General features: G+C 41.1%; 1 protein-coding gene across 2 annotated transcripts; it reads left to right on the top strand.

Moving 5' to 3' along the window:
• Positions 1 to 7886: 7886 nt before the first annotated feature.
• LOC133134124 (uncharacterized) lies at positions 7887 to 12626 on the top strand. 2 transcript variants are annotated; one of them, XM_061250558.1, is made up of 6 exons: positions 7887 to 8006; positions 9858 to 10002; positions 10083 to 10147; positions 10485 to 10598; positions 10922 to 11023; positions 12462 to 12626. In XM_061250558.1, exons 1-6 carry the CDS (start codon positions 7901 to 7903, stop codon positions 12533 to 12535), a joined length of 606 nt encoding a protein of 201 aa, XP_061106542.1. In that variant the 5' UTR covers positions 7887 to 7900; the 3' UTR covers positions 12536 to 12626. The 2 variants fall into 2 exon arrangements, with proteins under 2 accessions (XP_061106542.1, XP_061106543.1); XM_061250559.1 differs by lacking the exon at positions 12462 to 12626 and adding an exon at positions 11654 to 11722.
• The last annotated feature ends 41033 nt before the right edge of the window (positions 12627 to 53659 follow it).

Below are 53659 nucleotides of genomic sequence, written 5' to 3'. Positions count from 1 at the left end.
TTCTGGTTAGATTTTTTTGCTATTTTGAATTTTCAGAAAAACCATTAAACAATATCTACTCCGAAGCTGACTGACTAATTTGCATGAAACTCGCACTATTCATGTTGAGATTTTTTGTACTCCATTTCTCTGAAAAGATCTCATAAAACATGGCCGTCATCATCCAATCAGAAATTAGCTGCCATTTGACGGGCTTAGCAATGGAGCATCATCATGCCTATTGTTTTGCAACCTCATTCATTCAACCTCTTTTACAAGAGAACACAGCTGCAAAATGAGTGTTCACACAAACATTCCTTGACACTTTACTTTTCTCATATGACATATCCTGACACATACTAGGCATAGGGTGGCCTGTAGTGTAGTGGTTAAGGTGCATCACTGCATCCTACATAGAGACACTTAATTTGTCACAAGCAGCGAAATACAGAAGAAATCCTCAAAAACATGCATATACCATTTACTACACAATATCAACACATTACATTTTCACTACTTGCAAGTTTTACACTAAACAACATCTTCTGAACAATGTGCTAACATACTCTATTTACACACAAAAGATTTTGTGGAATAAAAGGAAGTAACATAAGTAACATAAAAACTTGTTCGAGGCTGTCTGGGAAATCTGCAGAAGAACTGTGGGAAATTATCTAATATGTGCAAACTACCAGATTATTTTCTTATAAAACTGCAGGACAGTGTACCTAAGAATTGAAGCAGTTTTAAAGACATGACACTCTTACATGACAACATAATAACTTCAGCTTACAAATATTATGAAATTGTGCTGGCATGAGTTTCCACTCATGTATGTAGGCTACTCATGAGTAGCCTGTTCATGTGTGTGAAGGTGTTCATGTGCATCTCAAATATGCAATCCTGCAATTAAAAAGATTAGTTATAATTAAACTGAGTGAGGATGGTTGCCTTCTCCAAAGTTGTGTGAATAAAGCATACATCATGTTTATCTGTTTCATGACAGTGTCCTTATGTGATAACGGCGCAATAGCCATCAAGTTCACAATATGTCAGAATATTTCCACTGATCTGTTGTTGCTTCAATGAGGATCTATTTCCCTGATATCTGAAAACAAACATCAGGAGTGGGAAGGTATGAAAGAATAATTTTCTAAATAACTTTACCAAGCTTTATCGTCATTATGAATTATTTATTTCAATATTTTCTCCAAGAGTTGTGCTATTTTGCAGGCCTATTTCTTCCCGAGTCAACTCAACAGCAAGTCTAACTTGCATCTCTTCCAGAACTGGTTTCCTGGAAGGGAGCAGAGCAGCAACTACGGGTTCTTCTAGACTTCATGTGCCCTACCTTGGTCAGCTGGTTGAAGATTCCCACTTCTCGATGACGATGGCTCTCCAGACCAACACGGTCAGGGGCATTCCCCTGGCTGAAGTTGACTACGTCACTGCCCCCGTGGAGATCCTGGTTTTCTGGAAACCATTGTGAAGCGGTGTCCTTCTACGTTATCAAAAGCCAATAGCCAAGACTACCGAAAGAAGAGAAGCAAACTGTCCAATTACTTTTGGTCTCCTAAAATTGGGGAATTATGTAAAAACAGGGATATTATTCCGAGACAGATCACCTCATTTTCTGCATTTCATTTCAAATCCAAAGTTCTCGTCACGTTTCATGTTTGTCACGTCATGTTTTATGTTTAGTTATTGTCTTGGTTATGTTATTGTCATGTCACGTATTATGTTAGTCCACGTTTTTACATTTTTTGTCATGTTATGTTTCATGTTTAGTTCTTGTTACCATTTATTTCTTAGTCTTGCCATGTCATGTTATATAGTTTATTGTCATAATTTCGCGAACTTGTTATGTCATGATTTATGTTTGTTTCATGTTATGTGGTTCTGTTCATTGTTTAGCATACACTTTTTTGTGGCTTTCTGCAAACCTTGCATTCCTGCTTTCTCTCTCTCCCTTTCTCTTGTCTTCTTACTAATCTACTAACTTTAGATCAGGATTGGGTAATACTAACATTCTAACCATGTGTTCATGTTACCTTACGTTTCTTGTGCATGTCATTTGCCAATTTACCAACGCTAGGGCAGGATAGGTTTATTACTAATGATTACTAATTACCTCGTTCACTTGTCAATCCTCCACACCTGATTTCCTTTCTCATGCTGCTCTCAAGCTAATTGTCTACACCTGTCTACACCTGCATATAAAGCTCAGTTTTATGTCATGTCTTTGCGAAATTGTTGCCTCCTGTTCGTCAGTGCACCGCTTTAGCGGTTTTGTCAAGCCATTGGCTACCCATTACGATCCAAGCCTGTTTATTGACCAAAGATTATTGACTTCTGTTTTGTTGACCATTGCCTGCCTGTACCACGACTTTGCCTGCTGTCTTTATGCCTTTGCCCCGCAGAGCAGACTTCGGTCTTGACTCTTGCGCCATCATCGACCCTGAGCCTGCCTACCGTCCGCCTGTACTTCTGCCCCGCTGACAGCTTTCCTGTCTACCAGACTTTTTGCCTGGTGTACCGATTACGAGACTGCCTTCTCCCTCGGTGCTGTACTTTGGTTTTGGCTGGATTTTACGTGTATGAACATTGCTTGTTTTTTGACTACGCTCACTGGACACTCCCTGAATAAAGCCCTGACGGGACTTTATTACACCCCTGTTTCTGAGGTGTGCATTTTGGGTCCAACCCCCCACGCACCCGTCTCAGTTCTGGAGTACAGAACCAGATATTGTACAACTGTCCAAATACTTATGGAGTGCACTGCATTGTGCTTGTGCCTTAGTTTGTATTACATGCTACTGTTTGGATTATAAATAACATGGAAAATGTTTCAATGTTTTTTTTTAACTTAGTAATCTAATTTGTTCTGAAAACAACAGATGCAAAAATTATTGATAAAATTACAGATGGTAATTGACCATCACAAGTCATGTAATGGGTACAATTAAATACATAAACAGTTAGCTTAGCACTGCAAGGGCATTAATAAAAAGGTGTAAAACATGGAATGGTTGCAAACCTGTCAGCTTTGACCAGTCTGGCCCTTCTCCTCTGACCTCTCTCATTAAAGGTACGATAGGTAAGGTAAACAAGAAGGGAATTTCAGAAACAAACACTGCAACACTTTATTCCTCCCCCTTGTCTGCGAATGCGCTGACATTGATCGTCATTGGCTGGGGCATTTAGAACCAATTTTCAACCAATGAGCTTGGCAGAGGGTGAGTCAATGTGTCAGTGAGTCTTTTTCAATGATAGGAATTTACAATGGTCTTGCTCCAATGTTTTAACACAAAAATCGTACCTATTGTACCTTGAACAACACGTTTTTGCCCGCATAACAGCAGTTCACTGAATTTCTTTTTTTTTTTTGCACCATTATGCAGTAGAGATTGTTATGTGTGAAAATCCAAGGAGATCAGCAGTTTGTGAGATACTCAAACCACCCTGTCTGGCACCAATAATCATTCCATGGCCAACATCACTTAGATCACATTTCTTCCCCATTCTGACTGTTGGTCTGAAAAACAGCTGAACCACTTGACCTGTCTGCATGCTTTTATGCATTTAGTTGCTGCCACATGATTGGCTGATTAAATATTTATATTAACAAACTGGTATACAGGTCTACCTAATAAAGTGCTCACTGAGTGAACATATGAAAAAGGTTATTGTCAGATAAATGTAATGCTTCTTGAATATCACTGTCATAAGCTTTGCCTCAAGCAGAGAATAATAGAGAAACATTTTACATGGTAAACATGTAAGTAGTAAGTATAGTTGTTCTCAGCATATTATTATCAAATTGTTATTCTGGGATTCATGTGGATCATCTTTATTTAAACATTCATCCAAATTGTATTTCATTATGAAATAACTGGTTTTAAAAGTAAAAGTAAAATGCAATAAGATGTTCTCCCAAAAATACTGTTCATTTTAACTAAGAGGTTTTTAAAAGGTAATTAAAAGATTGATAATTAGAAATTGTAACTGTACTTTGTTTATGTTTGTACAGCAGAATCATGGACTGAAGGGAGGACCATACTTTAGCCCGTTTAATGTGGTGATGCTCCATCTACATGTACTTGGTCTCCTGTCCCAAGAGCGGTGCCTGGAGACAGTAATGCTTCTTTTTATATGGCATTGCATCCTGTTGCTGAGAAAATGTCCTGTTCATATTTCACTTTCTGTGAATGTTATATGACCTGGATTGGGCAGCTGTGCCAAAGTTTTTTTAAGAATAGTCAATATGCGTGCATGTCATTTATTGTACCACGTGAAGTCTAGTAGTTTCCAAAAAGGTGAAATTGAATGTTTTTCCTGTCCCTTTGTCATCAATCCTTATTTCATTGCTGCTTTATTGTGTGTGATGAAAATAACATAAATGACAATGAGCCATGAGAAAATGTGATGTTTATTTCCAAATATGTCACCGCACTAATCACTTTAACTAAGAGCTTTCTCTCCATCTGGACAAATGTCTGTAAATGAGAATAAAGATTGTCATAAAAACAGTTTCCCTGTACATAGAGCTGTGTAAACTGAAATACTCATTATCTTAAATGATGATCTTGCCTCCACTGGTTTAGACACAGATATGTCTATGGACCTGTAAGAGTAACGTTGTTTTGATTTACAAATATGTAATTTTAATCAAGGATCATGCATCAGCATGTGTCAAATATGGCAGTGTGTGTCCATAATGTATTATGTTACCATTCATATCACATTATGGCAGAAAGGGCAAGTTAATTGGCTGCCTCCAGAGTAGACATACCAAAGATATAGAGTGACTTGATGATATCCTCAGCAAGCACTGTCGTGTCTATGAAACGACAGAGTCCAAATCTTCAATTTGTCGAAAAACATCTTCGCGAGGGAAAAGACGACACCAGGCAGCAAGATCTTCAGGAAAATCAGACTTTATTAGCACACGTGCATAAAGCCGGATCAGCTCTCCAGAACTGAACCCCGACTGGCATTTGTACACCCATTTTATACACAGTTACTCCACCTACAACTCCTCCTCAAACCTCATTCTGGCAAATCACCCACACTTTTCTTATCGTAACTCCTCCCAACGCTCCTCCCACAACGTCATTGTGGCAAATTGCCAACGGTCCTTATGCTCTGCCAACTCTGTACAAAGTTCAGGGCATTCTGCCAACTACGTGTCCTCACTTCACCCCGCACCTGCTCTTGGCAAACTACCAGACCTCAGAAAGTTCTGGATGCCCTCCCTCTAACACGTCATCCATACACGTCACTCTGTATCTTTCGCTTTTATAAGACGAACTAAGCAGCAGGAATCATTGAAAATATACAGACAAACTAAACATTTCATTAATATTCACTTCTAATATACTTTTCTAATCTACAGACATACTAAACATTTGATTAATTATTCTCTTCTAAGGGAATAAATGTAAGTAGCATTCTTTGCTCTCATTTCAACAGTTTTCACTGTGGTTTCTTGCGTTTTCATAAGCTCAGCTATAATTAATGTTCTAGGTCAAATAGATACACTCCTGGCATAAAACATCGAGAGTCCCGGAGAAATCAGCTGTATAGTCATATCTTGCTCTGCCCGTGTCCTTGACAGTTTGGTCTACACAGTTCAAGACGGGCCCCCCCCCTGCCAGCTGGCTGGGCTCACTGTGTAATCCCGGCACAATTTAGCAGTTAATCAGTTTGAAACTATACAGGGTACATATCATACTTTAATACAGATATATTGATAAACTTTTAGCACACATCGTCGAGAGTTTTAGAGGAACCAGCCTGCTCACTAAGGCGGAGTCTGATTTTGACTTGTGATTGGTTATCATGCTTTTAGGAGAGAGATCTTTCGTTCTGTGAATTTTCCCCTACAGCACACTGGTTAAGCTCGCGACGAGACAGTCAGGACCGGTGTGCAGGACCACAGTGGAAGTCCAAAGACCACTTTCATCTGAGAAACAGAATGTGCTTACAGACCCAATGCCAATGTGTCTGCTTTGATCACACAAGGGCCGAAGCACCACTCTGTCAAAAACTTTTTGGGAAATATTTTAGTCATTTCCTTCCATCTAAGACAGCAAATTAGATAGGCCTATGTATTAGGAATAACTTCTTTTGACTAAAATAATGTTCATCTTTCAAATTTAGAACTTGACTTCACAGCCACAGCTACCTTCATCTTCTCTGGAGAAACTAGAAAATCCTCCTCAATTTGGAATTCAATGTGTAAGGTGTTTTATAGGTGTTTGGATACAAATCTGCAACACAATAACAGCTCTGCACAAGTGAGAGTTCAACAGCTTTATACAATATGCATATCGGGTCCAGCGCTTCCAAAGCGGAGAACAATGCTTGATACTTCGTTCCAGCTTATATACACATTCTGTTGCTGGGGAGAGTTGGGCAGTCCCTGTCTCCCTCCAGTCAGCAGCCAACACATGCACCAAGAGAAACAATTCTAAGCTCTGGGTGCCAGTGTGGAACCCTCCTTCGTGGTTAGGTGGGCTCCTGTTTTTCTGCAAGCTCGTGATGATATTTGAAACAAATGTTTCTGATTCTCTTATCTTCCTGGTATTCATGCCCTATGACACATATTTGCTTGCGTTGCTACAGTTCAGTGGTAATTCCCACTGGTAGACAGCTTCTCTCTGCACATAAGTAGAAGTGGGCACATATTAATGCTTTGCACAAATTACACAGTTAATGCCATATGAGCTATATTTCGTGAGCCAATTAAAAATTTCCCACATTCCCTCCTTTTTATCATGACAACTCTCCTAATGATTACTCTACACTATTTTAATTGAAAAGGGTTAATTTTTATAGTGGACTCTACTCTTCAGCAAACATATTAGGCAATCCTGCTAAGTTCACATCATCATATTGATCATCATAGTCCGGTTCTCTTTTGGACTGTTCGAGTCTTAAACAGTCCGACAATCGTCAGTCTGGTGATCAGGATGCCGGTCCAGCCAGAGAACCACCTTCCCAGGCCTCCTAGCCAATCAGTGGTCCCTGCTCCTTGCTGCATCTTTTCATCCCCCGTAGTGCTGGGAATGTAAATACAACACTGCTCCCCCAAAATTACACAGACTCCACCGCTGCACACGTTGAGCACGTGTAGTTTAACCTCTGTTAAACCTCCTGTTGTTTATCCCACGCCTTCATTTCTGCAGTGCTACCCACTGCACCATCCGTGCCATTTACAAGGAAGCAGGTTTATAAGTTTGTTTGTACAAAAAAACAGCATGAATAAATAGGCTACTTAAATAATGGTAGCTTATGTAAACATGCATGGATGCATTTACTCAACAGTTTCCGCAGGACATAATTATTACCAATACATTTCTTACAGTTGTTACAGTGGGAAATATTTGTTTTTCAATGTGAACATTGGAAAACGATATAAGTCACATATGCAGCACCACATAGGCTAGGCTATGTTTCACTAATCTACTGAAATGTTTCTGAATTAGCTTATGTGAGATGCAATTGACAATAGCCCAGAACATGAGATGTTACAGTACAAGGTGTTCAGATCGGACACATCAGGATTCTGGGATTACAGTAAATAGTTATGTTTGTAGGCATAGATTTTTTTGCATAGATTTTTACTTTTATCCAATGTTGTTGGTTACAGGATAATAATTAGTGTCTTGAGGCGAATCGCAATGTCATGTTTGTGTTTTTACAGACAACCATATTTAGATACACAGTACGCAGGTTAATAATTAATCACATTAGCTATCAAAGTCTGTTTGCTGGAAGGGTTTCCAACCCATTCCCGTTTTCTAAAATGTTGCAAATCTAGGAAAACTCTATTTGCAATACGTCAGCACAACTGCATATATAAGGCAGGAGGGTGCTGATACCATTGGAAGATTCTCTAGCAACCTCTCCACTCATCATGGATGTGCTTACTGTGGCCGCTCTCCTCAGCCTCCTCTCTGTGAGCGCAGCTAAACCCCTGGGGTGTGAAGATCTCATTCAACCCTTGCCCGTGAACAAAACTCCATTGGAAATGCATTTCCACGAATAATGTGGGATTTATCAAAGTTTTTGGATGCCAGTTTTTTCGTAGGACCTGAACAAACTCAGTTTTTGGCTTGTTGTACTTCCATTAACCTAAATCTCTGCTTCAGAGAAGCTTTTTTCTTTTTTCGACTATCTCTTTGAAAAAACAAAATTCCATATATGATGTTTTAGGGGGGTGGCACGGATGGTAGCACTGCCGCCTCACAGCAAGGAGGTCCTGGGTTCGAATCCTCGTCAGCTGGGGCCTCTCTGTGTGGAGTTTGCATGTTCTCCCCGTGTCTGCGTGGGTTTCCTCCGGGTATTCCGGTTTCCTCCCACAGTCCAAAGACATGCAGGTTAGGCTGATTGGAGAGTCTAAATTGCCCATAGGTATGAGTGTGTGAGTGTGCCCTGTGATGGACTGGTGACCCGTCCAGGGTGTATTCCTGCCTTTCGCCCAATGTATGCTGGGATAGGCTCCAGCCCAACTTGCGACCCTGTTCAGGATAAGTGGGTTAAGATAATGAATGGATGGATGGATGTTTTAGGGGCGTTAATTTATGCTCATCACAAATTTTGTGCAAGCGCCTTTGATTTACGATTACTTGGTATTTATCAACATACACACATGGATATGAAAAAGAGCTGTGTCTATGTGTCTTTCATGAATCTGGAGAATGTTGTTAGTTCGTTTCAGATCACATACATTTGCACACATATTTCCGAAAATATTGATAATTGAGGCCCACTGAGTCTAGGAAAAATGTCATGTTTTGAAAAATCAATTGTATTAACAATTTAAGTGTAATTGGAAAGAAGGCAAGTGTGGGCATATACTCGACCCAGCTCTTGGTCCAAGCGATGGTTCTGTCCCGCCTGGACTACTGCAATTCCCTCTTGGCTGGCCTCCCAGCGTCTGCCATCAGACCCCTCCAACTTATCCAGAATGCAGCAGCTCGTCTGGTCTTCAACCTTCCCAAATACTCACACGTCACCCCCCTGCTTACTTCCCTCCACTGGCTGCCTGTCACGGCTCGCATCAAATTCAAAACATTGGTGCTAGCCTTCCAAGCAGTTAAGGGGTCTTCCCCAGCTTATCTACAAAAAATCATCAGACCCTACACCCCTGCCAGACCTCTTCGTTCAGCCTCCACAGGCCGCTTGGCACCTCCCCCTCTCCGAACCTCCACATCACGCTCACGACTACTGTCTGTTCTGGCTCCACGGTGGTGGAACGAATTCCCCGTTGAGGTCAGAACTGCAGAATCTCTCCCCACCTTCAAGCGCAAGCTGAAGACACACCTCTTCAAGCAGCACCTCTCCCCATCCCTCCCTACCTCCCTGTGAACCTTAATTGTTGTCTCTGTGACTTGCTTTGTGTATCGGTATTTTTAGTTGGCTAGGTAAGCAGTGTTTGGATAGTTAACTTTGGTCACTTTTGCTCTGTTGTTTGTTTGTTTCTTTGTTAAAAAAAAAACAACTCAGCGAACTTATCCCTGGTTATAGGTATTTGTTGTACATCACTCTGGATAAGAGCGTCTGCCAAATGCCAATAATGTAATGTAATGTAATGTAATAATACAGAAATGGGGGTATTTCATGCTAAATAAATAACAGCCAAATAGCAAATTATAAACTGAAGCACATACGGATATATAATACAAATATGGGCATGTAATACATATACATATAGAATACAAATGCATGAGGGACTGACTAGTGGAGTCAGATCAATCCGGAGATTCTGATGGACTGCAGAGTAGAGGGATGCTAGACTGTGCTTTCCTTCGTTGGCTCGGGATGGAAGAGGCCTGCAAAATAGCACCTAAACTGGCTTGATCTTTGTTTTCAGGTATCAGGGAAATGGATCGTCATTGAAGGAACAGCAGATCACCAGAAATTCATTGACATACTGAAAACAGTGGACAGCTCCTTGATAGATACTGTGCTGTCATCAGATGAAAGCACTGCTGTCATAAAAGAAAGAAACATGATGTGAGTGGCTTCAGATCATGCACAGGCAACCATCCTGACTCAGTTTTACCATTACTAACATGGCTCCTTTTCAATTGCAGGAATGGAAAGTGTCATTATGGTGTTCGGAATGTGACTTTTTCAAACAACACCGGTCATATGATACGTAAGTAATATTTTTGTGTCCCTCTTTTTTGTAGCAAATGGCAGTTGGGCCTGTGACACCTTACACATTGAATTACAAATTGAGGAGGATTTTCTAGTTTCTCCAGAGAAGATGAAGGTAGCTGTGAAGTCAAGTTCTAAATTTTAAGGTTTAACCTTATTTTAGTCAAAATAAGTTATTCCTCATGCATAGGCCAATCTAATTAGCTTTCTTAGATGGAAGGATTAAATGACTAAAATTTATTAGGGTTCTCCCAATAATTTTTCGGTGCTTCGGCCCTTGTGTGGTCAAAGCAGACACATTGGCATTGGGTCTGTAAGCACATTCTCTTTCTCAGATGAAAGTGGTCTTCGGACTTGCTCTGTGGTCCTGCACGCCAGTCCTGACTGTCTCGTCGTGAGCTTGGCCAGTGTGGTTTGCGAGGAAATCATCAAGTCACTCTATATCTTTGGTATGTCTACTCTGGAGGCAGCCAATCAACTTACCCTTTCTGCCATAATGTGATATGAATAGTAACATAATACATTATGGACACACACTGCCATATTTGACACATGCTGATGCATGATCCTTGATTAAAATGTCATATTTGTAAATCAGAACAATTCAAAGGGGGTTCTGAATCAGTGTACATGTAGATATAAGGCAAAGTTACTATCCATATTTCTTAACTAGGTCAGTTATTCTGTCACATATTCCACAGTCTCTTGCCAGCTCTGCAAGCAATCATCCTGATATTACATGACTCTGTCTACCAATGGTTTGGTTTTACAGGGAGAACAAAGCAGTTAAGTCAGGCTGATTTGGATATATATCACAAACAAGTGGAGTGCCTGGGGTTTCCACAGCCAATGTTCAAATATGATCAAAAGCAAGGTCAGTGACTGCTTCATCTCACGTATTTCTACTTGTATTACAACTTACATGTTATATATTAGACTTGTGAGTTTTAAGGACCGTCATCTTAAACTGTGTAAATTGCATTTGCAGGCATTTCATTTCATAGGAGTTCGGCCACATCATAGTCAGCATCTTCTTTTTATGTCCCTTCCTTTTTCTGTTCAGAGCCTTAACTTTTTTGTGATCGTTGTATCCAACTGTTTTCAAAGAAGACAGTTTGATTCGGATTTCTATTTATTATTTTGAGACAATATGTTGACATTAAATAGCCTTATATACTAAGCTTTATGTTATCATATACATGGTCATACATTGATACAAATTATATGTTAAGGTAGTCATAGTGTACTTCAACTGCGAGTCATTGTAAATATCCATACACAGATACATCTAAAACATAAGCAGTATGCATTGTGAAAAAGATCATCAGTATGACATAGGCAATCAAAACACAGTACTCTTTCGGGTCCATAGACATATCTGTGTCTAAACCAGTGGAGGCAAGATCATCATGTAAGATAATGAGTATTTCAGTTTACACAGCTCTATGAACAGGGAAACAAAGGATTTTACTGTTTTGATAACAATTTTTATTCTCATTTACAGATATTTGTCCAGCTGAAGAGAAAGCTCTTAGTTAAAGTGATTAGTGTGGTGAAATATTTGGAAATAAACATTACATTTTCTCATGGCTCATTGTCATTTATGCTTTTCCATCACACACAGCAATGAAATAAGGATTGATGACAAAGGGACAGGAAAAACATTCAAAAGCAGCACACGTGAAAAAAATTAATCTGAAATTATATGAATCCTAAGAAACTATTAACTACAAATATCACATTTTTTGCTGTATATCTCATGCATTAGCTTTTGGTTTCCACTGAAGAGAACATAATGACAAAGAAAACTAAAAAAGCACACATACACAAGATACCCATTTGCACACAGGTTGACTGAGGAATCTTATTACACTGACGTTAAGTTGGATGTTGCAAAGCATATTAAAGCAGAACCAGCTTAGCTTTCTATGCATCCAATTCATTCTAATAGTTGTTTGTTAAAAAAAACTCCAGCCATCAGGATCCAGTTTTCACATATGCAAAAATACATGTATGAATCACAGGCAAATTGGAGGGCTTTATCGTTAGAATATGCCATATCCTACGATTTGTTTTCAAACAGACCAAAACATTGATTTCCCATCAATGTATTAACCATTTATTTCACCTTTTTGGAAACTAGTAGACTTCATGTGGTACAATAAATTACACGCATATTGACTGAAATAAAAAGAAATTAGCGACAACTGCCCATCTCAGGTCATATAACATTCACAGAAAGTGAAATATGAACAGGACATTTTCAGGAACAGGATGCAATGCCATATAAAGAGAAGCATCACTGTCTCCAGGCACCGCTCTTGGGACAGGAGACCAAGTACATGGAGATGGTATCACGGACTCAGAACAGGGGATCCAGATGTGAGACCAAGACAGGAATTTCTTCTGAATAAAAGGTCGGTCAGTTCGGTTCAAAATCAGATAAGCACGATAAATGGAGGTCGAAACAGGTCGAAACAGGTATCAATCCGGAAATGCTGGAAGGTGTGGTACAAACACATAACAATCTGGCGACAAGACATACAAACTGAGGGGCTTAAATAAGGTAATGAGAGGGAATAGCAATCAGGTGTGGGAAACAATCAGGAAGTTAAACAGGATCAATTCTTAGGTACACTGTCCTGCAGTTTAATAAGAAAATCATCTGGTATGTTGTACCTATTGGAGAATTTGTCACAGTTCTTCTGCAGATTTGGCAGGTATTTGCATGTTTTTGAGGATTTCTTCTGTATTTCTCTGCTTGTGAAAATTTAAGTATTTCTATGTGCGATGTAGCTTTGTCATATGTTTCTGTTGGAGTTGTTGGAGTGCTAGTACAAGTTGGGGTATGTAATATCGGAAAAGTAAAGTGTCAAGAAATGTATGTGTGAACTCTCGGTTTTGTAGCAGTGTTCTCATGTAAAAGAGGTTGAATGAATGAGGTGCATGACCTTATGACTATTGTAATATTGAGTATTTGATTACATGCTATAGCGCCACCAGCTGGGCAATCAATCCTATTTTAATAATGATTGTAAGGGGCATTAGCCTGAATTAGCATGAATTGTATCCTAAACAATAGGATCCATGGCTTCTTTCGCTAGTTAATCTTGTAAAGCACTATTCTTACTAACAACTACTAATTTAGATATTGTACAGTACTAATCATATTAATACACTTAGAAACTAATAGTCACTTAATTTCGGTAGATTAGATTTAATCACGTAACTAACTCACTAACATCATCTTCATGCTGTTCTCTAGCTATGCCTTCCTATGCTCGTGTTCGCACCTGGTTCTTACTATCACTATGTCTCCGACTCTATGCAAATGTCCACTCTCTAATCCAGAACCGTATGTCTTACATGTGGGTCTATGTGCATTCAATCCGCATTTTCATCTCCCCTTTGTAAAACCCCACACTAACCCAACGACAGAATTTAGCGAGGGCTGAAGGTATCAGCGTGCTCGTGCTTCTGGTGTTGCTGAAAGAATACTAATAGGGTTAAAAATTAGTGGCCCCTATGCGGAGAGTCTAGATCAGCCAATAAATAAACCATGATACAAAGACAGGAGTACCAATCTGCCTTCCGCTCTTTACTGACCAAGAATCTCCACAATAGGGCCAATAGATTCACCTTCGTTTATCTGACTCCATTTTAGAAAAATAATTTAGATTAGTTATCCACATTAGTGGATTTCTTATTGATAATTTTGACTTGATCGCTATAGGAATCCTGTACTGAGATTTACTCTCTGAACAATCCTCTGCTGGTACCACCGCATGTCACATCGCGCGTTATGTGCACGTCTCACAAACTGACTAGCTATCTGTAGTCATTACAGAGGTCGCAGGAATAGCTACTCTCGGGTATATCTGTTTACAGCCTAGGGACCCAAGCAGACCAACATAGCTACGGCTGTGCTCGACATGAATGAACTACCATGCGGAGGCGAGGGATTTACCAACATAGGTCTACGGGTGCTATACGCCGTGATACAGTAAGTGGAAATAATCATCCTCCCTAGACCAGTTTGAAGGGGTAAACCAAGCATTCCCTGTATAACATTAAGTGTCAGTAAGGAAAACCAAACAGATCAAGTTTTAACAATTTATTTTACCAGGCAGGTTACATACATAATTACATACTAGTTCCAAATCAAAAGACATTACAACGGAAACCAAATTATGGAGTCTTAAAAGTCATACCTGGTAATTAAAGCTACATACGGGAGTCTGGCTACAGACACCCTGTACGTAGAAATTACGTGCACGGAGTGCACGGGAGGCTGATTGCATTCTCCCAGATTGCTTAGTTTACTGTCCTTAAATCCAAAATCTGGCCTTTGATGTTAACCCTAAAAATGGGTCACCCATCTGTAATTTGGAGCCACGCCTCCCCAGGAAACGCACATGGCTTTCACTGGGGCAGAGCTCCACACAGTTTTTCCCTGGCTCCTGGTTGGTTATGATGTCCAGGGTTTGCTGTTGCAGAAATAAAACCATTGCACCAGTCGCACTGAAACAATCAGAATAATACCAAACATGAATATTATCTAAACTGACTTTGTCATGAAACATCCAGTGCTGTACACATCATTTAGTGACTGAGTAAATAGGGAGAGAGTAATAAAGGGGGGTTCAGGAGAAGGCCAGGGCCTAGCAGGAAGTATTTCCTCCAAACCTCTCTGTGCCGTAAAGAATGTTGCCCCGTCGTAACGAGTTTTACGGCTGGAGGCCTGAGTCTTCCCCCACAGGCTCCTGCCCGTATGGGTGCGGAGATAGTGGGGGTTAATGGTGCATGCTCCTGGGTTAAATTACTTTACAACCACATATTCCCCAATACCAGAGGAAGCCAGCAAGCTGACCAGCCCTGAGTGATAATGCCAGATAATAATTATTTAATTATTAATAATTTCCGTCTTACACCTTGTTATTGTATTATTACCCTCTTATGTTTCCCACCTATTGTCTATTTGTTTAGCCCACCTTCTCCCGAGCCCCGCTTAGGTTGTCACCGTCCCTCATGTATTTAAACCTTAGTCTCCACAGTGTTTCATGTCAGAACGTTGATCATAATTCAGAGCCGAGATGCCTGTACGCCTGTTTTATTGAGATTCATTATGACAACCCTTTGCCTTGTTGTCAAGTTTGCTTTGCCCTCTTGTTTTGTCTGCCCTTCTGATTATTTGTTCTTTGATTATTTGCTACGACTTCAACTTTGATTTTTGCCTTAGCCCTTTTGTACCTCTGTTTTCTGATTTCCTGGATATCGTCTCCTGCTTGTTTTTCAATGTTTCTTTGCTTTTTGTTTTGGCTGTTGTCGCTTGATCTCTTGACTGTGAACTGGGACTGAATAAAAGACAACGTTTTTGGAATATCCTCTGGTCTGCTTTTGGGTCCTCAGTACTGTACATAACAGTACGTTCTGACCACCGTGGACCCAGCAGACCAGTCCAGAACACAGAGGCGGAGACTATGAGGGTGGATCATGCATGACTGACCAGGGAGGAGAGGGAGAGAAGGATGAGAGACCGGCGATGGATTGGACGCTTCGTCTCCGCATGCCTGAGAAAAGCTAGCGCCCACTAGTCAGCGAGGGAGCACTAGTGGGCGTGACTCCAATTGAAGTGTTCCCCAAACACCGCACCTGTCTTCCCGCTACCATCTCCTAGGAGGGAAAGACGAGGAAGATATCCGCCCTGGTCGATTCCAGAGCTGAAGCTGGTTTTCTGGATGCCGGTGTGGCTGCCAGGTGGGGTGTCCCACTTACCAAGATGCTACACTCCCTGGTGGCCAATTCACTCAGCGGACAGAGACTTGCTAACATCACCCACACAGGCATTCCCTTAAAACTGCTAACCTCTGGAAACCATCAAGAGCAGCTGGTGCTCCATATCATAGATTCTCCACATTCCCCTATCATCCTGGGTCACCCATAGCTGGTCAAGCACAACCTGGAAATGGACTGGGAAAGGCATGAGATTTTGGGCTGGAGCCCATTCTGTTTAGCTCATTGCTTTCGCCAAGCCCACACCCCTGTTCAGAGAAGTAATCCCAAGAAAGTGCCGGATCTGAAAGAGATCCCTTCCAAGTACATGGACCTGAAAGAGGTCTTCTGTAAGTCCTGAGCTACCTCCCTACCTCCTCACTGGCCCTACGACTGTGCCAGTAACCTCCTTCCGGGAACCACCCCCTCCTTCTCCCTGTCCCATCCCGAGACCGGGACAATGGAGAAATACCACGGTGAGTCCCTGGCTGCAGGGATCATTTGTCCCTCATCTTCTCCTGCTGGAGCAGGCTTCTTCTTTGTGGGCAAGAAAGACCCTGCGTCCATGTATTGACTACTGAGCCTTCAACGACATCACCGTCAAGAATCGTTACCCTCTCCCCCCTCATGGCCTCAGCATTTGAATTACTGCAGGAGGCTACCATCTTCACAAAACTGGATTTATGCAATGCCTACCACCTGGTGCATATCCGTGAGGGGGATGAGTGGAAAATGGCGTTTAACACCCCCTACTGGCCATTGTGAATATCTGGTGATGCCGTTCAGGCTCACTAATGCTCCAGCCATTTTTAATCAATGATGTGCTGGGAGACATGATAAACAAATTTGTTCTTGTCTGCTTAGATGACATTCTAATCCATTCTAAGACCAGGGAGGAACACATCACACGTGTTCGCAAGGTCCTTAAACATCTTTTGGAGAATCGTCTGTTTGTCAAGCCTGGGAAGTGTGTCTTTCACTGTTCCACCACATAATTCCTTGGTTACATAATATCGGCGGGCAACATCCGTAAGGTCACTGCCGTGGTCGAGTGGCCACATCCTACTAGTCGCAAGGATCTACAACGCTTCTTGGGGTTCGCAAACTTTTACCGCCAATTCATCCATAACTACAGCACTATCGCCTCTGCCCTCAGCTCCAGCAAGAGTGTCTTCCTCTGTAAACGATAAGGCCAACCAGGCATTCCTCTCACTCAAGGACCTCTTCACTACAGCCCCTATCCTCATCCACCTGGACCAGGCTGTTGTTTAGTCGAGGTGGACACATCTAACATTGGGGTAGGGGATCTCCTGTCACAATGCCCCATCAAAGACAACAAGATTCATCCCTGTGCATTCTTCTCCCGCTGCCTGTCTCCCACAGAAGAAAACTACGACATCGGCAACCGGGAACTCCTGGTGGTGAAGTTGGCCCTAGAGTAGTGGAGACACTGGCTGGAGGGAGCTCAAGTCCCATTTCTGGTGTGGACAGACCACAAAAACATAGACAAAAAACCCTCTAGCCGAGACAAAACTCCTGACACCATACTACTGTCGAGGACCCTGCCCTAGGCCCGCCTGATGAGAGATTGACAGAAGATGGGTTAGGAAGGAATGCATTGTTAACCCCTCACACACGCCATCGAGGTGGTAGCAAGAACGCCCGTAAGAGGAAAAATATGTGGTTCAGAGATAATGAGCAGCCCTACTTGTCAGAAGAGGAGTCTGAAGTCGGGGGACTTAGATATAGAGTACTAAGGAGCAAGGTTAAAGTTCTGACTGAGGCCATGCATAGAATGAGTTCCAGCATAATCTTGGAGGAGATTCAACATGCTGAGCGAGCAGTCGGGGAATGCCCCAACCCTACAGGGGAGGGGCACAATGCCTGGCTAAAGCAAAAAGATAAGGAAAACGGAAGGGATGTCAATACCGAAAGAATATTAAGAGGCTTTAAGGGCCTTCCTGATTATAACCTGATAATTTATTGGATAGATTCAAAGGACTGACTGTGGAGGAGTTGGGGGATGATTTACACTCAGCTATTGGCTGGATGTCCTTTGTAGATCCCTTAAGGCGCCGCGGAGAGGGGCACCTGGAGAGTGTGTTGAGATGGTGGAGGGCACTAACTTCTGGCTTGTATGAAGTCAAAGTTTGGAGAGAGTCCAAGGAGAGATTATGACAGGGAGACAAATACCAGTGATGAATAGGTTCATTGAAAAATTACATAAGAGCTAGTGTTTTTCCACTCGTATATTGAGATGGTGGAAACTCCCAACCGGAGGGGCACATGAGATAAAGTATTGGGGAAATTTCCTTTGAGGTATGAGAAAATGACAGTGAGACAAACAGAAGTAATGAATATGGTCATTAAAAAGTTGCATAAGAGATAAATGTCTTCCTACTCGGTATATTGGGGACATTTCTTATCAAAAAAAAAAAAAAAAGGTACACTTTTATACGAGCTAAGGATATATAAGGAGTGATCCTGCCCCAGATTCCCAAACCAATGCAGCTGTTCAAAGAGCTCATCAACAGCAAGGAGGAGGGATCAAATCCCGCAGAAAACGAGATGGCTATATTTAGGGCATGGGTGGTACTTATAATCTATATTACTTGTAAAAGTAGGAAAAGTAGTACATAGAAGCTCAACGTTATAAGTTTCCTTTCATTTTTATGTATTTTCGTTTTCAGTAAAATACTATAGAAGGTAGCATTATTAGGTGATTTAAAAGTTATAAGTTTCCTTTCATTTTTATGTCTTTTATTTTTCAGTAAGATACTATATACGATATAAATAAGTAGTAGACTTTAGGGGTGTTCGTACCCATTGTATTAATGGAAGTTCAGTAGCTTTTATCTCCGTGAAGGGGGAGCCATAAGATAAGGTAAAGGCCAAAGAGGATGATGGGTATTTGAGGGGTGTACCTTGAATTTTAACATCATGGTGGAAAGGTAAATTAGAAAGAGCTAAAGGGGTATATGTAACTTGCATGTGATCAGCAAACTGAAAGATGATATATATCCTGTAATCTGTATAACTCTATTCTTTTGATTGATTATAATAAAGCATATCTTACTATAGTCATATGTGATAAAGATTCTTTTAGAGGAATACATTGAATACAGGACATCATATACCAGAATTGCATCACACCCTTCACTTCGAGACTGGGCTGGAAGTTCAGTAGAACTTACCAGGGCTCCAGGACGTTCAGAGTACTTGAGTTCGTCCCCGAGACACCTCATGGTGAGGTACTGCTCGTGGGAACGTGAGGTCTGAGCTCGGCAAGGGGTCCGTGGCTCACGACACTACCTTCCAACTACTTTGTTAATGCTGTTCGGCTAGAGATCGAGGACATTGTTCACAATGCCCAGAATGGCAGGGCGAGTCCCAGTAACTGCCCGAACAATCATCTTTACGTGCCTCTGGGCGCCAGATCAAAGGTCATACAATGGGGACACTCTTCTCTCCTCTCCTGCCGTCCCAGGGTCTCATGCCCAACCACCTTCATCCAGAGGAAATTCTGGTGGTCGGGCTTGAAGAAAGACGTGTTGGACTTTATCGCTGCCTGCTCGGTCTGTGCTTGAGGTAAACCGTCTCACTCTCCCCCATCAAGTGTATTACAACCTGTCTCTGGTCACACATAGCACTAGATTTTGTCACTGGGTTACCTCCTTCCAACACTTTTACCACTATACTCCCCATAGTTGATAGATTTTCTAAAGCCGTGCACTTTGTTCGCCTCACCAAACCCCCGTCGGCCAAGGAAACAGCTAGTTTACTCACCCATTTGTCTACACGGTATTCCTTCCGACATTGTCACCGATAGAGGTCCCCAATTCACTGCACCCTTTTCGAAGGCTTTCTGCATGTTAATTGGTTCAGACTCCCTCCCACCATGCACCGGATTCACTCCACCTTCCAAAACCAAACCAGCTATTACCCACCTCCTCTGGCCCACCCCTGAACCCCCCCCACCCCCCCCGGCTCATCAATGGAGGAGAAGCCTGCATGGTCCGTAGGATCATGGACGTTCGCCGTCGGGGTCATAGCCTTCAATATTTGGTAAACTGGGAGGTCTACGGCCCTGAGGACGCCATCCAGATTTGTTCTGGATAAGGACTTGATTAGGACTTTCATGTTAATTATCATGTGCCTCCAGTGAAAACACCAGGACGGGTTTGTTGTGGGGGGGGGGGCAATATCATATTGATGCCTTCCCTGGCTTTATGTTCTTCTAGATATCTAGATACCTGTTGAATGAGGTATGTTTTTGAGGGTTGCAGTAAAAACCTACAGAATGGTAGATTACCAGTAACAGGGTTGGGAACCACCAAATTGGAATATATCAAAGATTAGTGTCTTAAAATCATGTTTCAAGTTTCATTCATCAACAATCCAAATTAGGGTTGAAGCTTTGCTTTAGTTACATAGCTGCTGCTTTTATCCAAAGCAACTTACAGTTGATTAGACTAAGCAGGGAATGTGGGGTTAATGGCCTTGCTCATGAGCCCAACAACTGCACAGATCTTATCATGGTTACACCCGGGCTTGAATCACCAACCCTCTGGGTCCCAGTCGTGCACCTTAGCCACTAAACTGCATGCTGCCCCCAGGGGCAAAAAAACCTACAGGAAGGTAATCTCCGGTAACACGTTTAGGAACCGCTGTAACTGCCTTTCCGTTACTCTACCTCTCAGCTGGAGCTCCTGGAGAGCCAGAGGCACAGGATGCGCTCACGGAGAGCCTTCTTCATCCAGCACAGCTGGCGGACGCACCGGCGCAGGAAACAGGAGGCTCAGAGTCGGGCCGCAATCCGGATCCAAGCGGGTAAGCTGTCCGCTCCAGTACCGCCGCCGACATTTTCCACCGAATGTCAGCTGGTGCGTATATATGCATCCAAGTAGAAAAATGAATTCTAAACCAGCAAACGTGTAAACCTACCTGCTTTGAGGTTGATTTTGAGTCGGAATACCTTGACAGCGATGGCACTTAAATTGTGTATCTCATCTTGGTGTACAACTGTCAGTTTTGAAGCCAAATTTATGCTAGGTTGTTTATGACACTATGTACAACATTGGAAAACTGAAATTTTCTTATAACATGAGGATCTTCAGTAAAGCTGTACGTCCTAAAAGATCGCAACTGAATGTGAAGCAATCGCAACACATTGCTTGAATATCGGTGGCTAACATTCGCTTAGGAAAAGTATATACCTTTGTGGTTCTTGTAGCAACTGACCGAGCAGCTGAAATAAAGAAAACAATGAGCAACCTATCGCAACTTAAGTAGCTAAAAGGTGCCACTGGTTCCACTGTGGCTTTACACGTTTTAACTGCCGAGGCAGCTTGACTGCTAAACAGAACGCCATACATTTAGTCATAAGCAATACCTTGCGCCTGGGCCCGGTCGTACATACCGGGATCGACTTCAAAAATTACATTACCAGATCTAGGCACTGTACATAAGCGCACAAAATGGATATATTAAAGCATTACTAATACTCACTATCTTATTTTGCAGACCGGACATTTGTACTTTGGTGTCTGTTCACTGCACACGCTGCAGATCTGCATTTTAATATGATTTAAACACGTTCTTTCCTCGCCGTCTCTTTTTTTTTTTTTTTTTGATATTTTTTTAGGCCTTTTTCAGCTTTATTGGACAGTATATAGTATAGACAAGAAAAATGGGAGCGAGAGAGAGGGGAAGACAGTTGGACGGTTGGATGCGAACCGCCAACGTCGCGGCTCGCAATGAGCATGCAGTCAGTGCTCTACAGGCTGCGCCACCGAGACACCCCTTTCCTCGCCGTCTCACACGTGCGTCGTGTTGCTTGAGTGACGTCAACATATCAGGAAGTAGGTTGCAATCGCTTAAAGGGAAAGCTCACCCAATATCTACAAAAATACTATGAAAACCTAACCCACTAAATCTGGCACTGTCCAGATCCAGAACGCTGAAATGGCAGGGAACTTGAATTCCCCCTATTATGCTAAATATTTAGCAAAATCTGTGAGTCATTATTATCACTCATATCATCATACCCAGATTGTGAAATGTCAGTTCGTTTTGTGTAGCTCCTACAAACAAATTTGGCAGTTTACAAGGTAGCCTAAATAAGCCCGGCAGCTACCATTATTTCAGTAGCCTATGTAAACATTCATAAATGCATTTATTCAACAGTTTCTGCAGGACATAATTATTACCAATACATTTGGTACCAATGGGAAACATTTGTTTTTCAATGTGAACACAGGAGTCACATACAGTCAGGTCCAGAATTATTGGCACCCGTGATGAAAATGAGCAAAAAAGGCTGTATAAAATAAACAACACAAATAATTAGCTGTATTTTATGTCCAAACATTTGGGAAAACTATGTACTTTTATCCTAATACAATTATTCTCATTTTTCTTTTCTTAATACTAATACTATTAGTAATACTATTTTTTCTGAAAATAAAATGTCAAAATGATTGGCACCCTTAAATATTATTTTAAATAAAGCCAAACAAAGTTAAATCTGCATTAATTTAAGGTAATCTCAGTCTTAAGGAACTGTATTGTGGCCTTCCATCACTTCCTGTTTCCCTAGGGCACAGGTGTCAAACTCCAGTCCTGGAGGGCCACAGTGGTTTTCAGGTTGTTCTCAGAACCTGTGGTGCATTTAAGTCATTGATTGGCCTCCACAGGCCGCTTGGCACCTCCCCCTCTCAGAACCTCCACCTCACGCTCACGACTACTGTCTGTTCTGGCTCCACGGTGGTGGAACAAACTCCCCGTTGAGGTCAGAACTATAGAATCCCTCCCCACCTTCAAGCGCAAGCTGAAGACACACCTCTTCAAACAGCACCTCTCCCCATCCCTCCCTACCTCCCTGTGAACCTTAATTGTTGTCTCTGTGACTTGTGTATCAGTATTTTAGTTGGCTAGGTAAGCAGTGTTTGGATAGTTAACTTTGGTGACTTTTGCTCTGTTTGTTTGTTTGTTCAAAAAAAAAAAAAAAAAAAAAAAAAAAAAAAAAAAAAAAAAAATGGCCCTTGTCCTTATCTTTGTTGTACAGGTAGCAGTTGAAATTGTACTTACCTCTAGGGTCTTTCAGCGAACTTATCCCTGGTTATGGGTATGCACTTTGTTGTACGTCGCTCTGGATAAGAGCGTCTGCCAAATGCCAATAATGTAATGTAATGTAAATGCACCAACCTTTTGGCCATGTACACCGTCGGCATGTTTGGCATCAAAAAAGGGATGCATACAAGGAAAAGCACCTCATAATTACCATTAAATATGATGGTGGATCATTGATGCTTTGGGGCTGCTTTGCTGCCAGTGGTCCAGGGGCTCTTGTTAAGATCAATGGCATTCAATGGCCATTGAATCATTAACAAAGTAAAATATTGTTAAATTACAATATATCTGAGTAATGGTATTATTTGTTTTCTCCAGTCTTTTTTGCTAATTCTCATTAAGGGTGCCTATAATTCTGGACCTGACTGTATGAAGTGCCACATAGGCTAGGCTACGTTTCACTAATCTACAGAAATGATTCTGAATTAGCGTATGTAATACGTATCTAATGTAATAGCCAAGAACATAAACTGTCACAGTACAAGGTAGTGGCACTGGGGCCCCTGGTTTGGGAGCAGCCGCAGAGGGCCCGTGTCTCTCCGTGTCTTATATCAGTACGTCCGTAGTCAGGTCCTAATATTTTAACCATGCACCGGGAAAATAACAACTACAACTACATTTGGTTTAAGAGTGGTGTGTGTTTATATATCCTTAAATAAGGAAACTCATCTCTGTCATGGTTATTTAAATATTTTTGTACAATATGTGATCATGCTAAATTTATACCCTGTGTCTATTATACTGAAAAAAGGCTAAATGTATAAACTATTCAATGAAATGACTTGTGACAGGCTAATTCATTTGGTGTTGGTGTTATTTTCTGACAAGTTGAAAGATATTACAAAAGCTAAGAAACTGATTTTCATACATGAATTCATATTTTTTTATAGTATTTTTTGCGTTTATGCGTTCAGTGAATTAGGCATAAGAACACAGTGAACAATACATTTAGTGAATGTATAGTGTTGTGCTTTTCCTCTGATACTGAAACATGAGTAGCATAGGCCTAAGCTTTAGTTATGTAAACATCCCAACTATCGTTAGTTGATTTGTTGACTTGTTGATTTGATTATATGACCATCCACATTGGTCCATGGTTCTGACTTGATTAATACAAATATTCTAAAGTATCGTAAAAAATGTGTCCCAATAACTGAAGTTACTCATGAGCCAAACAAAATTCAAAGTATTGTCTGTAAAATATCTGTATAATGGAGCTGTGTGTGTGTGTGTGTGTGTGTGTGTCTGTGTGCATAGGTTATATGTGTTTGCGTGTTCATGTACTTAAATACTTTAAAAATCTATATATGCACATTTTTATGTTTTATGTTTAAAAAAGAAGAAAAAGTCAAAGTATCCATGTGAGTTCTCGTCATTAACAGTTTGTTGCAGATTGCAGAATCATTTGTGTGTGTGCTGCTTTTGAACATTTTTCTCCCTTTGTCATGGATCTTTATGTCAATGCTTTCTTTATCATGTATGATGAAGTAACAGAAACAACAGAATGCTATGGAAAATGTAAAATTTATTTCCAAATATCAATAACACTTTCATCAAGCACTTTCACTGTTTGTGGCTTTGACCTCCTCTGCAGGTTTCTCTTCGTCAGGACAGATATCTGCAAATGAGAATAGATGGTCATCAAACCAAAATATCAGTTTGTTTTCTTGTTACCTGTAACTATGTTAACTGAAATGTATATTATGTTAAAGGTTGATCTTCTGCCTCCAGTTTCAGATACAAATGTATCTGTGGGCCTGTGAGAGTACTTTGTTTTGACTGGCTATGTCATGTGCAAACTTTGGAAATAAATAAATAAATAAATAAATAAATAAATAAATAAATAAATAAATAAATAAATAAATAAATAAATAAATAAATAAATAAATAAATAAATAAATAAATAAATAAATAAATAAATAAATAGTATATTACATTACATTACATTACGTGGCATTTAGCAGACGCTCTTATCCAGAGCGACGTACAACAAAGTGCAAATCAATCACAAGAACAAAGTGCAAAAGTAGACCTGAGAGGACAGTACAGTTCCGAGTATACATTTCTAACAGTGTATACAATTACATAAAGTATAATTTAGAAGGCCATTAATTTCATCATATTGTTTTATAATAATAAAAAATAATGAAAATCAAGTTAACTGGAAAATAGAAACATACAATGATCACAAAAGAAGAATGGCAAGTTATGGCTCTGAAAAGAAACAGGAAGAGACAGAAGAGGACGATGGTGATCATTATGTGACCTAGATCCTATGAACTACTGTAAGTACAAGACATAACCTGAGTAACACAGTGGTAGCATTCACAGGCCTACTGTATATGGTCTGTGTGCTTGTTAAGCAAATGTCTGATCTAGTCATTACGTGGCTGGATAGAATCACATGAGATGAAGCAGTCACTGACCTTGCTTTTGATCATATTTGAAGCTTGGCTCTGGAAGCCCCAGGCACTCCACTTGTTTCTGATACATCTCCAAATCAGCCTGACTTAACTTCTTTGTTCTCCCTGTAAAACCATTTTTGGACAGAGCCTTGTAATATCAGGATGAATGTCTATAGAGGTAGCAAGAGACTATGGAATATGAGTAAAAAAGTGAATGTTTGGGAAACTTCACCTTTAACTCGATACTAGATACACTGATTCAGAACTACTTCTGAATTGTTCTAAAAAATCCCATTTCTTTTATGGGTGTTCTTTTATAAGGAACACCCATCAGAATCGAATTCCTTCTCATTTCATTGTGCTAAATAAAGCAATGTGTATTCATTATGTATTATGTTAGCATTCCCATCACATTATAACATAGAGACTTCAAAGTGAACCTCAAAGTTCACAGGGTGCCTCCAGCATTGACATACCAAAGATATAGAGTGACTTAATGATGTCCTCAGCATCCACACTGATGACACTCAGGACAAGGCAGTCAGGACGGGTAGGCAGGACAGTGCAAGTCCCAGTGCCATTTTCATCTGAGGAAGAGAATGAGGTTTTACAGAGCCATCTTAAAATGCATCTCGAATGTATGTCATCATTTAATTAAAATATACTGCTACATTGCTTGCCTACTTAAAGTCATACTATGCAGGATTTTCAACTGCAAACTATTATAAAACAAATGTGCTTAGTCATTACTGTGATACCTTTGGCAACCTGTGTCTGTATTTCCAAACTGGAAATATGTCGGCCGGACGTGCAATAAAAGTGAGCGAAGAAGCAATAAAAACAATGTGTTTATTCATGCAACTTCTGAATTGTATATTTTTGTTCTTATATTGGAAAATGTAATGTAAATGTAAAGAAATGGTATCAAGGATTGTTAGAATATGCCTTTTATTGTCTGTGGCAAGGTGAGGGTTGAGCGTGGCGAGGGGGAGGCTGGAGTTTTATTGCCCTGCTTTGCAAATAAGAGGCTGATAAAAATTTACTGAACTGCTGTTCTCTCTAGTGGAGAGACTTTTTTATCAATCTGGCATGGCCGTTTTGAGGTTATATTACCACAAGGGGGGCAAAGTTAAAAGTCATTAAGTGTTTCAAGTCTTTCAAAAGCTTTTTATATGTGCTGTATAGTCAGAATGATATGTATTATAGTAAATGCCTGGATAACATTGTTGACTTGTATGCCAAGGAGTTCATATAAATCTTAAATGCAGGCCCACTTACCACCTGCTACAAGAAAGAGTAAAACAAAATAATTACTTACGTGAAAAATGCAAGGTGTTGTTTGAAAACGCTATAGTAGTAACAGAATAAAGACACTTTCCATTCCTGCAATTGAAAATGAGCCACTTTAGTAATGGTAAAAAGTAATGAGGATGGTTGCCTTCTCCAAAGTTGTGTGAATGATCTAAAGCTGCTTACATCATGTTTTTCTGTTTCATGACTGAAGTCCCATTATCCGACGACAGCACAATATCCATCAAGGAGCTGTTCACTGTTTTCAGTAAGTCATTGTATTTCTTGTGATCTGCTGTTCCTTCAATGAAGATCCATTTCCCTGATATCTAGAAGAACATAAAGCCAGGGAAGGCATCAATATGATATTGCTTGAAAAATAACTTTACCAAGTTTTACAGCCATTTTGTATCCTCTATGTCTTTTTTCCCCAAGAATTTGTGCTGTTTTTCTGGTCTATTCCATCTCGAGCCAACTCGGGAAAGCACAGTCTAGCTTGCTCCTCTTCCAGAACTGGAAATTCCAGTCTCCCTCTACTCTGCAGTCCATAGGACTGTTGGGCTACATCTCAGGATTCATCTGCTGACCGATACCTTTTCTATTGTGCTCACAGGCACATTTGATTTAGCAGCATGAGCCAGACAGCCCACATTTGTATTATATATGTCAGTGGTTCCCTGTTCCCTGTTCATGGAGATCTACTGTCCTGCAGGTTTTAATTTCAACCCTAATTTGGTACACCTGATTCTACTAATTATGAGCTGTGCCTTAGTTTGTATTACACATGTATCATATCCCTGTGGGTTTGTATAAAATATCCTCCATTTGTCTCAGTATTATATGCCCAAATACGCCTTATTTTGAATGACACATAGATGGTTAATGCAAGATTATTTTGTTCATCTAAAATTATAAACACATTTCTTGACTCTATGTGTCTTCATCAAACACGTTGTGTCTCATGTCAAAACACAATGGCTGTGTTCAAAATCAAATATTACACACTACACTCTATACTTGTGTACTATCATTGGGCGTACATAAGACAGCTTTACTATACCAGTAAGATGGATTTCCTGACATTTTAAACACAGTACGCGTTGATGACAGCATCTAGTTGATGTGACTTTGTGTAATGAAAACAAAATAATGATTTAAAACCTAAATATATCCATTGATTTCATGACCTAGTGCAATGTACCGTGGCATACCTGTAACAGAATAGTGTCCAGTATTTGTACACTTTGATATTTCACCTAATGTAGTGTCTCATCCGGGTAGCTTTAACACACGTTTCCATACAGCTATGATTTTGGACATAATAATTTTGACTAGTAAGATAGTATGCGATTTTGGATGCAGCCAATGACTTACCTGAGTTTTGTTCAGGGGCAAGGGTTGAATGAGATCTTCACACCCCAGGGGTTTAGCTGCACTCACAGAGAGGAGGCTGAGGAGAGCGGCCACAGTAAGCACATCCATGATGAGTGGAGAGGTTGCTAGAGAATCTTCCAATGGTATCAGCACCCTCCTGTCTTATATGTGTAGTTGTGCTGAGGTATTGCAAATATGGAGTTGTCCAAAATGTTGTAAGTTTGGAAACTTTGAGTAAAACAAATATTTAAAAACACACAACATGACTAGACTTTGGCCGCTAATGTGATTAGCTATTAACCTGCTTCCTGTGTTTCAAAGTAGTAGCAGTCTCTCTTTAAACATTCATATTACTAAGATATTAGTTTTAACCCATTCAACTTATTTCTTGATTTTCCTGATTAAATAATGTATGTAACCAGCCAGCATACGCTATTCCAAGTTTCTATTGTGAGAGCCCCAACTCTATCTGCCTGTACTGCTCATTAGAGTGTTTCTGGTTAGATTTTTTTGCTATTTAGAATTTTCAGAAAAACCATTAAACAATATCTACTCCGAAGCTGACTGACTAATTTGCATGAAACTCGCACTATTCATGTTGAGATTTTTTGTACTCCATTTCTCTGAAAAGATCTCATAAAACATGGCCGTCATCATCCAATCAGAAATTAGCTGCCATTTGACGGGCTTAGCAATGGAGCATCATCATGGAACTTGAAGGGTGAACATGAAACTACACTAAAATTAAAGATCAATATACCCTATATATTCAAATATACGCTAAAATTTGGAATCAGTCAACCAACAGGGGGCACTGTAGCAAATATGCAGGTTTCAAAGAGTGTATCATTGGCTCTAATTCATGGAAAATGATATACCATACATCATTTGATTGTACGTTTTACAGCCGAACAACTTTACCTCAAGAAGCATCATTGCCAGCCATTCAGCTATTTTTACTTATTTGCAAAACCTTCTTTCATGAACTAGTCTGTCCCTTCACCAAATAGGACTAGAAAGTATCAGAATTGTCTGATATTCTGTAATAATATAATAATCAAAGAGATTTTGACATTTGAAAATCAAATGGCCGCCAGACGTCAATATATGTTTGTGGGCATGGCCAATTTCACGAAAACAGCTGTAACTCATGAGCACTTTTGCCTATTGTTTTGCAACCTCATTCATTCAACCTCTTTTACAAGAGAACACAGCTGCAAAACAATTGTTCACACATACATTCCTTGACACTTTACTTTTCTCATATGACATACCCCGACACATTGTCGTGAGCCACGGACCCCTTGCCGAGCTCAGACCTCACGTTCCCACGAGCAGTACCTCACCATGAGGTGTCTCGGGGACGAACTCAAGTACTCCGAATGTTCTGGAGCCCTGGTAAGTTCTACTGAACTTCCAGCCCAGTCTCGAAGTGAAGGGTGTGATGCAAATCTGGTATACGATGTCCTGTATTCAATGTATTCCTCTAAAAGAATCTTAAAAATAAAAAGAAACTTATAATGTATTACTTCTATGTATTACTTTTCCTACTTCTACAAGTAATATAGATTATAATTACCACTCAAGCTTGATTATAGTTGTTCTGCATTGCTCTTTCGACATCAGTCCTGTTGCCACAACTCTTGGGCTAAGTCCGCACTGCGTACATCACTCTGTTCTCCATATCCAGATCCTGGAGTGGCGCGCAGAGGGAGCACGCCACTCCAGCTTGACTACAGCTGTCCTGCGTTGCTCTCTCTTCAACAGCCCATAGATATCTTCAACAGCGAAATTCTAAGAGGGTTTTTTCTTCTCTCCTTCTTTTTTTCTTTTTTAACGTCTAAAAGCTCACTCCTTATATATCCTTTTTCCGTATAAGAGTGTACCTTTTTTTGATAAGAAATGTCCCCAATATATCGAGTGGGAAGACATTTATCTCTTATGCAACTTTTTAATGACCATATTCATCACTTCTGTTTGTCCCACTGTCATTTTCTCATACCTCAAAATAAATTTTCCCAATACTCTATCTCATGTGCCCCTCCGGTTGGGAATTTCCACCATCTCAATATACGAGTGGAAAAACACTAGCTCTTATGTAATTTTTCAATGAACCTATTAATCACTGGTATTTGTCTCCCTGTCATAATCGCTCCTTGGACTCTCTCCAAACTTTGACTTCATACAAGCCAGAAGTTAGTGCCCTCCACCATCTCAACACACTCTTCAGGTGCCCCTCTCCGCGGCGCCTTAAGGGATCTACAAAGGACATCCAGCCAATAGCTGAGTGTAAATCATCCCCCAACTCTTCTACAGTCAGTCCTTTGAATCTATCCAATAAATTATCAGATTATAATCAGGAAGGCCCTTAAAGCCTCTTAATATTCTTTCGGTATTGACAACCCTTCCGTTTTCCTTATCTTTTTGCTTTAGCCAGGCATTGTGCCCCTCCCCTGTAGGGTTGGGGTATTCCCTGACTGCTCGCTCAGCATGTTGAATCTCCTCCAAGGTTATGCTGGAACTCATTCTATGCATGGCCTCAGTCAGAACTTTAACCTTGCTCCTTAGTACTCTTGTCGTGTCTAGGAAACGACAGAGTCCAAATCTTCAATTTGTCGAAAAACATCTTCGCGAGGGAAAAGACGACACCAGGCAGCAAGATCTTCAGGAAAATCAGACTTTATTAGCACACGTGCATAAAGCCGGATCAGCTCTCCAGAACTGAACCCCGACTGGCATTTGTACACCCATTTTATACACAGTTACTCCACCTACAACTCCTCCTCAAACCGCATTCTGGCAAATCACCCACACTTTTCTTATCGTAACTCCTCCCAACGCTCCTCCCACAACGTCATTGTGGCAAATTGCCAACGGTCCTTATGCTCTGCCAACTCTGTACAAAGTTCAGGGCATTCTGCCAACTACGTGTCCTCACTTCACCCCGCACCTGCTCTTGGCAAACTACCAGACCTCATAAAGTTCTGGATGCCCTCCCTCTAACACGTCATCCATACACGTCACTCTGTATCTTTCGCTTTTATAAGACGAACTAAGCAGCAGTAATCATTGAAAATATACAGACAAACTAAACATTTCATTAATATTCACTTCTAATATACTTTTCTAATATACAGACATACTAAACATTTGATTAATTATTCTTTTCTAAGGGAATAAATGTACGTAGCATTCTTTGCTCTCATTTCAACAGTTTTCACTGTGGTTTCTTGCGTTTTCATAAGCTCAGCTATAATTAATGTTCTAGGTCAAATAGATACACTCCTGGCATAAAACATCGAGAGTCCTGGAGAAATCAGCTGTACAGTCATATCTCGCTCTGCCCTTGACAGTTTGGTCTACACAGTTCAAGACGGGCCCCCCCCCCTGCCAGCTGGCTGGGCTCACTGTGTAATCCTAGGACAATTTAGCAGTTAATCAGTTTGAAACTATACATTACATTACATTACATTATTGGCATTTGGGTACATATACATATACAGGGTACATATCAAACTTTAATACAGATATATTGATAAACTTTTAGCACACATCGTCGAGAGTTTTGGAGGAACCAGCCTGCTGCTGATTTTGACTTGTGATTGGTTATCATGCTTTTAGGAGAGAGATCTTTCGTTCTGTGAATTTTCCCCTACATTCCCCCCTTTCGGGGTCAAAACCTATGGCCCCGAATATCTCCCTTGGCCAATGCACCATACTAAGTTGGGTTCCTGCACATCCCCTGCTGCTATAGCAGCATCCAATTGCCTCAGACTCCTCAATATAACGGCGTTTCCATGGTTCCTCCAACACTCTCTGCACAAGTGCATCCCGCGTAATTTGACTGGCCATAGCCGTATCACAGCTGTATGTATTATCCTAAGTGACTCAACTATTAAAATTATCACACACTTAACACGTTGATTCGTAGCACGAGGAATTGCCATAGTCCATGTAACAGGTGGGCTCCTGGATCCAACCAGTGGATGTGGTCTGCACGTCCCTCCACTGGTGAGCCGGCTTGATCTTCCAACCAGTGGATGTGGTCTGCACGTCCCTCCACTGGTGAGCCGGCTTGCAATTCTCGTACTGGGTCCGCTGGGGCACTGTTGGTGCTTCTGGCACTCCCAGCTGTAAGCTGGAATAAAGTGACCCTAAAAAACCAAAACCAAAATAACAACATACAACCCAGAAAAAACACTAGGCACGGAAATAAAGAACCATGAGACGCAGCTCAGGAAAAAACACAAACCAAAATACAAATACCGGGGACAACGTTCCTCACCCACAAGCTCACACGAGCAAGAAAATAAAAAGAGACAAAGAACCTTTAGGAAGGCGTCTGGCTCTATGTGTTACTACTCTGTCTAAGTTCACCAAGTTTACTTTTATTTTTACTTTGATTATCTACTCCAATTAGAATCAGATAAATACCAGCTATCATAAATACTACCCCTACCAGCATCATAAAAATTGCGCTGACTCTGCTGCCCTTTCCACTGATTGGTTTGCCCACCATTCCCTGGCCCTCCCTTCATTTGGTTCCCACCCATTTGTAGTTCCCCCCTTGTATATTACCTTGCATGGCCACTGGGTGAGGGATGCCGGAGAAGTTGTAGACCACCGCTGGCGGGGCGCCATCGGGCTGCTCCATGGTTCAGGTGTGGGGGGTGCTTTTGTTCTTTGGCTTCCAGCTCCTTCAGCTGCACAGTAGTTTTCTTTGAATGTCTTTTGCTTGATCTTCCAGCTCTTTTCCATCTTTTCGCTGTCTCTCTTCAGCATGCGCCACATGATCCACAAACTCCCTGTGTGTCATGGTGTTCAGTCCCACCACCTCATCGAGGCGGCACCCCACTCCTGGTGACATCCCCTCCCGTATGGCTTTACGGCATTATGGGATCTGTTTGTGCGTCCCTTTCGGTTATCAGCCTCCACCTGCGCAGCACGTACATTGTTAAATGGCCCACTGTCCACTGCTGTAGGTTTGCATCTGGGCTCTGACAACGCCAGCCTGCTCGAATATGTCCAGCATTGTTTCCATCCCCACAACCTTCCCCAGGAGAGCCTTCAGGCCCCCCACAGCCAAGATTCGGCCGCTCATCTCCTTCTCCAGCACCCTGAACCAGTGGCTCACTCCATTCTGTAACTCAGGGAGATTTGTTATTACATGTTGCATGCCCTGAGTGGACCAGGGAATGTATCGAGGTACAGCAGCCCTAATTAATAATGGCCCTACTATTTTGGGGAGTTCCTCCTTATCGCGAAACTGTATGGGTTTCTGTGTTGTTCTTGTTTTATTTTTAAAAAATTATAGTTCTGTATCACCGAGCTAAGTCCCTCTGCACCTGTTTTGACCCCCCTTCTCCACACTCCTCCTTCCCAAGGCCACACGTCATATGGAGGCGGAGTCGCCTCTTCGCTTCAGTTTCTACCCGCCGCCATTACGCTCTCCTTCTCCTCCACATATTTTTCTTATCAAACGGCCATTTTGCCACCATTTTCTTAGTTCTTTTTTTGTTTCCACTTATCGGAGATAGTTTCTATCTCCTGTATACATTTAAGATACACCCCCGCTATTATCTCAATCGCAGTTTTCTTTCCCTTTTTCATTTTCATATACTGCCCGTAATACTTTTATATTATTATCTATTTATTTATATTTTTTCTGCCTATTATTATCTATATTATTATGTCTTTAACCTTTATTTTCCCTATTATTATCTATATTTTTATATATTTTATCTTTATTTTTCCGCCAGAGCCTGTATTTTCTCCCGTTAATACTTTTATTCACTCTTTGCGTTTCTTATCTTACACATACATAAATAACGATTTTTACCTCCGTTGTCTCAATACAACGGTATATCCGCACACGCACAAGCATTCTAAGCCTCAGCACAGCGTTATTTTTACCTTTGTTGCCTCAATACAACATTATATTCGCACAAGCCTTCGAAGCATCAGCACAGCGTAACAGTATTTTCTCTTACATCACAGCAATTTTTCTCTTACATCACACCTTGAGGTAACTACCTAGATATAGCTTGCAGGATCCCCTTTTTGGGTTTCTTTCCTTCCAAGTCTCTGGCACCTCTTATCACATAACAACTTAAAACCGTTAGCAGCAACAATATAACTTCAGTCCGCAGTATCAATATACTTTTTAGACTTAATACAAGTTCTGCTAAAAAAAACATTTTCCAACACAATTAATACATTCCCACACCGTTTACTCACAGTTCACCTCGCACACGTTTCCTGAAAAGTTTGCTACGTTTTTCCCCTTAATTTAGTTGCCGGGTTAGTTATACGAGAGAATGTTGCCTCCGGCGTCCGGGAGAGGAGATCAGAGTCCTTGAATACTTTCATTCCCTGATAAGCTGCAGCTGCAGCCTATCAAAAAGTACTCTCCACCCTGGTCTCCAGTCGCCGGGAGCTTCTCTTTCTCTTTCGTATCCCGGACGAGCCCCCAAATGTCGTGTCTAGGAAACGACAGAGTCCAAATCTTCAATTTGTCGAAAAACATCTTCGCGAGGGAAAAGACGACACCAGGCAGCAAGATCTTCAGGAAAATCAGACTTTATTAGCACACGTGCATAAAGCCGGATCAGCTCTCCAGAACTGAACCCCGACTGGCATTTGTACACCCATTTTATACACAGTTACTCCACCTACAACTCCTCCTCAAACCGCATTCTGGCAAATCACCCACACTTTTCTTATCGTAACTCCTCCCAACGCTCCTCCCACAACGTCATTGTGGCAAATTGCCAACGGTCCTTATGCTCTGCCAACTCTGTACAAAGTTCAGGGCATTCTGCCAACTACGTGTCCTCACTTCACCCCGCACCTGCTCTTGGCAAACTACCAGACCTCATAAAGTTCTGGATGCCCTCCCTCTAACACGTCATCCATACACGTCACTCTGTATCTTTCGCTTTTATAAGACGAACTAAGCAGCAGTAATCATTGAAAATATACAGACAAACTAAACATTTCATTAATATTCACTTCTAATATACTTTTCTAATATACAGACATACTAAACATTTGATTAATTATTCTCTTCTAAGGGAATAAATGTACGTAGCATTCTTTGCTCTCATTTCAACAGTTTTCACTGTGGTTTCTTGCGTTTTCATAAGCTCAGCTATAATTAATGTTCTAGGTCAAATAGATACACTCCTGGCATAAAACATCGAGAGTCCTGGAGAAATCAGCTGTACAGTCATATCTCGCTCTGCCCGTGTCCTTGACAGTTTGGTCTACACAGTTCAAGACGGGCCCCCCCCCCCTGCCAGCTGGCTGGGCTCACTGTGTAATCCTAGCACAATTTAGCAGTTAATCAGTTTGAAACTATACAGGGTACATATCAAACTTTAATACAGATATATTGATAAACTTTTAGCACACATCGTCGAGAGTTTTGGAGGAACCAGCCTGCTGCTGATTTTGACTTGTGATTGGTTATCATGCTTTTAGGAGAGAGATCTTTCGTTCTGTGAATTTTCCCCTACACTCTAAATCTAAGTCCCCCGACTTCAGACTCCTCTTCTGACAAGTAGGGCTGCTCATTATCTCTGAACCACATATTTTTCCTCTTACGGGCGTGCTTACTACCACCTCGATGGCGTGTGCGAGGGGTTAACAATGCATTCCTTCCTAACCCATCCCCCGTCAATCTCTCATCAGGGGGGCCTAGGGCCGGGTCCTCGACACCCCCTTCAACCCCTCGCACTAAGCCAATCTTAGCCCGTAAGTGCCTCTCAATTAACCCATACAGCTTTAATATCCTGGTATCAAACGGTAGGGAGTACCAACGACTAACTGGGCTCCCATCTGTCATCCTCCTCATTGTTTTTCATCATCAACCAAGCCCATGAGCACACCTACCAATGGGAGAGTGTTCTGCCCTATCTTCTGCACATATGCCTATATGACGTAAGCTGAGGAGAGCACTCACCCCTCCCTTACATTTTTTCTGGTTATCTGTCACAAGAACAATTTATTCTTTTAAGAAGTCCTCTGACTAAATTGTCGTGAGCCACGGACCCCTTGCCGAGCTCAGACCTCACGTTCCCACGAGCAGTACCTCACAATGAGGTGTCTCGGGGACGAACTCAAGTACTCCGAACGTCCTGGAGCCCTGGTAAGTTCTTCTGAACTTCCAGCCCAGTCTCGAAGTGAAGGGTGTGATGCAAATCTGGTAATCGATGTCCTGTATTCAATGTATTCCTCTAAAGAATCTTTATCACATATGATTATAGTAAGATATACTTTATTATAATCAATCAAAAGAATAGAGTTGTACAGATTACAGTGTACATATCATCTTTTGCAGTTTGATAATCACATGCAAGTTACATATACCCCTCTTAGCTCTTTCTAAATTACCTTTCCACCACGATGTTTAAAAATCAAGGTACACCCCTCCAATATCCATCCTCCTCTTTGGCCTTTACCTTATCTTATGGCTCCCCCTTCACGGAGATAAAAGCTACGGAACTTCCATTAATACAATGGGTACGAACACCCCTAAAGTCTACTACTTATTTATATCGTATATAGTATCTTTCTAAAAAATAAAAGACATAAAAATAAAAGGAAACTTATAATGTATTACTTCTATGTATTACTTTTCCTACTTCTACAAGTAATATGGATTATAATTACCACTCATGCCCTAAATATAGCCATCTCGTTTTCTGCGGGATTTGATCCCTCCTCCTTGCTGTTGATGAGCTCTTTGAACAGCTGCATTGGTTTGGGAATCTGGGGCAGGATCAGGACCCAGACTTTCGAAAGACGTGACTTTGCACTTCGTACTTCTCCTGCCTGTTGTCTGGGATGTGCACTGGTATTTCTTCGAACACGTCGGGGGTTTTGCAGTGCAGCCGCAGCATATGCCTCTCCTCACTGACACTGAGGTTAGGGGGGGAGGCTTCTGGTTCTTGCGTGGGTCCAGCAGGAAGGTGTTCTGTAGCGTGAAGGAACCCCGCGTCCCGTCTGTTGGCCTCCAGGTGCAGTTCACGGCTCCAAGCATGTTGTAAAAGCCCTTTAACTCTTTCACCAGCTTTTCTGTATGATGAGGGATGCGCGTGAACACCTCTTCGACATCAGTCCTGCTGTCACAACTCTTGGGCTGAGTCCGCACCGCGTACGTCACTCCTCTCTCCATATCCATATCCTGGAGTGGCGCGCAGAGGGAGCGCGCCACTCCAGCTTGACTACAGCTGTCTTGTGTTGCTCTCTCTTCACCAGCTCGTAGATATCTTCTGAAGCCAAATTCTGGGATCCTGCTCTAAGGTCTAAAAACTTATCCCTTATATATCTTTTTTGCATACAAAAGTGTACCTTTTTTGATAAGAAATGCCCCCATTATGTCAAGCGGGAAGACATTTATCTTTTATATAACCTGTTTTTTAATGACCATATTAATTATTTCTGTTTTTCCAATTGTCATTTTCTCATACCTCAAAAGAAATGTCCCCAATATTTTATTTCATGGGTCAGTATTATTCTGGTTTGGGAATTTCCACCATCTTAATATACGAGTGGAAAAACACTAGCCCTTATGTTGTTTTTAATGAACCTATTCATCACTGGTGTCTGTGTCAGTTTCATAATCTCTCCTTGACTTCCTCCAAACTTTGATCTCATGCAAGCCAGACGTTAAAGCCTGCCACCATCCCAACACCCTCTTCAGGTGCCCCTTTTTGTGGCGCCTTAAGGGGTCTACAAAGGTCATCCAGCTAATAGCTGAGTGTAATTCATCATTTAACTCCTCTATAGTCAGTCCTTTAAATCTATTCGATAAATTATTTGTGTTATCCTCAGGGAGGCCCTTGAAGCCTCTTAATTTTCTTTCGGTATTGACGTCCATGCCATTTTCCTTATCTCTTTTACATTTTTCAATCTCCTCCTGCTCTTTGATTTCCCAATTATTTTCATTGTCTTTCTCATCCTGTTTTTTTAACCAGGCCTCGTGCTCCTCCCCTGTAGGAGCCAGCCCACACGTGTCAACCAAGTATGTTATCACATCTATCGTCTCCTTGAATGCAAAACTCCCTGGGTCCCCAATTTTCCGTTCTGCGTGTTCAGCCCCTTCCATGGTCATGCTAGAACACATTCTACGCATGGCCTCAGTCAGGCCTTTAGCCTTGCTCTCTAAAACCCTGAATCTAAGTCCTCTGACTTCAGACTCCTCAGTATCCATATACGGTTGTACATTTATCTTATACCATATACTTTTCCTCTTACGGGAGCTTTTACTCCTACCCCATTGGCGTGTGCGAGGGGTTAACAATGCATTCCTGCTTAACCCATCTTCTGTCAATCTCTCATCAGGAGGGCCTAGGGCCGGGTCCTCGACACCCCCTTCAACCCCTCGCACTAAGCCAATCCTAGCCTGTAAGTGCTTCTCAATTAACTCACATAGCTTTATCATCCAGGGATCAAATGGTAAGGAGTACCAAGTACTGACTGGGCTCCCATCTGTCAGTCTTTGTGTAACAATATCTAACATGGGTCCCCCCTTTGTTTTAATTATCGACACTCTTTTTCTCGTAGGCAACATAAAATCGCACAATATTTGTCCAGGTACTCTAGTTTTTTCTCCTAACACCCCCATGTCCACAAAGTCATACAGCCACTCCTCAATAGTGGCTTCATATCCAAAGTCCTGTCCATTCCTGAGCATTGTCTTCATGTTGAAGCAGGCGCATTCCAGGCATCCCCGCATGCCTCCTCGCAGTGTGGAATGGGCAATGTCTCTTACATCTTCGGAACTTCACCCCTTTCAGGTTCAGGGATGCATCGTGTAACCAGGAAACTGTTCCTTCCATCGAGGAGAGCCTGCCAATCTTTCTAGCCTGGCTAGAACCTGTCTTCCCATACCTAGCCGCAGAGGATGGATAAGGGTGTACCCAGTGCACAAATCAACTATTATCAGTAAGTATCGGTGCCCCCCTGTGGATCGTACTACAGGACCGGCCGAATCCATGTAAATACTTCCCCAGGGTACTCCCAACCTTATAGTTAATCCAGCACTCCACAGGCCGTGTGGTGTATTAATCATCTGGCATTGTGAGCAGTTCTTAACTACTCCCTTCACTCCCTCTTTCAGCTTGGGTATATGTAACCTATTCAAGTTCTTAATTACATTAAAAGAGAAATGTCCATTCTCTTTATGTATTTTCCGAACCTATGCCTCTCCCTCTGTCGGAGGCGTGACTTGTTTAATCCCTACTATGGGCTATTCTTTATTAGGAAATATACTTCTATATGTGGGTCTGGCATATCACTGACAGCCATTTTCCCACCTATTTATAAATTGATATGTATACTATTACTTTATTAGAATTTACTGTCCTATACAGTTTTCTAATATTGTAACTTATTCTAAATTACTTCGATTCCTTTTGAGTTCGAGTATTTACGGTTTCACTACTTAGGTGCCTAGCACCTTTCTCGTCAGTGCCAGTAATCGACTCGAGACCCTCGAGTAGGAATCCACTCGGGCAATGCCTCAATAGGCCGTGAGCAATTCTCTGCTGCTCGTGCCCCACATTGGGCGCCAAAATTGTCGTGAGCCACAGACCCCTTGCCGAGCTCAGACCTCACGTTCCCTCGAGCAGTACCTCACAATGAGGTGTCTCGGGGACGAACTCAAGTACTCCGAACGTCCTGGAGCCCTGGTAAGTTCTACTGAACTTCCAGCCCAGTCTCGAAGTGAAGGGTGTGATGCAAATCTGGTAATCAATGTCCTGTATTCAATGTATTCCTCTAAAGAATCTTTATCACATATGATTATAGTAAGATATACTTTATTATAATCAATCAAAAGAATAGAGTTTTACAGATTACAGTGTACATATCATCTTTTGCAGTTTGCTAATCACATGCAAGTTACATATACCCCTCTTAGCTCTTTCTAAATTACCTTTCCACCACGATGTTTAAAAATCAAGGTACACCCCTCCAATATCCATCCTCCTCTTTGGCCTTTACCTTATCTTATGGCTCCCCCTTCACGGAGATAAAAGCTACTGAACTTCCATTAATACAATGGGTACGAACACCCCTAAAGTCTACTACTTATTTATATCGTATATAGTATCTTTCTAAAAAATAAAAGACATAAAAATAAAAGGAAACTTATAATGTATTACTTCTATGTATTACTTTTCCTACTTCTACAAGTAATATAGATTATAATTACCACTCATGCCCTAAATATAGCCATCTCGTTTTCTGCGGGATTTGATCCCTCCTCCTTGCTGTTGATGAGCTCTTTGAACAGCTGCATTGGTTTGGGAATCTGGGGCAGGATCAGGACCCAGACTTTCGAAAGACGTGACTTTGCACTTTGTACTTCTCCTGCCTGTTGTCTGGGATGTGCACTGGTATTTCTTCGAACACGTCGGGGGTTTTGCAGTGCAGCCGCAGCATATGCCTCTCCTCACTGACACTGAGGTTAGGGGGGGAGGCTTCAGGTTCTTGCGTGGGTCCAGCAGGAAGGTGTTCTGTAGCGTGGAGGAACCCCGCGTCCCGTCTGTTGGCCTCCAGGTGCAGTTCACGGCTCCAAGCATGTTGTAAAAGCCCTTTAACTCTTTCACCAGCTTTTCTGTATGATGAGGGATGCGCGTGAACACCTCTTCGACATCAGTCCTGCTGTCACAACTCTTGGGCTGAGTCCGCACCGCGTACGTCACTCCTCTCTCCATATCCATATCCTGGAGTGGCGCGCAGAGGGAGCGCGCCACTCCAGCTTGACTACAGCTGTCTTGTGTTGCTCTCTCTTCACCAGCTCGTAGATATCTTCTGAAGCCAAATTCTGGGATCCTGCTCTAAGGTCTAAAAACTTATCCCTTATATATCTTTTTTGCATACAAAAGTGTACCTTTTTTGATAAGAAATGCCCCCATTATGTCAAGCGGGAAGACATTTATCTTTTATATAACCTGTTTTTTAATGACCATATTAATTATTTCTGTTTTTCCAATTGTCATTTTCTCATACCTCAAAAGAAATGTCCCCAATATTTTATTTCATGGGTCAGTATTATTCTGGTTTGGGAATTTCCACCATCTTAATATACGAGTGGAAAAACACTAGCCCTTATGTTGTTTTTAATGAACCTATTCATCACTGGTGTCTGTGTCAGTTTCATAATCTCTCCTTGACTTCCTCCAAACTTTGATCTCATGCAAGCCAGACGTTAAAGCCTGCCACCATCCCAACACCCTCTTCAGGTGCCCCTTTTTGTGGCGCCTTAAGGGGTCTACAAAGGTCATCCAGCTAATAGCTGAGTGTAATTCATCATTTAACTCCTCTATAGTCGGTCCTTTAAATCTATTCGATAAATTATTTGTGTTATCCTCAGGGAGGCCCTTGAAGCCTCTTAATTTTCTTTCGGTATTGACGTCCATGCCATTTTCCTTATCTCTTTTACATTTTTCAATCTCCTCCTGCTCTTTGATTTCCCAATTATTTTCATTGTCTTTCTCATCCTGTTTTTTTAACCAGGCCTCGTGCTCCTCCCCTGTAGGAGCCAGCCCACACGTGTCAACCAAGTATGTTATCACATCTATCGTCTCCTTGAATGCAAAACTCCCTGGGTCCCCAATTTTCCGTTCTGCGTGTTCAGCCCCTTCCATGGTCATGCTAGAACACATTCTACGCATGGCCTCAGTCAGGCCTTTAGCCTTGCTCTCTAAAACCCTGAATCTAAGTCCTCTGACTTCAGACTCAGTATCCATATACGGTTGTACATTTATCTTATACCATATACTTTTCCTCTTACGGGAGCTTTTACTCCTACCCCATTGGCGTGTGCGAGGGGTTAACAATGCATTCCTGCTTAACCCATCTTCTGTCAATCTCTCATCAGGAGGGCCTAGGGCCGCGTCCTCGACAATATGCATGAGAATACATATCTGGATATATAAATCCTAGGTTATATTATACTTTTCTTCCATAATCCCTCCTTTTATCATTTAAACGATAACTTGTTCAAAGAGAAAAATAATTTGTCTACTTTGCTCATCCTGATACATAGAATAACATATGACAATGACAATGGGTAATTTGGAATGTCTGAACATACAGTTATTGTATTCTCTAAGATTTCAAATTTTTCTCTGTGATTTTCTAGGTTGATAATATTGATGCATTCAGTCTTGTTCAAGACAAAGCACGGGGTGCAGAGACAACCGTATAGGCCCCTGGCCCCCCGCCGAGACCTCACGGTTATCTCACAGTTTAGACAGGAATCTAGTGGGTGGTATTCGAGGTTGCAGGTGTTAAATAACCTCTTCTTATCTCCCAAGGCAAACAAAGTATTCACTATATGATTAAGATACCCTCCTAATTCTATGGGATAACTGGGTGTATCTGTTTTGTTTGCCAACCCCTCCTTTAGGGCTGTCACTGGGGATTGTGATTCACTGGCTTCCACTTGTTCTTTTTCCATAATCCATTTCCCGGTTATATTCTGCAAGAGATCAGCTACAATTTTTTTTTTCTTCATCCTACCTCTACCGGAATATATAATAAGTTTTTCCATGCGCCTTTGATTGTCTATACTCCCTAGGAACTTAATTCTTTTATAAATTTCACTGTTTCGATTAGGCCCGGTGGACAATTTAGGGGATTATTATTATTACTTTTCTGATGGACACACACTACGAGATTTCCCTTTTCACTTTGAGAATGGTTATTTATTAACCAGCGGGATTTCTCCAATCAATCTTGAACTTCCAACGGATCAAGTTACATCTCTGTTGGATGCGTGGATTTATGTATAAAGTTTGCTGGTTTGGTGAAGGAGGCCATGCAACTGTTCTTACACGGGACACCTCTCTTTGGAGTTTAGTCTTGGATTTGTAACTTTAGTGTGGGGACTCCTGCAAACTATGATTGAATAGTTTGAGGACTCTGTTAAATCCCCTTCTTTGTTTGGAGGCCCTAGGCCTCAGGTGACAGTTTTGATTTTTAAGTACACGAGAGATATAAATCATTCTCTGGGCTCCTGCCCCTACACTTTGATACGCAAGTATCTGCATTTCAATGGACATACAACTGAGAGCTGTTATTATTTGTGACCCATCGAACACAAGCATGATCAGGTATATAATTTATATTATTTCTTAACACCTACCTGCCTACTAGAAAAATTAGATATAGAGAATTTAGATAACCCACAGCCAATGCATGTTGTACTAATACCAGCCACTTAGTAAATTTGTAATTCCATATTAGTATTCCTAAAGTGCCTGTTATTGACAAAAAATCTAATCTAATATTCAGCATTCAAATTATATGTGTCATCTTTGTCTGAAATCTTGCCCTTCCGCATTCCTAGTAACCAAATAAAACTATGTTTTGGTTTTAGAACTCAACTAACAATTTTTACTCCTAATGAGTTTAATTACTGTTACTATGTTACCAAGATTCAAATCAAGAGCTCGGAGGAGGGAACTCACCATGGATAGAGCTAACGGTACTGCTTCACTGTTCTCCCGCACTCCCAGATTTCCTTCCCCTGATACATTCCCGATTTGGCTCATGGTTTCATAGGAACTGTTCCAAGTTGCCATTATTCTTGAATGCTTGCTTCAGCTGTTTTTCTGGTGTGACTTGTGTCTCTGACTGTTCCAGGCTTTATACCTTATCTGTTTGGGTTTTGGGTAGCCATTTTGGTTTTTGAGGTCAGTATCCTTCTATCCCTCTATCTTTTCCTTATGTCTATCTTGGGCCTCCCTTAACAGTCAGTGATTTCTTGCCGGGGTCTATTGTCTATGACGCCTGCACCTTAAGCATACAAAAATGACATATAGTATTCTTATGATTAATATTCCAACCCCTATAACCCATACCCAGGGCCCAAATAGGGATTTAATAGTGTTCCATTCCCAGGACATGATAGTGGCGGTGGTTTCTTTAAACGTATCTACTCTATTATTCACTCCTTGTTTAACTCCTGTCCAGATTGCCCTGATCACACTAGAGAACCCTCATCTCCCTATAAAAATACGTTTACTTGCATTGCTATAAAGAGTTAAGTTTCTCATCCACTTATATCCTTCGTATATTTGTCCTGCATTAATCATCTCCTTCCAAGTTTTCCATACCAGACGCAAGTCGTCTCGAAGGTCACAAGCTGGTTGTTGCTATATCAACTCTTTTCCTCTCCTACAAGTGTTATCTGGGGTTATGACCCCCATATTTTTAAGTAGGGCCCCAGAAGTCTGATTTACTATATACACCCTTTCCCCAAATTTATCATGAAAATATATTAGTTGAGGCTTAACTCCATGTTCTTGCTTCCCTGTGTAATTAGTTCTGAGCGGTGGCATAAAGTAGTCAGGGACATAATTTTTGAAATAGTCCTGGTTTTGTGCATTATTTCCTATATCTCCAGCATAGGCCTCCCACCAACCACTCATTAACGTATAATGAATCCATTCTGCCTTGTAATTTGATTTTTTCCTTTCATAACTTTATTCCAGTACCAACTTATCCAATTTCTAAGTTGTTCTTCTACGGGCCTATATCGGAAGGTTACGTATTCATCGTCTTCCTATGTGCATGCCATTGTCATTACACCCTTTTTAATGTCGTTTTTAGAGATTGATTTTTCCCTTATATCTTTTTCGTCTTCCGTATTTACCGATATTGCATACTGCCTCATTTCTTCTATCATCTCCTTTTCTTTCTGAAGTATCTCCTCTACTAATTCTCGAAAAGGTATTACTGTCTTAATCAACAACGATGGCCTTGCTTGGATTGTATCGGCTGCCCAAATGCCCTTTCGAAATTTACCTTGACTCCAATAGGCTAATGTACACAGTAAAGTTCTATTCTGATATACATATGTATTTGTCCACCCTAGTTCCTTTTGCATCATTATTGACTTACCTATTTTGGGATATTGTTGCGGGTCCCCTATATATAGACTAGTGAGTAGTGGTGTTGTGGGTCCCCATATTATTCCTCGTTGTTATAATCAAGGGGTATTTAAGCTCACATCTCCTCGCCCTTTGAGTATTTTTTGTCGGGACCTCTCGCTTTACTTTACGCCCCAATGAGCTTGGACAATATCGAGTTTGCCTGCCTCTTGAACATTTCTGTTTCCCGTCTGTGGTGATACAGCTAACATCATATTCTATCATACTGGATTTCCGACCTCCGCGAGTTAAATAGTGACAGCATGTTTCGTTTTTCATTTTCTGACCGCAGTTTTCAGTACTGTTTTCACTTCCTGGTGATGTCATGTTGTATTCACACCAGATCACATTTATTTCCTTAGTAATGCATGTGTATTGGTAAGGGACTCTATATTTCATTACATAACTTCCTAATCCTATAACTACTACAAAAAATATTAACCCTAGTATTGCTAACCCTTTCCTTTCCCGATCTTGTTCCTTCTTCAAAGACTCACTGCGTAGGATTTGTTGATTTTTCTTTTGGTTTCGGATTTTCGGATTGTGTGTCGTTGCTGAGAAGCATCACTAGGTCCTCCATTGTTCGGGTTATCTCTCAGTGGTATTGGAGTAGCAAAATCGCTGCGCTCCTTGTACTCTGGCTTGGTGTCTGGAACTACAGGTTCAGCTGCTTTTCCCTCAGCGTCTGTAGACAGGGGTTCCACTGAGTGCCTAGCTGAAACAGTTAATTGTCTTCTCACCCCTTTTAATATCCCTTCTACAGGGAAAGCGTGTAACCTGAAGTATGCCACTTGCCCTACTTTTTGTGCTCTAGCTTTGAACTTTCTCATTAATAGATCTGTATCACTGCTGTACCATGCTCTGGTTGTATGATCCCCAAAAGGTACGTCTAGTACTTCAGCATCTTCTGGTGGGTACAGACAATTTTTAACTTCCTCTTTATAATCTGTTAATCTCCATACTACTCTTCCTTCTCTATTTATGGCTTTTCGCCTAAACCTCATAGGTCTGGTATCTGTTTCCCCCCTTCGGTTAACCATCAGCAGCCAGGTGGGCCCGTAGTTGTATGTCTGTTCAATAACATTTCTTAGTTGGTCGTCTCGTTGTCTACCCATAATGGGCTGGGCGTATGTTGACTTTTCCTGACCTTTGGAGGTCTCGTTTTTATCATAGGGGATTAATGCATGAGTGAGGCCTGCTGCTACAGCTGATCCCTCGAAAGTGAGTTCTCTGCACTCATTACATGTCACAAGTTCCCCTTCTGCTGTTTCAAGGCAGTAACATTTTTTCCTAGGCTGTCCCCCCTTCTCAGGCCCCTCTATCTCTCTGGCCATGAGGAAAGTGGTATTTGTCGCAATGCTAATTCTGCATTGTCCACAGACCACTAATCTGTGCATCATCACTACTGGAGAATGCCCTGTCTGGGTTGTCATTCCCCATAGGGCATCCCCTGGTAACCCCTCTATTTTTGGGGGTACTCTTGCCCCACCAGGTCCCTGATATCCTGGCCTTAACTCATTACATGAACACAGGATGCAACAGCCTGGCCCTTTAATATCTTCCTACATTGTGCCACTGAGGTTATTCCTCCCTTTTTCAATTTTACCGTATTTTTATCTAACACTTTCTCTACTATCCCATTTACTTGAGGATGATAGGGTGGGGAGAATATTCTTTCTATATTGTTTTTGATACACCATTTATTGATAAAGGTATTCTTGAAATGAGCTCCATTGTCTGGATTTATTTGGGTTTTCCTATTGCTATTACTGTGCTTTCTAGCCTGGCTAGAATCTGTCTCCCCGTACCTTGCCGCAGAGGATGGATAAGGGTGTACCTAGTGCACAAATCAACCATTATCAGTAAGTATCGGTGCCCCCTTGTGGATCGCATCACAGGACCGGCCGAATCCATGTAAATACTTCCCCAGGGTACTCCCGACCTTATAGTTAATCCAGCTCTCCACAGGCCGTGTGGTGTATTAATCATCTGGCATTGTGAGCAGTTCTTAACTACTCCCTTCACTACCTCTTTCAGCTTGGGTATACGTAACCTATTCAAGTTCTTAATTACATTAAAAGAGAAATGTCCATTCTCTTCATGTATTTTCCGAACCAATGCCTCTCCCTCTGTCGGAGGCGCGACTTGTTTAGTCCCTACTATGGGCTATTCTTTATTAGGAAATATACTTCTATATGTGGGTCTGGCATATCACTAACAGCCATTTTCCCACCTAGTTATGAATTTATATTTATATTTATTACTTTATTAGAATTTACTGTCCTATACAGTCTTCTAATATTGTAACTTATTCTAAATTATCTTGATTCCTTTCGAGTTCGAGTATTACGGTTTCACTACTTAGGTGCCTAGCACCTTTCTCGTCAGTGCCAGTAATCGACTTGAGCCCCACGAGTAGGAATCTACTCGGGCAGTGCCTCAATAGGCCGTGAGCAGTTCTCAACTACTCGTGCCCCACGTTGGGCGCCAAAATTGTCGTGAGCCACGGACCCCTTGCCGAGCTCAGACCTCACGTTCCCACGAGCAGTAACTCACCATGAGGTGTCTCGGGGACGAACTCAAGTACTCCGAATGTTCTGGAGCCCTGGTAAGTTCTACTGAACTTCCAGCCCAGTCTCGAAGTGAAGGGTGTGATGCAAATCTGGTATACGATGTCCTGTATTCAATGTATTCCTCTAAAAGAATCTTTATCACATATGATTATAGTAAGATATACTTTATTATAATCAATCAAAAGAATAGAGTTATACAGATTACAGGATATATATCATCTTTCAGTTTGCTGATCACATGCAAGTTACATATTCCCCTTTAGCTCTTTCTAATTTACCTTTCCACCATGATGTTAAAATTCAAGGTACACCCCTCAAATACCCATCCTCTTTGGCCTTAGCCTTATCCTATAGCTCCCCCTTCTGGACGTTTAAAAGGAATTATTCCTAGAATATTATATTTATCTAAACTATAAAAACTTCTCTACATTTTTCTACCTTATATAGTACCTTAATGAGAAATAAAAGACATAAAAATAAAAAGAAACTTATAATGTATTACTTCTATGTATTACTTTTCCTACTTCTACAAGTAATATAGATTATAATTACCACTCAAGCTTGATTATAGTTGTTCTGCATTGCTCTTTCAACATCAGTCCTGTTGCCACAACTCTTGGGCTAAGTCTGCACCGCGTACATCACTCTGTTCTCCATATCCAGATCCTGGAGTGGCGCGCAGAGGGAGCGCGCCACTCCAGCTTGACTACAGCTGTCCTGCGTTGCTCTCTCTTCAACAGCCCATAGATATCTTCAACAGCGAAATTCTAAGAGGGTTTTTTCTTCTCTCCTTCTTTCTTCTTCTTTTTTCCTGCTTTTTTAACGTCTAAAAGCTCACTCCTTATATATCCTTTTTCCGTATAAGAGTGTACCTTTTTTTGATAAGAAATGTCCCCAATATATCGAGTGGGAAGACATTTATCTCTTATGCAACTTTTTAATGACCATATTCATCACTTCTGTTTGTCCCACTGTCATTTTCTCATACCTCAAAAGAAATTTTCCCAATACTTTATCTCATGTGCCCCTCCGGTTGGGAATTTCCACCATCTCAATATACGAGTGGAAAAACACTAGCTCTTATGTAATTTTTCAATGAACCTATTAATCACTGGTATTTGTCTCCCTGTCATAATCGTTCCTTGGACTCTCTCCAAACTTTTACTTCATACAAGCCAGAAGGTAGTGCCCTCCACCATCTCAACACACTCTTCAGGTGCCCCTCTCCGCGGCGCCTTAAGGGATCTACAAAGGACATCCAGCCAATAGCTGAGTGTAAATCATCCCCCAACTCTTCTACAGTCAGTCCTTTGAATCTATCCAATAAATTATCAGATTATAATCAGGAAGGCCCTTAAAGCCTCTTAATATTCTTTCGGTATTGACATCCCTTCCGTTTTCCTTATCTTTTTGCTTTAGCCAGGCATTGTGCCCCTCCCCTGTAGGGTTGAGGTTTCCCTGACTGCTCGCTCAGCATGTTGAATCTCCTCCAAGGTTATGCTGGAACTCATTCTATGCATGGCCTCAGTCAGAACTTTAACCTTGCTACTTAGTACTCTAAATCTAAGTCCCCCAACTTCAGACTCCTCTTCTGACAAGTAGGGCTGCTCATTATCTCTCTCTCCCTTTCTCTTTTCTTCTTACTAATCTACTAACTTTAGATCAGGATTGGGTAATACTAACATTCTAACCATGTGTTCATGTTACCTTACGTTTCTTGTGCATGTCATTTGCCAATTTACCAACGCTAGGGCAGGCCATTGGCATGTCAAGCCATTGGCTACCCATTACGATCCAAGCCTGTTTATTGACCAAAGATTACTGACTTCTGTTTTGTTGACCATTGCCTGCCTGTACCACAACTTTGCCTGCTGTCTTTATGCCTTTGCCCCGCGGAGCAGACTTCGGTCTTGACTCTTGCGCTGTCATCGACCCTGAGCCTGCCTACCGTCCGGCTGTACTTCTGCCCCGCTGACAGCTTTCCTGGCTACCAGACATTTTGCCTGGTGTACCGATTACGAGACTGCTTTCTCCCTCGGTGCTGTACTTTGGTTTTGGCTGGATTTTACGTGTATGAACATTGCTTGTTTTTTGACTACGCTCACTGGACACTCCCTGAATAAAGTCCTGACGGGACTTTATTACACCCCTGTTTCTGAGGTGTGCATTTTGGGTCCAACCCCCCACGCACCCGTCTCAGTTCTGGAGTACAGAACCAGATATTGTACAACTGTCCAAATACTTATGGAGTGCACTGTATTGTGCTTGTGCCTTAGTTTGTATTACATGCTACTGTTTGGATTATAAATAACATGGAAAATGTTTCAATGTTTTTTTTTTACTTAGTAATCTAATTTGTTCTGAAAACAACAGATGCTAAACTTATTGATAAAGTTACAGATGGTAATTGACCATCACAAGTCATGTAATGGGTGCAATTAAATACATAAACAGTTAGCTTAGCACTGCAAGGGCATTAATAAAAAGGTGTAAAACATGGAATGGTTGCAAACCTGTCAGCTTTAACCAGTCTGGCCCTTCTCCTCTGACCTCTCTCATTAAAGGTACGATAGGTAAGGTAAACAAGAGGGGAATTTCAGAAACAAACACTGCAACACTTTATCCCTCCCCCTTGTCTGCGAATGCACTGACATTGATCGTCATTGGCTGGGGCAATTAGAACCAATTTTCAACCAATGAGCTTGAATTATTGTACAGCTATACAATTTTTGCGTGTTTGTGTGTCAACTGTATATTTTGAAACAATTTAAGGACAATGAACACAGGCAGAGGGTGAGTCAATGTGTCAGTGAGTCTTTTTCAATGATAGGAATTTACAATGGTCTTGCTCCAATGTTTTAACACAAAAATCGTACCTATTGTACCTTGAACAACACGTTTTTGCCCGCATAACGGCAGTTCACTGAATTTTTTTTTTTTTTTTGCACCATTATGCAGTAGAGATTGTTATGTGTGAAAATCCAAGGAGATCAGCAGTTTGTGAGATACTCACCACCCTGTCTGGCACCAATAATCATTCCATGGCCAACGTCACTTAGATCACATTTCTTCCCCATTCTGACTGTTAGTCTGAAAAACAGCTGAACCACTTGACCTGTCTGCATGCTTTTATGCATTTAGTTGCTGCCACATGATTGGCTGATTAAATATTAATATTAACAAACTGGTATACAGGTCTACCTAATAACGTGCTCACTGAGTGAACATATGAAAAAGGTAATTGTCAGATAAATGTAATGCTTCTTGAATATCACTGTATAAGCTTTGCCTCAAGCAGAGAATAATAGAGAAACATTTTACATGGTAAAAGTTGTTCTCAGCATATTATTATCAAATTGTTATTCTGTGGGATTCATGTGGATCATCTTTATTTAAACATTCATCCAAATCGTATTTCATTATGAAATAACTTGTTTTAAAAGTAAACGTAAAATGCAATAAGATGTTCTCCCAAAAATACTGTTCATTTTAACTAAGAGGTTTTTAAAAGGTAATTAAAAGATTGATAATTAGACATTGTAACTGTACTTTGTTTATGTTTGTACAGCAGAATCATGGACTGAAGGGAGGACCATACTTTAGCCCGTTTAATGTGGTGATGCTCCATCTACATGTACTTGGTCTCCTGTCCTGTCCCCTGTGCCTGGAGACAGTAATGCTTCTCTTCATATCGCATTGCATCCTGTTGCTGAGAAAATGTCCTGTTCATATTCCACTTTCTGTGACTGTTAAATGATCCGGATTGGGCAGCTGTCGCAAAGTTTTTTTAAGAATAGTCAATATGCGTGCATGTCATTTATTGTACCACGTGAAGTCTAGTAGTTTCCAAAAAGGTGAAATTGAATGTTTTTCCTGTCCCTTTGTCATCAATCCTTATTTCATTGCTGCTTTATTGTGTGTGATGAAAATAACATGAATGACAATGAGCCATGAGAAAATGTAATGTTTATTTCCAAATATGTCACCGCACTAATCACTTTAACTAAGAGCTTTCTCTCCATCTGGACAAATGTCTGTAAATGAGAATAAAGATTGTCATAAAAACAGTTTCCCTGCACATAGAGCTGTGTAAACTGAAATACTCATGATCTTAAATGATGATCTTGCCTCCACTGGTTTAGACACAGATATGTCTATGGACCTGTAAGAGTAACGTTGTTTTGATTAACAAATATGTAATTTTAATCAAAGATCATCCATCAGCATTTGACTTAATTTAATTGTGTCAAATATGGTAGGGTGTGTCCATAATGTATCATGTTACCATTCATATCACATTATGGCAGAAAGGGTAAGTTAATTGGCTGCCTCCAGAGTAGACATACCAAAGATATAGAATGACTTGATGATATCCTCAGCAAGCACACTGGTTAAGCTCACAACGAGACAGTCAGGACCGGCGTGCAGGACCGCAGTGGAAGTCCGAATACCACTTTCATCTGAGAAACAGAATGTGCTTACAGAGCTAATGCCAATGTGTCTGCTTTGACCACACAAGTCAAAGCAGACCACTCTGTCAAAAGTTTTTTGGGAAAACCCTAATATATTTTAGTCATTTCCTTCCATCTAAGTCAGCAAATTAGACCTATGTATTAAGTATAACTTCTTTTGACTAAAATAAGGTTCATCTTTCAAATTTAGAACTTGACTTCACAGCCACAGCTACCTTCATCTTCTCTGGAGAAACTAGAAAATCCTCCTCAATTTGGAATTCAATGTGTAAGGTGTTTTATAGGTGTTTGGATACAAATCTGCAACACAATAACAGCTCTGCACAAGTGAGAGTTCAACAGCTTTATACAATATGCATATCGGGTCCAGCGCTTCCAAAGCGGAGAACAATGCTTGATACTTCGTTACAGCTTATATACACATTCTGTTGTGTATATATGAGTTAGGCAGTCCCTGTCTCCCTCCAGTCAGCAGCCAACACATGCACCAAGAGAAACAATTCTAAGCTCTGGGGTCAATCCAGTGTGGAACCCTCCTTCGTGGTTAGGTGGGCTCCTGTTTTTCTGCAAGCTCGTGATGATATTTGAAACAAATGTTTCTGATTCTCTTATCTTCCTGGTATTCATGCCCTATGACACATATTTGCTTGCGTTGCTACAGTTCAGTGGTAATTTCCACTGGTAGACAGCTTCTCTCTGCACATAAGTAGAAGTGGGCACATATTAATGCTTTGCACAAATTACACAGTTAATGCCATATGAGCTATATTTCGTGAGCCAATTAAAAATTTTCCACATTCCCTCCTTTTTATCATGACAACTCTCCTAATGATTACTCTACACTATTTTAATTGAAAAGGGTTAATTTTTATAGTGGACTCTACTCTTCAGCAAACATATTAGGCAATCCTGCTAAGTTCACATCATCATATTGATCATCATAGTCCGGTTCTCTTTTGGACTGTTCGAGTCTGAAACAGTCCGACAATCGTCAGTCTGGTGATGAGGATGCCGGTCCAGCCAGAGAACCACCTTACCAGGCCTCCTAGCCAATCAGTGGTCCCTGCTCCTTGCTGCATCTTTTCATCCCCCGTAGTGCTGGGAATGTAAATACAACACTGCTCCCCCAAAATTACACAGACTCCACCGCTGCACACGTTGAGCACGTGTAGTTTAACCTCTGTTAAACCTCCTGTTGTTTATCCCACGCCTTCATTTTTGCAGTGCTACCCACTGCACCATCCGTGCCATTTACAAGGAAGCAGGTTTATAAGTTTGTTTGTACAAAAAAACAGCATGAATAAATAAGCTACCATTATTTAAGTAGCCTATGTAAACATGCATGGATGCATTTACTCAACAGTTTCCGCATGACATAATTATTACCAATACATTTCTTACAGTTGTTACAGTGGGAAATTTGTTTTTCAATGTGAACATTGGAAAACGATACAAGTCACATATGCAGCACCACATAGGCTAGGCTATGTTTCACTAATCTACTGAAATGTTTCTGAATTAGCGTATGCAGAGATGCAATTGAC

Source organism: Conger conger, chromosome 7, assembly GCF_963514075.1.
Source record: "Conger conger chromosome 7, fConCon1.1, whole genome shotgun sequence".
Lineage (NCBI taxonomy): Eukaryota > Metazoa > Chordata > Actinopteri > Anguilliformes > Congridae > Conger > Conger conger.
The sequence above is the reverse complement of the archived record's forward strand: the minus strand, read 5'-3'. Positions and strand labels throughout refer to the sequence as shown.

Bases quoted from the DNA above. Each gene is read 5' to 3' on its own strand.
- LOC133134124 (XM_061250558.1), top strand. From the start codon at position 7,901: ATGGATGTGCTTACTGTGGCCGCTCTCCTCAGCCTCCTCTCTGTGAGC. The intron at 10,148-10,484 runs GTAAGTAATATT...TCTCTTTCTCAG, and splicing joins CAACACCGGTCATATGATAC to ATGAAAGTGGTCTTCGGACT. The intron at 11,024-12,461 runs GTCAGTGACTGC...CACTGTCTCCAG, and splicing joins CAAATATGATCAAAAGCAAG to GCACCGCTCTTGGGACAGGA.